Source organism: Hylobates moloch, unplaced genomic scaffold, assembly GCF_009828535.3.
Source record: "Hylobates moloch isolate HMO894 unplaced genomic scaffold, HMol_V3 SCAFFOLD_1, whole genome shotgun sequence".
Taxonomy (NCBI): domain Eukaryota; kingdom Metazoa; phylum Chordata; class Mammalia; order Primates; family Hylobatidae; genus Hylobates; species Hylobates moloch.
The window spans coordinates 193,614,769-193,686,857 of record NW_026652276.1 but is presented as its reverse complement, the minus strand read 5'-3'; the positions used below and the strand labels follow the sequence as shown (position 1 = coordinate 193,686,857).

The 72,089-nt window shown below is 37.7% G+C and overlaps 1 protein-coding gene across 6 annotated transcripts; it reads left to right on the top strand.

The window, feature by feature from the left end:
• Nucleotides 1-21,781: 21,781 nt before the first annotated feature.
• Nucleotides 21,782-46,771, top strand: TMEM168 (transmembrane protein 168). Of its 6 annotated transcripts, none has more exons than XM_058426092.1 (6): nucleotides 21,785-21,914; nucleotides 23,543-23,634; nucleotides 27,106-28,361; nucleotides 36,986-37,128; nucleotides 39,359-39,633; nucleotides 44,675-46,771. In XM_058426092.1, the coding sequence occupies exons 3-6, from the start codon at nucleotides 27,234-27,236 to the stop codon at nucleotides 45,220-45,222; spliced, it is 2,094 nt and encodes a 697-aa protein (XP_058282075.1). In that variant the 5' UTR covers nucleotides 21,785-21,914; nucleotides 23,543-23,634; nucleotides 27,106-27,233; the 3' UTR covers nucleotides 45,223-46,771. The 6 variants fall into 6 exon arrangements, with proteins under 6 accessions (XP_032617382.1, XP_058282075.1, XP_032617379.1 ...); XM_058426088.1 differs by lacking the exon at nucleotides 23,543-23,634 and adding an exon at nucleotides 23,717-24,005 and having other exon boundaries at nucleotides 21,812-21,914; XM_032761491.2 differs by lacking the exon at nucleotides 23,543-23,634 and having other exon boundaries at nucleotides 21,782-21,918.
• The last annotated feature ends 25,318 nt before the right edge of the window (nucleotides 46,772-72,089 follow it).

Below are 72,089 nucleotides of genomic sequence, written 5' to 3'. Positions count from 1 at the left end.
ATCACGTGACCACCTTTGCACTAGCTAGTCCCTCTGCCTAGAATTTCTTCCTCCTATATTTTATTTCCATGGCTAGTTCACTTTTGTTATTCAAATCTCTGCTTAAATGCTACATCCTCTGGGACATCTTCCTATTCCACATAATCGAAAATAGTCTCTTCACAATACCATAAAGGCTCTGCATAGCTCTAATTATCTGAAGTTTATCTTTGTCCATGTTCATCTGTATATATGGGCAAAGCCCATTTCTATCCTGTATCTTCAGCCTAAATAAGTACCTTTCATAAAGAAGGTGATTGAATACATATTTTCAAATGGTTAATTTTACCTTCCAAAATGCAACTGTGATGATATAGGGCCACTGCTGATGCTTAGTTTATGAATCTTTTGGGGTAGTCTGGTCCTGTTTATATTAGCTTATTAATATGTTCTCATAATTAAGATATAACTCAATTTATACTTCAGGAAAGTCTAAATTGGTTTGTATAAACTTAAGCTTAGATCAATACTAAGTAACCTGGAGCCATATAATTTCTCTTCTGTGTATTCCCACACATTCATTAAGATGAATTATATCTAAACCTAAAAATCCTACTTTCTTACCATGTCCGTCAGTACTCTCTCACCAAGGGCCAGCTCCCACTCCTTGCTAGTAAAAGAATTTAAGTTTGTAAACCATCATTAGCTTTCACATCTTTAAAAGGAGTATTTACCTAAATGATCTCTTCAACCCCACAAGAGAAGTGGTACTCCAGCAGTTTCTTTATTCGTATAAGGGATACATGATTTGTACTACTTTCCACTGGCTTTTGTATCCAGAAAGATTTCCATCACTAACCCTATGAAAACTTACTGGGGCAAAGTTCTCCTCAGGACCTGTTTGTTAATCCACAAAATTCACTTTGCAAGGTTATTGATAGGTTTAAAAACGATGTCTATAAAGCAGATAACAATCTTGTCACATAGTAGGGATACGACATATAGTGACTATTATTTATTTTGGCAAAGTGCCTTTAATAGCCCCATTCCTTCTCTTCATTCAGTCTTGCCTGCTCTGCACACATTCACTATTTCATCTCCACCATCACCACCCAATTCAAAATCTGATGTCAACTCCTTAGAACCATACTGAGCAAGATAATCAGTGTTAAATTTTCTTATCTTCAATTTTTCTTCCCTATGAATTCCCAGAAAATGATGTAAGATACTCACTTCACTACAACCTACCCTACAAGATTTCAATGGAAACTACAAAACAAGTCACAACACAAGATTGTCTTGTCTTTTTATCTATGAATTCACAAAGACAGGGGACCACTTATTCATTGTGTTTGAGTCAACTATTAAGCCTGAGAGGGTTCCATAAATATCAAGGATGGCTGTGTTAGGCCACTCTTGCATTGATATACTCAAGACTGGGTAATTTATAAGAAAAGAGGTTTAATTGGCTTATGCTTCTGCAGGCTGTACAGGAAGCATAGTGCTGGCCTCTGCTTCTGGAGAGGCCTCAGGAAGCTTTTACTTGTGGCAGAAGGCAAAGCAGGAGCAGGCACTTCACATGCTGAAGGCAGGAGCAAGGGAGAGTAGGGGAGGTTCCATGCACTTTAAACAACCACATCTCATGAGAATGAACTTGCTACCCAGAGGATGGCACCAAGCCATGAGGAATCCACTCCCATAACCCAAACACCTCCCACAAGGCCCCACCTGTAACACTGAGGATTACATTTCAACATGAGATTTGGGTGAGGACAATTATCCAAACTATATCAATGGTAGTTAATATGAGGAGGGTCACCAGCTTTAAGAGTAGGATGGGATTAGCAACATCACAGCATTAAATAGGAAGAAAACCCTTGAAACATTTTAATTCAGTTTCTAAAGCACTGACTTATGAGCTGTATAAAAGCACACCAAATGTTGCTTCTATCATATTCCAAATTTCTCAGATGTAACCTCATCCACGGATAATACTTGTTGGAGGCACCAACTAAAGTTATTGATGGCATTACTGTATACGCAAGAACAGATTGGAAACTTAGTATCCCCTTTTGACATGACAATAGCCTAAAATAGCAACAGAAAAAGTAACATTTTTATAAAGTACCATTTGGTTCTAAATAACGTTCTTTAATTATCTTGATAACTTACTAACATAAAGCAACTATTATGTATCCAGTATTGTGCTAAGCACTCTACAAACATTTCTTCACTATAAAATAAGTACTATTATTACCATTTTACTAGTGAGGAAAGTGAATCTTTGAGATGTTAATCAACTGTCTAAATTTACAGAGTTAGGAAAGTGGTTCATCCAGGATTTAACTCAGGCCTGACTTCAAAGCTCATGTTCACTCAGCATATTATCTGAATTACCTAATTAAGCTGTCTAAATTACCATACAGTTTTGAAATTAGTTTCATAAACATTAGACACGGTATATAGTGCTGTGAGGATGCAAAGTTGAATAAGATATCTATATAAATGTTTGCATTACTGTAAGGGATTATTTTAGGTATTAAGATACCAAGATTAATCAGACACATTATGCCTTCAAGAAGCTTCCAGTCTAGTGGGGAAGACAAAATATATACTTGAGAATTATAACACGTGGTTAGAAAGATGTCACAAAAGAAATTGAAGAATCAAATATTTTCTCCTTTAAAAAGGCACAAGAGCCAGGTTTAACAGCTTAATTTTATCAAACTTATATGATTTTTTTGAAGTCTGTTTTAAAGCATTGAAAAAGAAAACTTTCCAGCTACAGTTTTGTTTTTAAACTTGGAGAGCACACAGATGAAACCATAGGCTATGTGAATTTTCTATTGCCACCCTAACAAACTTTCCCGGCTTAACACAACACAAATCTATTATCTTACAGTTCCGTAGGTCAGAAGTCCAAAGTGGGTCTCCATGAGCTAAAATCAAGGCATCAACAAAACTGCATTCTTTTCTAGATGCTTTACGGGAGAATCTATTTCCTTGTCTTTTCTAGTAGAGGCTGCCTCCATTTCTTGGCTCATAGTACACTTTCTTTGTCTTCAAATCCAGTAAAGTCAGCACAAGTCCTTCTCACGTCACGTCTCTGTGAACTCTCCTCTGTTGCTGCATCTCTTTCTCTAGTTGCAGCTGGAAAAGCTTTTCCCTTTTTAAGGACTTGTGCAATTTGATTGGGCCACTGTAGATAATCTAGAATAATCTCTTTAGCACAAATTTGTTAACCTAACTCATATGTGCAACGTCCCTTTTGCTATGTAAAGTAGCTTATTCACAGGTTTCATGAATTAGGACATCTTTGTGAGGCCATTAGTCTGCCTAGTCACAGGCTAATTTCACTTATAACTGTTAATGTCATACAACTAAATAAAATACTAAGAAGAAATCACGTAAAAGTAATATGACACAATTCATTACTACCCAAGAGGATTCTTTTCCTTCCAAGAGTGAATTCAGGTAAGTAATAATGTAAGTCACTATATCCACCAAATTAACATATAAGTTAAAGAGAAAACTCAAATCATCTGGATTCTGGAAAAAGCATTTATTTAACACTTTCATATAATGAGCTTTAACTCAGATTAATAGAAGAAATCTTCCTTAACATCACAAAAGACATCTACCACAAGCCTATAGAAAACCTCGTATTTGATTAACAAACACTAGTAGCCTTTCATTAAAGACAGAAAGGAGAATCATGGTGCCCAATCTCACCATGACTGTTCAGTGTTGAGCCAATAGACTTAGCTAATTCAGTAAGATAAGATAAATAAATGGGGTACAATAACTGGAAAGGAAGAGACAAGACTCATTATCTATAGATGGTATCATTGACTGAAAAGTCTAAATGAAGTGGCTGAAAAACTACTAGAACTGCAAGAAACTTCAATCGTTTTCCTAAAAATCAGCAAAAACCAATTAGCAAATATAATGGAAAAAATCTTATTCAAGGTGGCAAAAACAAAACAACTATAAAAATACTTATCAATAAGCAAAATATTTAAAAAGTTTTGAGACCTATTTAAAGAAAATACTAAAACTTTCCTAAAGAACAGAAGACTGCAGAGACTGCCAGCTTCCTGATGAGAAGACTAAACATCAAAAATATGTCTGTGCTTTGGGGAGATATCAAGATTTGGAAAATGTCAAATCTTCCCCAAATTAACCTAGAACTCATTGCAGTCTCAATCAAAATTCAAGTACAATTTTGTATGGATTTTATAAGCTAATTAAAATTTCATATGAAAGAAAAAATGGACAGAGATAACCAAGAAATTTTTTGAAAAAGAATAAAGGTGATGATATAAAAGCAGACTATAGGCCAGGTGCAGCAGTTCATACCTGTAATCCCAGCACATTGGGAGGCCAAGGTGGGAGGGCCCCTGGAGTCCCAGAGTTTGAGACCAGCCTGGGCAACATAGAAAGATGCCATATCTACCAAAAATAAATAATTAGCTGGGCATGATGGCATGAACCTGTGGTCTGGAGCCTGTGAGATCAGGGGTGCAGTGAGCCATAATCATGCTGCTGCACTCCAGCGTGGGGAACAGAGTGAGACTCTGTCTCTAAAATTAAAAAAGAAAGAAAAGCAAACTACAAAGCTACCATAATATAAATGATAGGAGATAAATGCAAATACATTAAAAGAAGAGAATAAAAAGTTCAGAAACTGTTCAATGTACTTATAGGAAGTTAATATGACAAACATGACATTTCAAATCAGTAGACAAATAATGGACAGTTCAATAGCATTGGTGGTAGACAATTCAATAAATAATAACCATGAACAAAAATGAGAACTGACAGTTTATATAAAAGGAAACACAAATGGCAAAAAAGAAAATCAGGAGCTCAACCTCACCAGTCATGAAAAAATGAGCAAATTAAAACAACAAGGAAATACTATTTTTCATCCACCAGCCTGACAAACTGAAAAATAAGATGTACTACTGATTACAGTTGTGGGGATATGAATATTCTCTTTCACAATTGGTGGAAATTTGGTATGAACCCAAAAAGCCTGTTTGGAGAACAATTTAGCAGCATAACCATTTTGAATATGCTCTTAACTCAGCAACTTCTACTCCATAAACATATCACCATGGGTGTAAATTTTACACATTCACTGAAGCACTGTTCTTAATAATTAAAAACTGGAAAGTCTAAATGTCCATCAACAGAAAAATAGTTATATCAATCTTGGTAAATTTATTCTATAGAGTTTAAAAATTTTTTAAAAAGCACACACACACAGTGCGTCTCTACATTTGTTTTGTGAATATCTCTGAGATACATTGCTAAAAATGAAAAGAAAGTCAATAGCATTACTGAAGGAACATAACAACCAAACAAAAAACAAAATTATACATTTGTAAAAGAACTCTTATTTAATGCATAGATAAAAGCGATGATTCTCAAAATTTAGTATGATTAAGAACGACCAAAGCGCAGCTTCCTAGTTCCTACTTCCAAGAGATTCCAATTCGGAAGACCTGGGTTGATGCACAGGCACTTCCATTTTTAACTAGCTCCCCAGGTGGTTTGAAGCAAGGGGTTTACCAGGAACATTTTGAGAATACTGACTTAGAAGGATATAGTATACTAAATAGTAACGCTGTGTTCCTGTAGGTATGGGAATGGCTTTGGCAAAGCACTGAAGAACTCCCACTCTTCACTCTGCATAGTTTTACTTGTTTGAATTGTGTGAATTAATGTAGTCGGTACATTTTAAAATTAAAATAACAGCAGAAAAATAAAAGAAAAAAATGTGAAGTGGCTTTAGTCACTTGACAGATAAAATCTATGAGAATTCAGAGGAAGACACCATTTGCACCTATGGTACTCAGGGAAAACTTCCTAGAGCAAGTGGCATTTGAAATGAGCTTTGAAGGAAAAGCTAAGGTTGTAGGACAAGTAAAGCAGAAAACATATGCTAGGCAGAGAAATGGATGAGAACACAGAGAGGGGAAATGAAGGCCCTTAATTAGGGAGCACTTCCAGTTGATAGAGTTTAGGGCAGTAAAGAGAAATATTAGGAATAAGAGATATAATAATAATTCATGAGATATTTTTGGAAGTTCTCGGCTGTCAAGCTGAATAATCTGAACTCTATATAAACAGTGAACAATCATTGAAAGATTTTGAGCTTAAGAATTGTGTGACAGATGCAGCCATAAAAAAGAATGAGATCATGTCTTTTGTGGGAATATGGATGGAGCTGCAGGCTATTATCCTTAGCAAACAACGCAGGAACAGAAAACCTGTGTTACAGAATACGGCGTGTTCTCACAATTGGGAGCTAAATGATGAGAACTTACCAATGCAAAGACAGAAACGACAGACATGGGTCTACTTGAAGGTGCAGGGTGGGAGGAGGGAGAGGAGCAAGATGACTATTGGGTATTGGGCTTAATTCCTGGGTAATGAAATAATCTGTACAACAAACCCCCATGACATGAATTTACCTATGTAACAAATCCTCACATGTAGCCCCAAACCTAAAATAAAAGTTTTTTTTATATTGTGTAATCATTACACTATAATACAATAATATTTTAGGAAGGTTAATCTGATACCAGGAGGCACTGAAAAGGCAGAAGGTGGAGGGGACGCTATAGTGCATTCCAACAGAAATAAGCATGAATTTTGATAGAGGCAGCAGAAAGAGAAGAAGGTGGAGCCTGGGTGATGAGTAGAGAATACATAATGAAAGAAAGAGAAAGATAAGAGGGGAAGGGTTTGTTTTCAGAGATACAGAATTTAGACAACTTTAAAATGTGACCTCGTTTTCCTGAGAGCTTGAGGTATAACAGGCTTGGGGAACAGGCTTGCAGAAAAGTGAGAGTTAATATCAAGATCTAACTGAGAGAGCAAACAAAGGAAGAGAGGACTAAAATAGACTCCGGGTTGTTGGGGGAACCTATTTAAGAGAAAGTGGGATCTGTTTTTTAAAAACTAGAACAAACAAAATGAAGAAAAAGTAGTCAGAGATGTAGAATGAGAGCTAGAATATAGATCTTCCAAGCTAATAGAGAAAGGATGGTCAACCACATCACGCTCTCCCCAACTACCCTCACCAGTCTTGAGTTTTCACTTTGTTTCATTTCTCAATTGGTTAGAACAGTGGTTCTCAAACCTGGCATTTATCACAATCTCCTGGGGATGAGGACATCAAAGAATTCAGGTGTGGAGATCTTGTTTGAAATCTCAAAATCTGTCTATTTAAACATTTCCCTTACAGCTTATGGGCCACTACTTCAGATACAATTTGGGTTATAGTATTAAAGGAAAGGTGGTAAACACTAAAATCAAATAAACACACTTAAAAATTATTACACAACTGAAGAAAAACTATTAAAATCTTAGGATATATGTGAAAGTTGGATAAGCAGGAGGAAGGGGGGAAGCAATATAGGGCTAAATCTGTTTACATGTAAAAGTCAGAAGTTACTCTTTTGTCTTTGTTTTTATAATTAGATGTGACAAAAGAATGGATATTACATTATGAGTATTTGTAGACTTCTCCCCTCTCCCTGCTTCCTAACAAGGTTCCTGGCCTCCCTGCTGAACTCTGGGTACTAAGGTGCCAGTCTGAAAAATGAAAGAAGAGGAAAACTGAAAGAAGCCTGGCTCAATTAGCCTATCTAAAAATGAAAATGGCTAACAACTGGGAACTTACTGTCAGGCTAAGATAACTGAGAACCTTACTGTAAGGTATTTACTGTTCTAAATACCTGACATATATTAACTCATTTAAATTTCTCACAACAACCCTATGAATTAAATATTATTACTATTTCTATTGTACACATGGGAAACAGAGCTAGTAAGTGGCACAGATGGATTCAAACTCAGGCAGTCAATAGCTCCAGAACTTTTGCTGGTCTTAATCACTACCCTATACACTTCATATAATAGATAAGGAACAGGCTGGGCACGGAGGCTCGTGCCTGTAATCCCAGCACTTTGAGAGGCCAAGGCAGATGGATCATGAGGTCAGGAGTTCGAGACCATCTTGGCCAACATGGAGAAACTCCATCTCTACTAAAAATACGAAAGTTAGCTGGGCATGGTGGCACATCCCTGTAGTCCCAGCTACTTGGGAGGCTGAGGCCAGAGAATCACTTAAACCCGGGAGGCAGAGGTTGCAGTGAACTGAGATCGTGCCATTGTACTCCAGCCTAGGCAACAGAACGAGACTCTGCCTCAAAATAAATAAATAAATAAATAAACAAACAAACAAATAATGAACAGATAAGGAGTGAGGCAGAGAGAAAACAAACCAGTGGAACGCATTGAAAAAGATACTTTTGAGAGTACATGGAGAACAGATAAAAGACATTAAAACTAAGTGTATTAATTAAAAATATGAAGTGATAGGAGGCACTTTTACAACTAATACATTAGAAAATTTTTTATTTAAATGGTCAACATTTTGTAGACTAATTATAGTTTGCTCCCATCCCAGAATACATCTTGGGAGTAGATAACTTATCAGGCCTGACCCCACAAACAACTGCCGGGGAGTTCTGATGGAGAGTTAAGTGGTGAACCCTGTGATCAGGGAATGCGAAATGGACACCAGTACACTTTCCAGCCCTGCGGTGAGTAGAGGTGCTGAGCAATATCACCTACAAGGGTGGGGGCATGATGAAATCACAGAGACTATTTGGGAGTTAGCCCGGGCAGGCATTACAAGGCCAGTGCATAGCCCATACAACGGCCCTGAATGGCCCATGCAGAAGCCCTATGGAACCCAAAGAATAACAGTAGATTACTAGGAATTAAGTAAGGTGGTCCCCCCAGTGTATGTGGCTGTTCTCAATATCACCTCTCTTGGGACAAGGGTAGGAGAAGCCATGGGCATATACCATTTGGTTATTGACAGCCAATGCCTTCAGCATGCCCCATTGCCCCCAGAGAGTTAAGACCAATTTGTATTCACATGGGAAGAAAAACAATGGACTGTCTTGCCTAGGGATACCACCCTGGAGGGGATACATGTTTTCCATTAACTTTTAGGTCTTTTTCTGGCTTATAATCTGCACAGCCCCCACCTTACCCTCTCACTTGGTGAACAAAGGATTGGCGGTCAATGCATACAAAGACCAGAGGCCAGGTTTGTCAGTCTGGTTGTCATCCGGTTAGGTAAGACGAAAGTCTTTCAGTCTGCTCTTATGGATAAGGTGTAGGCCTACCCCATGTCCTACCACACCAAAGCACTTGCAAACTTCCTTAGGCCTCCTAGAGTGTTGGTATCCTTTTTTTCTTCCTTTGGCCCAACTCCTTAGGCCCCTATACTGCTAGTCAAGATAGGGGCCCACTGGGACTGGTCCACAAAGGAGGATGAGGCCTTTGAACAAGCTAAAGTTGCAGTGAAACAAATACAAGCCTAGGACTTGTAGTGCAGGGGCAGCCTTGTGAACTGAACATAGCCAGTTACCCTGAGGGGTTTGGGTGGGGCCTGTGGTGAAGGCAAGGGCATAAATGTGTGCCTTTAGGATTCTGGTCCCAGCTGTGGAAGAGGGCTTCAGCTAGCTGGAGTGCCACAACTCTGGGCTATGTATGCTTTACAATAAGTGGAGGACATTACAAAGTGGGTCCTAGTGCTACTACGCACCCAGTACCCATAGCAGATTGACTAAAGGGTACCTTCCGGAAGCTAAAGCCTGGGAATGCCCAAACACAGACTGTAGCCAAAAGGCATGCATACCTCAACAAAGGAGCACATTCATTAATAGCCCCTTGAGCACAGAGCTCCATTTGGTGCTCAGTACTGTCACCTATGTAACATCTGAAAGACAGTCTTTGAAAGAGGCCTGTGAACCTCCACAGATTCCCTCCTTTGTACAGGAGGAACAGGGCCCAATTCTTGATCAGATCTGGTACACAGAGCGCTTGCTATGAGGCAATCCTTGCACATGGACAGCTACAGCCATCCAGCTGTCCACTGACAGGATCTGGCTTGATACAGGCCTAGGACATAGTAACAAATGGGCTAAGCTGAGAGCCACCTAGACGATCCTCCTCTACGAGCCGGACCCAATAGTCTTGTGTACCAACAGCTGGGCCGTCTTTAAGGGACTTGCTATGTGGCTACCACAAGGAGAAGCTCAGGATTGGACAGTAGCAGGCTGCCTGCTTTGGGGTGCTGGCATGTAGAAGGACATTCTCTGTCACATCCAGGGAATGCATGTAACAGTCTTCCATGTGGATGCCCACACTGCATCTACGCCATCTGGAAATCAACATGAGAACAAGCTAGCCTGCATTCGTCTCTTCAAGGTAGCCCCCACAGATGTGGCCCAATGGCTACCCAAAAAGACAGGACTTTGGGGACAGCATTCCCTTTGGGCCATGGTGAAGAATTGGGGCCTGCCACTATGACATAAAGACATAGTACACCTCTGTCAGCAATGTCCTACCCATGCACAGGAATGCCCTAGGCCCTTGCCACGCAATACTGGACAGATCCCCTGGGGCCAGAGTCCAGTACAATGGTGGCAGGTAGACTACATAGGACATTTGTTTCTGTCTAATGGCTGCTACTATGCCTTGACTTGTGTGGACACCTGCATAGGGCTACCCCAGTCATATCCCAGCAAGCATGCTACCCAGAGAACTACCATAAAAGGACTAGAGTGGCTGTGTGTGGCCTATGGTGTCCCCACCAATATCAATAGTGACCAGGGCTTGCACTTTACCAGACATAAAGTGCAGGAATGGGTGGAGGCCCTGGATATCCACTGACATTTCCACCTGCTATACATCCCTGCAGCCGTGGGGCTGATTTAAAGGATGAATAGACTGTTGAAGCAACAACTCCAGCAGGAGACGCACTCTGGCTCTGTGGACACACCACTTACCAGCAGTTGTCTGCACCCTGAATGAACATGGCATTCTCATCACCAGTGCATATGTCCTTCCGACGCAAGAACGTGATACCACTCTCAGAATCCAGGTGCACAAGGTAAGGGACAGTACTCCTTTGTCCCAACCTGAGACTCAAGATAACCTGTGATTGCCCTTGCCACAGGACCTGTCGGCTGGGGAGCACATCATTATGTGGTCTTGGAAATGGCAAGCCAGTCCCCGATGCTTTGGTTTTTCCACTCCATAGGGGAAGGGCCTAGACCAAGATACACAGGTCACACCTATTTTGCACCCTGCTCCCCATCATATTTCTAAAATAATGAATCCTGATCCTCCCTTGTGAAAGGGGATGATCATCCTCTCATTATGAAACATAATGATACTCCCATTGTCTTATTTTGGCCTCCCGCAATGCATCCCAGAGGGGGCCAATCCATTTGGTGATGTCAGCCAGGTCCCAGGCCACTGCCAAGGATGATGCTTTCTCAGAACAATACAACTTCCTGTATCTTGTTGAATGGCTGTTATTGCCCTTCCTTGTACCCACTAAACATCTCATCTTCCACCCACAGATGGTGTGCAGCAGACCCTCTTCACCAACTGGGCACAGATGGTGGCCTCTCTCCAGAACAAAACAGACTGTTGGGCCTGTGAAGAGCTGCCCCTCTCCTCCACCATAGGCGTACTGTAGTGAATCCAAAATCAACTCCCAAGTTGGATTATTTTTTGTTTTAGTTTGTATTGCTGCTGCAGCAGTCTGGCAGCGATGCTTCTCCACATTACCTGGCCCCAGGGAAATCATGGAAGAATAGTGTGATAAGAACGTGAGGGCTGTTCCAGGGTAGCCGGGGTGGACTGTATGGTAGAAGCACCTGACAGCAGTACCTTAACTTAGCCATAACCTGAAAATGGCCCTGTATGGCAGAGGCACCTGCATGTGTGTTCAGAGTTCCAAGCTAAGGAATCCAGGAGTGGCCAACCCATGCATTCATTCCTTATCTATGAGGAACATCTGAGCCCCTGGCCTGTCTAGTGAAGCACAGGCCATACAGGGGATCGAGGCCTTTTGTTTTGGGTTAAGTGAAGGTTGCCAGGTGAAGATGGTTAGGGGGAGGGTGCTAAGTGAAAATGCTACATAAACTACATGCTTTTTGCAAGTGGTTACGGTTCTCTTGCCCAGCCTGCTGCCTCTGGGCTGTGTGGTTCTCCAGCCCAGCACCCCCTCACTGGGCTGTGTGGTTCTCCTGTCCAGCCTGCTGCCACTGGACCTCCCTCTTCGTAGGTTTCCTGCTAATAAAGCCCTATGTCCTGTTTGCTGGCTCTGGGTCTCTTCTTCAGTCTCTTGAACATGTTGCCATCCCTGTTGAGGTTAACAGGGGTTCAGCATGACATGAGTATGACACGAAAAAAAATTAGTGACATGACCAAATTTTAAAATATCTTCCTTAAAATATTCAATTATAAAATATAATGCAGAATGTCAAGAAGATAGAATCAGCATATGCAGAAATAACCCCTTCCTACACTGAGTCGAGAAAAATCATAGAGAATATATTAAAAGAATTTAATATAAATATAGCTGCATTGAAATCAGAGGGTAATTCTCAGCAGAATAATGTGAGCACTATTTTAAATAAGGAAAGTAAGGAAAAACTCCATCTCTGCAAGATATTAAAGCAAGAAGCATCAGGGATCACAGCAGAAAAGCTACTACGGAAAAGCAAGATACTCCTAACATCTGGAGATAGTCAACTAGTCAACACCAAGAAAGAGAGATGACAGATCCAACAAATAGAATAATTTACAAGCTGATGAAAGAGTAAAATGAGTATTCAGAACAGGGCTTAAAACATGTATATTTAATATCCTGAAAAGGTAAAGATGGTAAATGCCACCAAACAAGAAACAGGAGATCACAAAAAGCTAATGGACATTTCAAGAAATGAAACGAGTGACCTGGGAAAATTTTAAAATGATAGTGTGAAAAGTGATATGCAAAATGGTGTCACTCCGGTTCAAGCTCTCAAATGGAATTGGGAAGCCATTCTAAGAAGGACTGCCTGCACATCCCATAGACTTGAAGAAAGAAAAAACCAAACAAACCCAGAAACTTGTCTTGAACCTTTGAGCTGAGCCAAACTTCCATGTCCACAACATCCTGGAAAACAGCTGAATTTAATTCCTGAGCAGTGAAAACTAAAAATAAAATCCTAAGCCCCCCAACCAACCAAACAGACCCCTCTTGGCCAAGGGGACTTCAGAGAAACCTTAAAAACTGAGTTCCAGGCCATGAAGGGATGGGAGGTCAGACATGCCTCATTGTACCCCCTCCCTTCTGCAGCTTAATGCTGGTCAGTTGTCTGATGTTAAAATAGAGCTCATAAGACTAACAGAATGGACTCTTTGTAGCAAGAAGATACCAAATTATAAACAGACCTAATGTTATGCCAGGCAAGGGTTAAGTTATGTATGCATACACTTAAAGAATAAACTATGTTCTAATTGCCACAAGGTTCTTCTTTCCTCTATCAGCAAAACAAGAGCTGGCCTTGAGATAAGCAATGTTAAAACAATTGCAGCTCATCCACCACCAATGCTAACTCATCCCCTCTTCCACAAGCCATAACTACAGCTTTGATTGGACAAGAGACCTATTTCAGTAACTTTCTCCTGATAAAAGACCACAGACTATGGACTGGTGATGGCTGATTTACAGAGGCTGTGAACTTGAGTGTCTGTGTCCCTACTTCACCTTTTGACATATAGGGCCTAATTGTAATACCTTTCAATGTTAAATCTCTGTCCCAAAGTGAACATGCAATGCATGTAACATGCCTGCTTGCTTATCACACACGTGTGCATCCCCACTTTGTGAATATTCATAGGTCCTCTTATAAGCTGCTGAATATGTATATTTAGCCAACCTGTTCAGAATAAATTTCTGTCTCATCCTTCTCTTCCTGGAAGTGCCTGCTAATGGTCTCTGCTAGAGGCTGTACTTCCCAGGCTGCAGAATGGCCAGCCTAGTAGGCTGTAACCCTTTACAAGAAAGTCTCCTCTCCAAAGTTAAGATCTCAAGATTCTTATGTTGACAATAACAACCAAAGAACTATGGACTCATGTACTAAGCCACCCCCTCCACCAATGATAATTCTTTCAAAACAACTTATGTAATCACCCTTAGCTTCTTTTTGATTTTTTTCTTAAAAACCCCTATTCTCCACCTCTCTTCAGAACAGTTTGGCTTCTAGCTGAATCTGTGACTCCTACATTACATCTTACATCGCATCATTACATGCCCTGGTTTATTGCATTGTAGTCTGGTCTTTAGCCTCTTGTCGGTTGACAACAGCTTGAGAAGTAAATTGGTGGCTGCAACATTGAGGAATTCTTCCAAAGAAATAAAGAGATTATACATAATATATATGATATAATATATACAATATAATATATATCATTATATTATGTAATATAATATGTATTATATATTATGATATAATATATAACATATATTATATAGTATATCATGTATACTATATTGTGTCCGGAATTGGTGGGTTCTTGGTCTCACTGACTTCAAGAATGAAGCCGCACACCCTCGCAGTGAGTGTTAACAGCTCTTAAGGTGGCGCGTCTGGAGTTCGTTCTTTCTGACGTTCGGATGTGTTCGGAGTTTCTTCCTTCTGGTGGGTTCATGGTCTCACTGGCTCAGGAGTGAAGCTGCAGACCTTCGCGGTGAGTGTTACAGCTCTTAAGGCGGCACATCTGGAGTTGTTCTTTCCTCCCAGTGGGTTCGTGCTCTCGCTGGCTTCAGCAGTGAAGCTGCAGACCTTCGCAGTGAGTGTTACAGCTCATAAAGGCAGTGTGGCACCAAAGCATGAGCAGCAGCGAGATTTATTGCAAAGAGCGAAAAAACAAAGCTCCTACAGTGTGGAAGGTGACCTGAGCCGGTTGCCACTGCTGGCTCAGGCAGCCTGCTTTTATTCTCTTATCTGGCCCCACCCACATCCTGCTGATTGGTAGAGCCCAGTGGTCTGTTTTGACAGGGCGCTGATTGGTACCTTTACAATCCCTGAGCTAGACACAAAGGTTCTCCACCTCCCCACCAGATTAGCTAGATACAGAGTGTCAACACAAAGGTTCTCCAAGTCTCCACTCGAGTAGCTAGATACAGAGTGTCGATTGGTGCATTCACAAACCCTGAGCTAGACACAGGGTGCTGATTGGTGTGTTTACAAACCTTGAGCTAGATACAGAGTGCCAATTGGTGTATTTACAATCCCTGAGCTAGACCATAAAGGTTCTCCAAAGGCCCCACCAGAGTAGCCAGATAAAGAGTGTTGATTGGTGCATTCACAAACCCTGAGCTAGACACAGGGTGCTGATTGGTGTGTTTACAAACCTTAAGCTAGATACAGAGTGCCGATTGGTGTTTTTACAATCCCTTAGCTAGACATAAAGGTTCTCCACGTCCCCACCAGACTCAGGAGCCCAGCTGGCTTCACCCAGTGGATCCCGCACCGTGGCTGCAGGTGGAGCTGCCTGCCAGTCCTGCGCCGTGCGCCCGCACTCCTCAACCCTTGGGTGGTCGATAGGACTGGGCACCGTGGAGAAGGGGGTGGCGCTCGTCGAGGAGGCTCGGGCATGGCAGGCTGCAGGTCCCGAGCCCTGCCCCGCCAGAAGGCAGCTAAGGCCCACGAGAAATTGAGCACAGCAGCTGCTGGCCCAGGTGCTAAGCCCCTCACTGCCCGGGCTGGTGGGGCTGGCCGGCCGCTCCGAGTGCGGAGTCCACCGAGCCCACGCCCACCCAGAACTCGCGCTGGCCCGCAAGCACGGCGCGCAGCCCCGGTTCCCGCCAGCGCCTCTCCCTCCACACCTCCCCGCAAGCTGAGGGAGCCGGCTCTGCCTCGGCCAGCCCAGGAAGGGGCTCCCACAGTGCAGCGGTGGGCTGAAGGGCTCCTCAAGTGCCGCCAAAGTGGGAGCCCAGGCAGAAGAGGTGCCGAGAGCGAGCGAGGGCTGTGAGGACTGCCAGCACACTGTCACCTCTCAATATTATATATTAAGTATAAGAAGACCCTATATTTTTATTTAGCAGTTCTTTTTTATTGAAGGATTGTAATCATTCTTAAATTCTGAAAAAAATATTGACCATAGATTTTTCCAGTATTTTCTTTCTTCCGTCTTCTCTATTCTCTTACTTAGAACTCCTATTTGTTGAAACTGTATCTAAACTTCCTTTCTTTTATACCATATATATCATATATATGACTATATATAAATGATATATATGATATATAAAAATCATATATATATAATGTTTCCTTTTTTTGTGACAGAGTCTCACTCTTGTCACCCAGGCTAGAGTGCAATGGCGCAATCTTGGCTCACTGCAACCTCCGCCTACCGGGTTCAAGCGATTCTCCTGCCTCAGCCTTCTGAGGAGCTGGGATTACAGGCACCTGCCACCACGCCCAGCTAATTTTTGTATTTTTAGTAGACACGGGGTTTCACCATATTGGCCAGGCTGGTCTTGAACTCCTGACCTCAGGTGATCTGCCCGCCTCGGCCTCCCAAAGTGCTGGGATTACAGGTGTGAGTCACCACACCCAGCCAAGAGATGCAAAATATAAAAGAGAAGGGAAGTTTAGATACACTTTCAGCAAATAGGAGTTCTAAGTAAGAGAATAGAGAAGACGGAAGAAAGAAAATACTGGAAAAATCTATGGTCAATATTTTTTTCAGAACTTAAGAATGATTACAATCCTTCAATAAAAAAGAACTGCTAAATAAAAATATAGGGTCTTCTTACACTTAAATATGGTAGAATTTCAGAACATTTAGGATAAAGACAATTTTCTAAAAGCTAAGAGAGACAGGTCAGATTACCTCCAAAGGAATGTAAATCAAATTGATATCAGATTTCTCAGCAGCATCATTAGGTTGCAAGAAGATAGTAATGCACTGTTTTCAAAATGTTGAAAGAACAAAAAGTTTAAGAAGGCAAAACTTTTTGCTGCCAAAAATGTAGTTCACTTATAATGGGAGCACAAAATGTTTCCCTTCTTGCAAGAAAATCAGCCGTATGAATTAAGAGCCTTAACGATGTTCAAATTCTTTAACCTATCTAGGAATCTACATTCCGAAGTGATAATCAGAAATGCAATACATCACAAATGCAATAAGCCCTAGTGCAGCACCTTCAGCAGCAAAAATTGTAACATTCCAAATATTCAAAATTAGGGGAAAAATTAATCATAGTTCAGCCATATGAATAAATACTTGCCATCATTAATACAGTGAAAAGACTAATGAAATAAGGAGCATCACTTAGAACAGCAAACCAAAAGTGTTCAAATAATAATGATGCTTGTTATCTCACTTAAGAATTTTGGAGGTAGAAAAAAAGCAGTTAGTTAACTGGCAAATACTGCTTGCTGTCATCCAATATTTTTTCTCCTTTCTCTGAAAGAGAACCCTGATTTTAGGTGGGTACATGGCCGCCCCCAAAATTACCTTTTGCAGACTCTATAAATACTAAATACTAGTCAATGTGATATAATCTGATGTGTCATACAGCTTCCAAGAAGTGTCAAAGTAAGGGTGGGGGGAAGTGCATTTCCTACTTGCTGACTGGAATTCAGAAGTCATAGCTGGAAATTAGGCAGCCATCTTGGCCTATGAAGAGGAAGCCACAACCTGAGAATGTCAGGGTAGCAAAAAAGAAGGAATCAGGATCTCTAACACCAAGGAGGACCATGTCTGCTCCGGAACACCTACTTCTAGACCGTTTTTACATGAGAGAGAAATAAACTGCAATTAAGACACTATGGAGTCTTCCGATACACACATCTGAACCGAATCCTAAAATCTCGGCGCTACCCTTAGAGTTCCTAATTCAGTAGGTCTGGGGATAGGGCCTTATAATTTCCATTTCTAACTAGGTCCCAGGTGATGTTAATGCAGCTGTTCTGGGGACCATACCTGAAGAACCGTTGCACTAATGGAGGTAATAACTTAGTGGTTTTCAAGCTGTGCTTTACATTAGAATCACTGGAAAACAGAGAGGCTTTAAAACACACACACACACACCCAAGGCTAATTTCAGAAACTCTAACTGGTCTGGGCCAGATGAGTGTAAGTTGTAGACTGAACGCTATAACTCTTTCCCTACTTACTGAAACAATAGTAATGAGAAAGAAATACCTGTGTTTCCCCACAGAGGGGGGGTTGATATTTAGAAAGCTACTCTTCATGGCCCAGAACTTGAAGCCAAAAGACTGGATTTAATTCCCTGATCTTAGACAGTTATGAGGACCTAGAACAATGTAGTATCTCTGGACCTTGGTTACATTATTTGCAAAATGGTGATGAAAATATTTACATCATTGGGTTTTTGTGTAATTATATGATACAGGTGAAAGTACTTTGTATTACACAGAAGTAATAAGGGAGGCCCAGCTGATTTTCTATGGAGAATCTGAGTTAGTTTAGCCCTACGACTGAACTGAATAAATGGAAAAAGTAGGAGAAAAACAATAGAGAACATAAGAAATAACATAGGACTCATCTGTGACTCCCTGCTGGAGGACTGGAATGTGTGATAGGATCCGCCGTACCTCCTGTGATGGGTGCTGCTCCCTCTTCCTTTTCTTGACTTATTATCATGATTATATTTTCAACAGGTGTTCCTAGTCTGAAATAACTCCTCAGGTGATATTCCTGGGCTGAAGCACACAGACCTTGTCTGTATAGAAGCAGGTGTTAAAGAAGGGATATTCCAGTGATTAGGATCATTATGCTGCCATCATTAACCAGAACCTGAAATCACCAGTCTCTGCAATGGTTCCCAGGTGGCTGTTTTATATTTAGGTGTTTGGCTGTGGATGTACCAGATGTCAGAAATTGACCCTTTCTTCTTTCAGGATAAAGGGGGATTTAGATTGGGTCCTTGAGGGCCTCAGGTGCCAGACTGAATTTGGACTTGATTCTGTAGCCTGTAGAAGTCACTGGTTTTAATCCCAGAAGTGACAAAGCATGGTGCTCTGAGTGCACCAGCCAGGGGCCTGTGTCATGGATTAGACTGAGCTGAGGCTGAAATCAAGATGACCAGCATAGAGGTTACTGAAGTAATACCGTAACAGAGTAGAAGCAATAGAAGTTGATGGGAAATAATAAATGCAAGAGATAGGGTGGATGAAAATGAACAGCACTTGGTCATTCATAACTGTCAAATCTTTTTTGGTAAATACTGGTATCCTTCAATAACTAAAGATTGACAAAGCTATCTTTCTCCTCCCTTGGTATTAGGTAGTGTCCTACAGTTAAAACAAGTCTCAGACTGAATGCTACTACACAAATCTTATCAGCAAGCAGACACAAAAAACAGTACACAAACAGTACTTTGTGGCAAAATATTAAACAGAAGTCTAGACTAAGCCATTCTGCAGGCTGTCGGTCTGCTACACAGCAGATTTCTACTCCATAGTTATGCAAAGAGGTGCTTGTACAATATTCTAGCCAGCCACGTATCTTGAACATCTTGTTTCCACAATGAAGAATTCTTTCTAATCCTTTATGCTAACTAAGGTACATCTAGTGCAGATTTACATGGTGATACTGGAAGCATCTGTGCATTCAACTCTGCAGTGAACATTTTTGATTAGTCTTTCAAATGCTAATTACCCACGCTGGGCTGTGCAGATTAACTTTCAAACATATACACATCTCACTGAAGTATTCTAAAGTATAAGGACAAGATAACGAGCATCAAAAATGGTTTTAAAGTCATAAGGCAGAAGACCATGTTAGAGGAAGATGATGAAAAACCACTAATTTAGTGAGCTGGTCTTAGTGCTAAGCAACAGAATGCAGCTGTAGCTAATTTAAGCAGAAAGTAAGTTTACTAGAGGACGCCAAGTAGCTCAAAGGATAGCTGGAGATTGAGGCTTGCACCTACATGGCCAGAAACTACCTCTGGCTGTTACCGGTGGAAGGTGTCCAGGTTCTTGGCATCTTGAACAAGGAATTGGACAAAACGCACAAACAAAGCAAGGAAGGAATGAAGCAACAAAAGCAGAGATTTACTGAAAATCAAAGTACACTCCACAGGGTGTGAGGAGCCGGAACATGGGGCTCAAGAGCCGGGCGGCCGGGTTATAGAATTTTCTGGGGTATAAACACCCTCAAGAGGTTTCCCATTGGCCACTTGGTGTACACCCCACGCAAATACAGTGGCCCACAATCAGTCTGATAGCGGAAAGCAACCAGAGTCTGAAGCAAAGTTACAAAGGTTACACCCTATGCAAACATCTAATTAGTTATGGAAAGCAACCAATCAGAGGTACTTTCAATTTTCCATCTGCCACGCAGAAAAGGGCGGTGGTGGGGGAGGGGGCCGGGTCCTTTTGTTACTTAGGTGTGGAAAGTTGGGGCTTTCCTTTTGATATAGTTCTAGGAAGTCAGCATGAATCAGCCTTAAGTTCCTTGCCTCCAGACCCTATTCTCCTGCCTCACGACTATGTAGTACAGAGTCTGTCACAGGCTACCCAGAAATGTACACAGAGACTGTTAACAGGCTACAGAACAGATTGGGAAAGGGCTCTGGGGTTGTGACCCTCACCAAGCACAGGCATCTTGCATCTCTGACATGTTAATAGTGGATGCCAGCACTCTCACTACTGCCCCAGAAGCTTACCTTGCTGTTGGGGATGGGTTCTCGATTTCTACACTTGGTATGCTCCTACAGGTGACCTGGGAGTGCAGCTTTCTGTGCCTTTTTTGACTCATGGCTTCCAGCGGGTACACATGATTGGTTAAACAAGTGTTCAGCATTTCAGCTGCAGCCATTAGACTCTTAACTAAGGTGGGGAATTCTCCAAATACGGAAGGGGATTCAAATGGGGGGGCATAATAAATATATACAAATGTCCATTAAAGGCAAGTTGAGTTGGAAGTGATGACAATATATTTGAGTAGAAACATCTAGCAAGTAGTTAGAAATGTGACACTGGTGTTCCCCAGAGAGCTAGTTACATATTTGGGAAGTTGAGTTGTGATTGCTTTTAAAATTAGGAGTCTAGAGAGAATCTAACTCAAAATTTTCATCCACATATGCAGAATCTCAATCTGAGAGTTGTTCATTCCTATAGATGTGCTGGCCACACCAACCCCCAACATCTATTATGAAAATTAGGAAATTCGCACTCTATTATGGAAAATAGGAAAAATATATAGATAATACATGCAAAACAAGTGGGAGGAGAGAACTACGGATCGTGGAGAGCCTATTGCATATTATTATTTTACAAATATTTAAGTGCCAACTATGTGTCAGGCACTATGCTATGATTTAATGTTGAGCAAAACCCGACATGTCCCTCCATTTGAGGAACTGAAGGGTTCTGAGGGAGGGCCTAAGGACCTTGGGCCTTAGCTGGTTACAAAGCCATATATTATGCCATATATATTAAAGAGCAGCAACGCCTCCCGCAGTATTTACAGCCCACGAGTGGCAGTCCTGTCCGCCCTGTCCCCGTTCGGTCCAGGCCGAGGCGGTGGCCTAGATGCTTGATAGGCACCGTCAGCCTGATCTTTGGTGGTCTTCCCGCTGTCTGTTCTCAACTGCTGATTCCAGGTCTCAGGAGTCGACTTTGGCTCGAGGAAGGCAGGCGCCTTAGGTGGGGCAGTTGACACTCGCGCAGCGCCTCGCTCACCTGGCTGTGCGGCGGCGCGCGGGTTTGGGCGGGGAGGGGGCCGGGCCTCGGGAAGGACGCGCGCCGCGTAGTTTGACCCCGGCGGCGTTCCGTACCGTCGCGGATTTCGGCGGCGGAAACATGGCGGTCGCGGCCGGGCTGGTAACTGAGAAAGTTTCCGCCGACACTGGCCTGTATTAGCGCGTATGGCCTCGGGCCCTCGTTCCCCAAGGCGTGCCGTCCCCCTGTTCTCAGTCGCAGGCTGAAGCCTTGTCTGCCCTCCTCCTTTTTGGTTTGGTTTTGGAACTGACTCCGAGGGTTGGGATAGCGCGTTGGTGGCGACGGCCGAGTCAGGTAGGTAAGTAGAAATGGGTGGACGGCAGGGCGGCGAGATCTAGGCATAGACACTGCCAGGGCTCCGCGTGGTCCGGACCCCAAGCTCCGCCCAGTCGGCCTCCCAGGGCCGGGGTAGGATACCTGCCGGTGGAGGAGTTAACAGTGGTGGTTGGAGATTGGAGGGTGTGGGAGCGCCTCTCCGTATCGTGCAAGGGTTCCCCCTCAACTGGGCGCCACGTTGTGGTCGGGTTCTCCGAGGCAGAGGATGGTGGAGAACAGCCAAGCTCCTTGTCGGACCTCCCACATCTCGCTAGAAGGGGGCCGAAAGGGAGAGAAATTGCTGTTGCTGCTCTAGTGCTGAGGAGTTTGATATTCGAGATGCCATTTTCCTCGTATGAGATGGCTCAAAGAGTTATCAGTAACTCAGAACTGAAGCACTGAAATTCCCTGACTCTGATTTTTTCAGTGTAGTTCTTTCAGCCTTGACACTTCTAGATGGGACAGAAAGTTTCTGAGTGAAAGTAATGCAAGTGATACAGTATGCCTCAAGCCATTCCCTAGAGGTAGGACATGGAGAGAGAATTGGTTTGGAAGAATTTGGGTGAATTAAGTAAAGACTGGTGGAAAGCTGAAATAGAAACTAAACATTCATGGACTCTCCCTTAGTTCTACTAGTTATTAGTTGTGGGATATTAGCTAAGTTCTGTATTCTCTTTAGGCATTAGTAAGTGTCCAATGGTGACCATTGTTGTTAAATGTAGTTATTTTTGTATTAGTCTTTATTTTTCAACAAGTATTTATTGAATACCTTCTTGATGCCGGATTTTTGCTAGTCACTGGGTGTACAGTATTGAAGACAAACCCTCAGAGATCTTTTGATCTAGTGGGAAATGCAGACATGAAATAAGTGATGGTATGTAACAGAGAAAGTACGGGGGTCATGTAATGGGGAGGGGGCAGGGATAATCTCTTAAGAAAATGATTTATCTGAGACCTGAAGAGTTGGAGTAAGCCAGGTGTGAGCACTGGGGTGGGGCCAGGAAGAAGAAAAGGAGTGTACCTGGCGAGGGAATAGCATTTGTGCAGTTTGTAATTGAAAGGTCAGTAAGGTTGGAAAACAAAGTGTGAGAGGAAGAGTGGTAACAGATAAGGCAGGAGAGTTACTCAGGCCCAACACGGAGTGCCTTATGAGGCACTGTAAGGAGTTTTGACTTTATTGCTAAGGGTGATGGGACGCCATTGGAGCATTTTACACAGTGGAGTGCTAAATTTTGGTTTTAAAAAGTACACTTCTTAGAGAGGGCAAGAATGGATACAGGGAAATGTTGAACATGATTGTGGCCAAAATTGGGATGGTGACCCTGGGGACGAGAAGTAGAAACACTTAAAAAATGTTTAGGAAGAATAGTATACAGGACTTGGTGAGGATTAAATGTAGATGATGGTGAAGAGGAGGGTTAGAGTAGTATGTAAGGTTTTATGAAATAATCAGACTCTGGCAGTGATTAGTTAGCTTTTCCTATATGCATATTGACTCTTCTATGCTCCATTTTCATCTACCTCTGGAATAATTGTCCATTGAATCATTAGTGATGGCAAACCAATTGAAAAGGATTGTAATGTTTTTCTATTATGCTCTAACTCAGGCTGTCTTTTGAAGAAGATCAGAATGGGGAAAGACTTTTGTAAATTAGCCATTTAAAAACAATCTGCCATGTTGATTTTGGTCCATAAGAAGGTAACTGCATATATTGCATTATATGGATGCACTGTACTTTACTAATTTTTTTTTTACATGTTTACATTTACTTTGTTTCCAGGTATTTACCTCTGTTAACAGTGCAGAACAGAGCTGGTGCTTCATTTTCTATAGGTAGATTAATACATGTGTGCACTTAAGTAGAGAGATAATAATCGAAGACATAGAAATAAATGACATTGCTTAGAAAAAGTATGTAGTGGAAAAGCCTAGGTTTGGGGTTGAACATCCAAAGGATGAGTTGAGAATGAAGAGCCTTCAAGGAGACCGAGGAGGGAAAACCAATGAATTAAGAAAAAAAATCTGGAGACTTAGTCTTTGGATGCCTGCAAAAAGGAATGGTTTGGAAGGTGAGAGAAGTCAACAATGTAAATTTGTTTAAAGAATATGCAGGATACGGCCGGGCGCAGTGGCTCACACCTGTAATCCCAGCACTTTGGGAGGCCAAGGCAGATGGATCACCTGAGGTCGGGAGTTCAAGACCAGTCTGACCAACATGGAGAAACCCTGTCTCTACTAAAAATATAAAATTAGCCAGGCATGGTGGCACATGCCTGTAATCCTAGCTACTTGGGAGGCTGAGGCAGGAGAATCGCTTGAACCTGGGAGGCAGAGGTTGCGGTGAGCCGAGATCGCTCCATTGTATTCCAGCCTGGGCAACAAGAATGAAACTCTGTCTCAAAAAAAAAAAAAAAAAAAAGCCAGTTTCAGTGGCTCACGCCTGTAATCCCAGAACTTTGGGAGGCGACGTGGGTGGATCACCTGAGATCAGGAGTTTGAGACCAGCCTGGCCAATATGGTGAAACCCCGTCTCTAATAAAAATACAAAAATTAACTGGGCATAGCGATGGGTGCCTGTAATCCCAGCTAGTCTGGAGGCTGAGGCAGGAGAATCACTTGAACCCGATAGTCAGAGGTTGCAGGAGAATCGCCTGAACCCAATAGTCGGAGGTTGCAGCGAGCCGAGATCCTGCCACTGCACTCCAGCCTGGACGACAGAGCGAGACTCCGTCCCCCTTCCCCCTCCCCCCCAAAAAGAATATGCAGGATACTGAGTGAAAAGTACCCATTGGATTTAGGAATTTACAGGTCATTTCAACACTTAGCAGAGCAGTTGTGTGGTGGGAAACACCATTTAGTGGTTTGAAAAGTGAATGGGTAAGAAGTGAAGCAACTAAATACCAGCTGTCAAAAGGACACAAGATTGAGCTTCATAGAGGATATGGGGATGAGCAAGGATCGTTTTTGTTTTGTATCTTAACTTTTTTGGTATTGTTTTTAAAAGAAACAGATTTATAAATGTTTAAATACTAATGGATAAAAGAAAAGTGAGAGTTTGCAGAGAGAGGAGAGAGTCTGACGTTCTGGAAGAGGCAGAAGGAAAGATGCACAATATGGCTGAAAGGTTTAGCCTTAGATAGAGAAGCAACAGCCTTCTTTTCTTATATTCGGAGATATAAGTAGAGGTGGGTTTGTGGACTTGGAAACTCAAGTGAGCTCCCTTTTGATGACTCTAGGAGGCAGAGTCATCTGGTGAGAATGCAATAGGAGGAAGCAGGGTATCAGAGATTTGAAGAGAGGAAATAGAGGTTTGAATAGTCACAAGAATGGGGAAGAATGTTGACCAGGGAAGGATGTTCCATGGATTTAGAGTGGCACCGTTTAGCCTAGTGTGTGAATTTCTTCCCCCCTGTCCAGCAGTGTTCAGTAGTCTGAGCCCAGATTGTACCATCAGCTCTTTGAGGATGTATATTCTAACGTATTTGTTGAATTATTTTATAACACACATTAGTGATGTTTAAAAAAAAAAACCTCAATGCATTCCAGATTTTGTCAGTTTCTCACACTCAAAAAGATAAACCAAAATATACCAAAGGAAGACATTTTCTTTAACATTATGTGGTACCTTAAGACATGAGTGAATAAAGATGTAATTAAGGAAAATCAGTTGGAATACTTAAATAGACTCAGTTGTAAAAATTTTAAAAATGTGCTTGTTGAACATACAAAAGCAAAATAAGTAATAATACTTGGAACTTCCCAGAGACCCTAAGGTTGCTTTAGTAACATTCCTCTCCAGCCAGATGAGTACTAAGAGTTGATTCCAGGTTCTCATGTTTCTCTTGAGCCTTTTAGTGCACAGCTATTAAGAAAGTACAAATGAACTAATCAAAAACTCGTGGGGTTTTTTGTTTATTTTTGGAGGCAGAGTCTCGCTCTATCCCCCAGGCTGGAGTCCAGTGGCATGATCTCCTCTCACTGCAACCTCCGCCTCCTGGGTTCAAGAGATTCTCCTGTCTCAGCCTCTTGAGACATTACAGCTGCCTCTCACCACACCCGGCTAATTTTTGTATTTTTAGTAGAGACAGGGTTTTGTCATGTTGGCCAGGCTGGTCTCTAACTCCTGACCTCAAGTGATCCGCCTTCCTCAGTCTCCCAAAGTTCTGGGATTACAGGAGAGAGCCACCATGCCTGGCCCTAGTTTCTTTTTAAATATCTGATTGGGTTCTCTTTAGATAGAGTTACCATGAACCATTGATCAGTTCTTTTGAAACAGTATACTAGGAAATTTTGAAGAATTATTATAGATGTTTAAATCATTTTTTGACTACTATCATTTTTTAGGTGTGACTTGTGGAAGCTTTAATTTCCTGGGTCCGCTAACAAATACTTGTAGTAACATTTGTTTAAGTAGAATTGAAAAGTTCTTCATGTACTTTATAATGACTATTAGGGTGAGCATTTCAGTTTTTCATTTTTGACTCGGATTTGGTCAGGAACTGGTTTGCTAGAGAGATAGTGTTTAGATTTGGAAAGCAAGTTTAGTAATCAAAGTAATTTAATAGAGATAAAAGTACAGGGAGAATTATGGCTCAACCTTAGGGAATGAGTAACTTTAATACTTGAATTCTAGTAAGTTTATTAGTTAAACAATGTAAAGACCTTGTGTAACATTCTAGAGCTGGCTTGTAAAAAGATGTAGGAGATATTTGGCAGGTCATAATGGTTGCTGTTACTACTAATATATACAAGTGCTTTTCAAATTAGAGGTAACGGTGAAGTCCTTCATTCACTTTAAGAACTAAGTAGCTTTCTCTTGTACCAAAACCTGCTACAGTCTAAGCTATTGTGAACATTTCACCTTTCTTTGTTGTTGAAAAACCAGATATTTAAACCAGAATGGATTAGGTGAATTCTTCACCGTCTCCGGAAGAACGGTTCTATTCATGCAGTGATAGCATATGATGAGTAGAAAGCACAGCCATGTCTGTTTGGATAAACTGCGAAGTTTTAAGCCAGAAACAGTATTCATTAAGATATTGCAAATCAGGTTGTAAACTGGATTTCAGTTTTTAAACTGGATTTTTTCACTTTCTATATGCATCTTTATATAAAATAATGAGTAAATTATATAAAATTAACTCTGAAATATTGTTTTCTTCTTTTTAGATCACTATAAACAAAATTTCCACAAGAGAAAATGTTGAAATAGGAGTTGCGGATACATTGGATATACTGGATGAAATACAAGCGGTTAATTTTTGTAACGTGAGGGAAAAGCCCACATTGCTGGTTACATGTGTAAATCACTGCGTTATTGCTTTAGTCATTGTCTCTATTTAGCAATGACAAGACTGGAAGAAGTAAATAGAGAAGTGAACATGCATTCTTCAGTGCGGTATCTTGGCTATTTAGCCAGAATCAATTTATTGGTTGCTATATGCTTAGGTCTATACGTAAGATGGGAAAAAACAGCCAATTCCTTAATTTTGGTAATTTTTATTCTTGGTCTTTTTGTTCTTGGAATCGCCAGCATACTCTATTATTATTTTTCAATGGAAGCAGCAAGTTTAAGTCTCTCCAATCTTTGGTTTGGATTCTTGCTTGGCCTCCTATGTTTTCTTGATAATTCATCCTTTAAAAATGATGTAAAAGAAGAATCAACCAAATATTTGCTTCTAACATCCATAGTGTTAAGGATATTGTGCTCTCTGGTGGAGAGAATTTCTGGTTATGTCCGTCATCGACCCACTTTACTAACCACAGTTGAATTTCTGGAGCTTGTTGGATTTGCCATTGCCAGCACAACTATGTTGGTGGAGAAGTCTCTGAGTGTCATTTTGCTTGTTGTAGCTCTGGCTATGCTGATTATTGATCTGAGAATGAAATCTTTCTTAGCTATTCCAAACTTAGTTATTTTTGCAGTTTTGTTATTTTTTTCCTCATTGGAAACTCCCAAAAATCCGATTGCTTTTGCATGTTTTTTTATTTGCCTGATAACTGATCCTTTCCTTGATATTTATTTTAGTGGACTTTCAGTAACTGAAAGATGGAAACCCTTTTTGTACCGTGGAAGAATTTGCAGAAGACTTTCAGTCGTTTTTGCTGGAATGATTGAGCTTACATTTTTTATTCTTTCAGCATTTAAACTTAGAGATACTCATCTCTGGTATTTTGTAATACCTGGCTTTTCCATTTTTGGAATTTTCTGGATGATTTGTCATATTATTTTTCTTTTAACTCTTTGGGGATTCCATACCAAATTAAATGACTGCCATAAAGTATATTTTACCCACAGGACAGATTACAATAGCCTTGATAGAATCATGGCATCCAAAGGGATGCGCCATTTTTGCTTGATTTCAGAGCAGTTGGTGTTTTTTAGTCTTCTTGCAACAGCGATTTTGGGAGCAGTTTCCTGGCAGGTAAGCTTATTGTTTGTCCATCAACCCCAATGACATGTAATAAAATGCTAGCTTCAATAATTGAAATTCAAGTTATAAGGTCAAGTTCCTGATTTCAAAAGGATATTCATATTTGCTCTTATTTAATTTTGTTCATGGAATTGAAGCACTGAATGTGTTTCAAGAGGATAATTTATTTGATCTCTAGCAAAGAGGTACCAAAATGTTATGAACACTCAGCATTGTGATGCCTCCCGCTTCCTGACTGTTCATTAGTGAAATACTCATCGATTAAAGAGTCTTAGAATACTAACATTTGGAAAGTATTTAAAGATTGTATTTTGATCCTTTCATTATACCCGTGAGGAAACTGAAAGCGAAAGAAGACACATCCAGAGTCACTAGTACTAGCAGGAACAAAGTTACTTAACTTCTGTCTATTCCCTGGACTCCTCACTGTAACATGTTTCTTTTATGTAGCCATTTCTCTGAAGGTTTTATATAAAAGGTGATCAGATATATAACAACATATCAGGTTCTCAATTATAGATTAGAGGTTATCCTAAGAAAGAAAACATGGGTTTCACGGTACCTTTGCTGCCCAGAAATGTTTTCTAAAAGGTTCTTGTAGACAAAGACATTTGTACAGTTGGAGTTTGCATCTGCAGTATTAACAAACCCAGTCTTCCATTAATTGAGCATGTATTGACTATGCACTATATGCCAGGCACTATAGTGGGTGCGGCAGATCTCAGGATGTCTGTCAAAGGTGGCACAGTCTCCAATGGGAGGAGGAAGAGGCTGGCATGTAAACAAACAATTATGATTACAGTGTGATAAATACTATAATCTGTGTACATCAGACTGGGATGTGGGGCATAAAGGAAAGTCAGCTCTGCTTGGTCCAGCTCTCTGTAAGAGTTTGTTGCTGCTGAGTGATTTCTAGAGGAAAGTCAGCTCTGCTTGGTGCAGCTCTCTGCTTTGTAACAGTTTATTGCTGCTGAGTGATTTCTAGAAGTGTGTTTTGAAGAGGGACATGTGAAGACTTGCCTGGACATGGTGCTTTCTAGTCAGCTGGGCTAGGGCAGGCATCCTGTGTGGGAGTCAACCAAATAAGGAAAACATCTTGGGTGTGGCCTGAGGATATCGTCCTTACTTTGCTCTACTTGCGGGTGTTAGGCACGATCAGAATTATGTTGATGATGTCAAAAACTCAAGCATGAGTTTTCCTCCCTCTTCCTTGCCCCTCCTCCTGCTAGCTCCTTTCCCAGCCCTAAATACTTTTTCTTTTCCAAGTCAGCCTCATTCATGCTGGATGCCATTCCAGGCTTTCAAATTCTGTTAACCAAACATTAATGTTTTCTTGGTCTCCAAACTTTTTCTTATCTAGTGGTCTTCAGGTATGGTGTGTACCACTGGAGGTACACAAAAACTTTCCAAGGAGTCTGTCAGCAGAGATAATTTTAAGAGAATCAGTTTCCTGATTCTCACCTTCCATTCTACTCTTTCCTAAAGTTGATCTACTTGAGAATCCCTCGATTTAGATGTAGGTGATAGCATTGTGGTTTTAATTTATGTCTCTAATGACTGATGATGTTGAGCATCTTTTTATGTATTAGCCATTTACTTTGTTGTTTAAATATTCACATCTTTTGTTCATTTTAAAGCTGGGTTATTTGTCTTTTAAGAGTTCCTTATGTATTCTGGATACAAGCCCTTTGTCAGATAAATGATTTGGAAATGTTTACTCCCAGTCTGTGGCTTCTGTTTTTATTTTCTGAATGATACAAATTTTTGAAGAGTTTTCGTGAGTAAAAGTTTTTAATTTTACAGAGTCCAATTTATCCACTTTTTCTTTCATGGGCTCTGCTTTTAGTATCTTATCTAAGAATTCTTTGCTCAACACTAGGTCACAGTTCTTTCAAAAGCATTATTGTTTTAACTGTTATATTTAGGTGTATGATTATTTTGAGTATAGTATGAGATAAGGATCTAAGTTGTTTTTTTTTTTAAATATATAGATGTCTCATTGTTCCCAGCACCATTTGTTGAAAAGATTAACATTTCCCCTATTGAATTGCCTTGGCGTCTTTGTTTAAAATTAGTTAAACATAAACGTAAGGTTGTATTTTTGAGTTCTCTTGTTATATTAACCTATATGTCTACCGTTGTGCTAGTACTATGCCATCTGGTGAGATGTTTTCTAATTTCCTTTGAAATTTCCTCTTTGACTCATGGGTTATTTATAAGTTTGTCGTGTGATATCCTAATATTTGGAAGTTTCTCGCATTTCTTTCCATTGATTTCTAATTCCATGTGGTTGGAGAACACTGTATGATTTTAGTCTTTTAGGCCACTTGTTTTGTGGCATGGTATGTTTTATTCCATGTTTACTTGAAAATAATGAGTCCTCTGGTGTTGGGTACAGTGTACTATAAATATCAGCTAGATTAAGTTGGTTGGTGGTGGTGTTCATGTATCTATAGCCTTGTTAATTTTCTGTCTAATTCTGTAATACTGAGAGAGATGAAAATCTCTATTATAGTTCCTGAATTGTCTACTTCCTTTTTCAATTCTGTCATTTTTTTTTGCTTCTTTATTTTGAAGCACTGTTCCCAGAGGTAAATGCATGTTTGTTATATCTTCTTACCATATTAACTCTTGTAATTATGGTAAACAGCATAGTTGAGTAGTTAAAACAGAGATTGTATGGCCTGCATAACAAAATATTAACTATCTGTGCCCCCCTCTTTTTTTTTTTGATATGGATCATATATTTGTGTGACCACCACTACCACAGTCAATTTGTAGAGCAGTTAAATCACCACCAAAATTCCCTCTTGCTTCCTTGTAGTCAGTCCTTCTCCCAACCCCAGGTACTTGGCAACCTGATTTGTTTTCCGTTCCTAGACATTTTCCTTTTCCAGAATGTCATATTCATAAAATCATTTAACATTGTGGTCTTTTGAGCCTGACTTTTGTTTTTGAGACAGGGTCTTGCTCTGCAGTGTGGGCTAGAGTACAGTGGCACAATCATGGCTCACTGCAGCCTCGACCTCCTGGACTGAAGCAGTGCTCCCTGCCTTGGCCTTCCAAAGTGCTGGGATTATAGGTGTGAGCCACTGCACCTGGCCCTGAGTCTGACTTCTTATTTAAATCATTTGAGATTCATCTGTATTGCTGTGTGCCATCAGTAAGTTAGTTACTTTTACTTGAGCAATATCCCATTGTATGGATGTTCCAGTTTATCCCTTACTCAGTTGAGAGACACTGAAATTATTTGCAGTTTTTTGGTAATTATGAATAAAGCTGCTATAAACCTTTGTAGACAAGGTTTTGTGTTAACATAAGCTTTTATTTTAGTGTGATGTGGGATTGCTGGGTCATGTGGAAAGCATTTCTTTTAACTTTATACTGCCATACATATGTATTTCTAATCTACAGAATAAGCTCATGACATAAATTATCTATATATATATTCCAGAAATCAAGACTCAAAAGGTTAATTAACTTATTCTTGTACACATAGCAAGTGGCTGAGCTGGGATTGAACAAAAGTCTAACTCCGAAGCTTGGGTCCTTTCCACTATGCCCTACTTCTTCCACATAAAGAAGTCATTTGACTTTAAAATTATACAGTAGCCTTCATAATGTTCCTAAATTTCCTGAACCAAGCAAAGTTTTGAAAGTCGCCTGTGGTTTCTTAAAGCTCGATTTCTCGCAGTCTCTCCATTTATATATTGCTGCATTTATGTATTCTGTTTCTTAGTTGGGCTTTACTTTCTTTTTTTTTTTTTTTTTTTTGAGACAGAGTCTCGCTTTGTCCCCCAGGCTGGAGTGCAGTGGTGCGATCTCGGCTCACTGCAAGCTCCGCCTCCCGGGTTCACGCCATTCTCCTGCCTCAGCCTCCCGAGTAGCTGGGACTACAGGCGCCCGCCACCGTGCCCAGCTAATTTTTTTGTATTTTTAGTAGACACGGGGTTTCACCATGGTCTCGATCTCCTGACCTCGTGATCCACCCGCCTCAGCCTCCCAAATTGCTGGGATTACAGGCGTGAGCCACTGCGCCCAGCCAGGGCTTTACTTTCTTTAGAGTTCTATGTATGTTTTCCAAATCTGGTTTGCATAAGGTGACTCATACAAAAATGCTTCTAAACAAACAAGCCGTAAATGTTTATGTAAATGTTACATTTTTAAAATGACATTGCATAAAGAAATTTTGTTCCTGTTACCTGAAAAATTTTAGGATATGAAACGTTGAATACTTTGACCATAACTTGAAAGCCCAGCTGAATAGAGATCTAATAACTAGTAACAACTTTTATTCAAAGGGCATTACTTACAGGTTGTTTATTGGTCTTCTTTTGTGCTCAGTTTATATCTGCTCTGAAATATGAGCCATGTCTTAAAATTTGATAGTGAGCTGAGGATAATTTGGAGAAGAAAAGGAGAAAAAGTACTTGTAGGCTTGAATCAATTGATCTTATTTGTTACTTGGAATTAAGGTGTAAGGAGTACTCCAAAGTCACAAATGACTTCTAGATTGAAGCTATAGAATAAAGGTTTGCAGGCCAATAAAATTGAAGCTCTCTGAAAGTGGCAAGCGTATAAAACATCCTAAATTTATTTTGGCTTCCCCTGGACATACTTGCCATCTGTTCAGTTAAGATTATGAATTTTTGTATTGCCAAAATATTAACTTGTGTGTGATCATAATAGAATATTTGATACTGTTTTTCTAAGCCTGCTTTTTCAAAATAACCTAATAGAAGTACTTAATGATTTTTTCCTGATAAATTTGCTTTCTAAAAATGTATGACAGGGCCAGGCATGATGACTCACATTTGTAATTCCAATAGTTTGGGAGGCCAAGGCGGGAGGATTGCTTGAACCCAGGAGTTTGAGACCAGCCTGGGCAACATAGGGACCTTGTCTCTACAAAAATAAAAAAATTAGCCAGGCATGGTGGTGCATGCGCCTGTGGTCCCAAGCTAATTGGGCGGCTGAGGTGGTAGGATCACATGAGCCTGAGAGGTCAAGGCTGCAGTGAATTGTGATCATGCCACTGCACTCCAGCCTGGATGACAGAGTGAGACCCTGTCAATCAGCATAAAATTCTCAGTTTCTAAGATTTTTTTAATATGAAAAGCAAGTAGTAACAGATCATCTGTTATTTATGAATTGTGATCAATAAACCCCTGAATATCTACTTATTTAGTCCACTGTATCAAATATCATCATCACTGTTGCAAAACCAACATTAGGGTATTGAATAACATCACTATCAATTAACATTTTAATTGGAATTTTGAATTATTAGGCTTTTCATTTAAGTCATCTACAAATTGATTGACAATTGAACTTTATCATTTGCTTAGTTCGCTGCTAAATCAAAATGTTTAATACTTTTTTCTAATAGTAAAAACATACTGAAGATTGAGAAGCACTGGTTTAGAAAAAATATGTAAATATATAAAATGTAATAGCCTGGAAATCAATCATCAGAAAATTGGAACTGATTCCATTTGTAAGAACAGAAACATAAAATAAGTTTTAAACTTACAAAACTTTTATTTTAAAATTACTACAAACCTCAATGTAGATTATAAAAGAAGACTTCAATAAATGGAAAAACACACCATACTTCCTGGGATGAAAACACTCAATGCTGTGCCTTGCAGGCATTTGTATACATAGAGGAAACTGTTTTCAGAGCTGAGCTGCGCTTTTGGTCTCCTCAAGAGTGGCAAAAATAAAAGCCAAGCCGAGGGCCTCCAGAAGTGAGATCTCTGGTAAATTACCTCCCATTTTAAGCTTACATACTGAAAGAAGAGGGTGGAGCCATGTGTGTTATAGCCCTCTCATGAACTTGCTTTCTGCCCTTGTGTCCTGTCGGTGGTTCAACCTGGGATTAAGTGGTCAAATCTGAATTAAGATATGTAGACTCGTAATGTCCGCAGCTCTCTGGAAGAAACAGATTGCCTCTAGGAGAATGTATCATTATCCTAGGCCTAAAGTTAATAATAATATAATTTTTATATCCAGTGTTCAGCTTATAAATTTAACCAGGTACACACACACATAAACACACAGCACCAAGAGCAAGAAGCAACAAAACCAACAGACAACAGAAAAAAATCTTTAGGTATTGGAATTATCAAACAGAAAACCATCATGCTAAGTTGCAAAAGTAAAAGGAGAGATCAGGACATAATGGTAGTACACTGGAAACTAAAAAATGACAAGGCAGATTTTACAAAGAACTAAATAGAAATTTAGATCAGGAAATAAATTATTTCAGAATTGCAAACATAACAGACAAAGCTGACGTGGGCATTAGTGAACTGGAAGATACAGTTCAGAAGAAGCTATATAAGCAGCAGCATGAAAGAAAAGTATGGAAAATATTGAACAGAAGGAAAGGATAAGTAAGACTCAGAGGATATGGTAAGAAGATCTCATATTTGTTTGATTAGAGTCCCAAAAATAGAGGGAAGAAATGAAGGCCAAAGGACATATGTGAAATGGTAAAAAACAGAACAACAGAAGAAGAGAGACCAAAAACAGATCCATGAATACTTATGACAAAAGTGGCATTGTAATGTGGAGTGGTTGATATTTTCAGTAATTTGTGCTTGGACAATTGAGTGTTTCTGTAGAAGAAAAAATTGGACCATTATCATAAAATCAATTATATTTGGATTATAGATTTAAATGTAAAGGCAAAACAATAAAGCCTTTAGAGGATAGTGTTAAAATATCTTCTTAATGGTTGGATAGAGGGATATTTTTTTAACAAGGCATAAAGTGACTATATTATAATTAAGAACTCATGTTAAGCAAAAAACAGCATTAAGGTAGTCACAGAGTCACCAACAAAAGACTTTCATTGAAACTGTTCAGAACCAAACAAAACTAAATCAGTGAAGAAAAGGTCAACCCCATAGAAAGGTGGGCAAAATATTTAACACTTCATCAAAGATGATACCCACATAGTGAAAGGTACTTAACCTCATTATTAATCAGAACTTGATATTTATTCTAGTTTTGGTATAATGGCAAACTGTAAGCAATTTAAATACCAATAATAGGATCCACTAATTAAAGTTTTATATGTATTATAGGAATGCCATTTGGTCTTTACAAGTGATTTAGAGTTATGTAAGCTTAGATTAAAATGTTCATAGATTATGTATCCCATTTTGGTAAAAAAAAACATACACATGAATATGTATTTGTGAAAAATACATTGCATGAAGTCTGGGAATATTTCAGAGTAGCTGTGCATATAGATGACGGTATTTGGAATGATTTTAATCACATATCTTTTTTACTTATTTGTATTTTCTAGTGTTTCTAAATGGAGCATGTACTGTGTTATTTATGTCATTGACAAAATAGGATGTACCAAAATAGGGCAGTATATTCATTTTTCTATTGCAGGAATTAATTTTTTTATTAAATTTTGATCAAATGAACCACCCCTTAGTGTTAAAAGCATGTGTTCATGCACCTAGGCATATAGTATGTACAGTAGCAATACAGGAAGAATGTAATAGCTTAATATTCTAAAGAAATGTTTAAGTGACTATCCATTTTCTTTTCACTTAAATGAGTCTTAATTTTTTCTGCTTTTTCATTGCAGTTAATACCTGATTGCCTCCTCATTTCTTCTGCCTCTCTACTTTCCATTCTGCTTTTACAATGCTTATATGTCCTTAATATTTTCTTCTTTTAAAATTTTGATTGCATATCTAGAGAGTTCAGTGCTTTATAAGGTAGACTATATCATATAAATGGAATACGTTTTTATAGCTTTAGGATCTTAAATTTCCTTAAGAATTTATACAGAAAGAATGTAATAGAGAAAGAATACAGAAAGCATATAGAAAAAATGTAATAGTTTAATATTCTAAAGGTATGTTCAGGTGACTATCCATTTTCTTTTCACTTAAATGAGTATTAATTTTTTCTGCTTTTTCATTGCAATTAATACCTGATTGCCTCCTGCTTATTTCTTCTGCCTCTCTACTTTCCATTCTACTTTTACAATGCTTACGTGTCCCTAATATTTTCTTCTGTTAAAATTTTGGATTTGCACATCTAGAGAGTTCAGTGCTTTATAAGGTAAACTATATCATATAAATGGAATTAGTTTTTATGGCTTTAGGGTCTTAAATTTCCTTAAGAATTTATTTTCATAATTTCACGGGGAAAAAATGAGCCCTTTCTAAAGTACTCTTTTTGACAAAGTAAATGAATCTGTTATTTGAAAAATGACATAGGCATGTGGGTTTTAACAAGATACTTGTTTTCTGGCATTTTCTCCGTCATATCAAAGAGTGGTTTTTTTTTTTTTTTTTTTTTTCTCGTCTGGATAGGATGTTATTTGACAAATCTTTTTTAAAAATGATGTGCCGTGTTTTGCCACAACTTCCAAAAAACTAAGAGATAAATTTAGGATTTATTGCAATAGTTAGCTCATCCATGTATACTTGTCTGCTTTAACTGAAAATTGTTTTTAGATCATTGTTCCTTTTATCCTTTTGAAAGTAGAAGCTAAAAAATGTGAATCAATGTCTATGCATGTAAATGTATACACATATGTATATGTACTATGTAAACATGTTTTGGATTTCTTTTAGCCAACAAATGGAATTTTCTTGAGCATGTTTCTAATCGTTTTGCCATTGGAATCCATGGCTCATGGGCTCTTCCATGAATTGGGTAGCTGTTTAGGAGGAACATCTGTTGGATATGCTATTGTGATTCCCACCAACTTCTGCAGGTATGTTGGTGAAGTGAAGAAAATGTTATGAAATGAATAGTTATCACTAACTATACTAGATAGTATAATATAGTATAGTTATCACTAACTATACTAGATAGTATAATATAGTATAGTTAGTGATAACTATTCATTTCATAACATTTTCTTAATATTTATATGAATAAAATATAGCTCCTTTTGAAAACTGTGTTTTCAAAATATAACTTGTGCGTTTCTTCCACATTTTTAACAAACTTTATTCCAAGTGATAATATCTTCAGAGTTCAATTGAAATATTTTGATAAATATGATAAGCTTATATTTTAGCTAGAAACCAGAAAATATTCATGAATAGCTTTTCTAAGGAAAGATCTTACCCTAAAGGGAATATTTTGTTTCAGAAAGTGTCCTCTGGCTGGGCGCGGTGGCTCACGCCTGTAATCCCAGCACTTTAGGAGGCTGAGGCGGGCAGATCACCTGAGGTCAGGAGTTCGAGACCAGCCTGGCCAACATGGTGAAACCCCATCTCTACTGAAAATACAAAAATTAGCCAGGTGTGGTGCCAGGTACCTGCAATCCCAGCTACTCGGGAGGCTGAGGCAGGAGATTCACTTGAACCTGGGAGGCGGAGGTTGCAGTAAGCCGAGATGGTGCTATTGCTCTCCAGCCTGGGGGATAAGAGCAAGACTTCGTCTCAAAAAAGAAAAAAAAAAAAAGAAAAAAAAAAAGAAAGTGTCCTCTGAAGCAACATAGTGAAATATAATAAAACGTGCTCTGGACCTGAGAGGCTGGAGGTCTAGTTCTGTGTTACCTTTGGTACATTATAACTACTCTGAACCTTATTATCTGTCTTTACCTAAAATGTATATAGTAATACCTCTTCTGTTCATCTGACAGGAATGGCGTGAAGCACTAAAAAAAAAAAGAATGTAAAAACACTCTGCACACTGAAAAATGCCATACAAATACTAGGAATTCAGCGGATTGGCAGTGAAGTTTAATAAATGTTTATTGCAGTTTTATTCCAAAATAACTTTTACCCACAAAGGTGGTGACATCTGTATAAATCTGTAAATGTTGCTACATTTTGATTTTTATTTTATAGCTAACTACCTTTAAAATAATTCTTTGCCATAAATGAATTCTGATGACAGTTTTCATCACACTTTCCCTGGGGGAGGGGAGAGTGGAAGTAAAGTTTTTTCCCAATTTCAAGTATTTGACATAAACATCTCCAAATAGACTATTTGTAGGAAATATTTTCCTTCATGTTAAAGACTTAATAAAAAGTTGAAGGTTTAAGAACTGAAAGAAACAGATTTGGAAATGTCCCATGAAGTGAGAAATGACAACCTTGTAGAAAGAATGTGTGGAAATAGTAATATGCACAGTTAGATATTTATTCCGTTGTAATTTTTTTAATGTATTGCTTACACTTTTGTGACTGTAATGAAGAAAAGTTAGTAGAATAGTATTGATGATACATGAAGCAAAATCTAAAGTTTTCAAAAATCCCGATAGAAATCCCTTTTTTGGATAGGAATGATGACTTTTTCTTTCTCAATATTAATGGTATTTTGCTAGTTATAAGACTTGCTTTATCATCTTTGTACTAGAGTACCATTTTATATTTGTTCTAGGAGCAAATCTAAGTCTTCAACTAGTGTTCAGTAATATAAAGCAATGGACCTAAATTTTAATAACTTTTTAAATGCCTATTAATAGATAATTTCTTCTATTATTTATATACCTTAAGTTAATAAAATTTGAACACAATTTTATAGACTTTTTCAATACAGAAATAAATATATAATTAAAATATTGCTTTTTTATTTTGTGTTATAATATTTTTAAAGAATAGTTTTTTTAATAGTCCCCACCCAGATGTTCTTGAAACAGTGTAATCCTGCTTTTAAAAAGCCTTGTCCAATATCTGTCGTAAGAAAATACGAATAAAGAACAGAGTAATACTATCTACATTTGGAGATATTATCCCAGCTTTGAATTTGATTATTGTTTTAATGATAGTAAATATAATATTTAGAAACCGGGTTTTGATTTTCTAAGCTTAATTCTTATTACTATAGGAATTTTAGGAAGGGTGATTTTTTTAAAAAAAATCCTCCCACTTAGCAGCAACTATATTATAACTGATTCTTAGATAATCAGTTATAAATGACAGACGAGAATGTGATACAGAATGAATACTTCTTAAACACCAAAATAATTGTGTTTTCTCCTACTTCAGTCCTGATGGTCAGCCAACACTGCTTCCCCCAGAACATGTACAGGAGTTAAATTTGAGGTCTACTGGCATGCTCAATTCTATCCAAAGATTTTTTGCATATCATATGATTGAGACCTATGGATGTGACTATTCCACGAGTGGACTGTCATTTGATACTCTGCATTCCAAACTGAAAGCTTTCCTCGAACTTCGGACAGTGGATGGACCCAGACATGATACGTATATTTTGTATTACAGTGGGCACACCCATGGTACAGGAGAGTGGGCTCTAGCAGGTAAACTCACCTTTGGCAGTTTCACTATTGTAAAGATACACATGTATATGTAGAAATCTGTACTTCACACACAGTCATTAAATTTCCAGGATTCTTAGTTTACTGAACTATACATATGACTCTAATTTGTTTTTCTTTGCTCTAGCATACCTGTTTAGCCTAATTTAATCTCTAATGGTAAGATTGGGAATTATGTTTTATAGTGATTAGAAGGAAAAAAATGCTTTGAGACTTACAATCAGTTTCCCTTAAAATATTTTCAGAATTGCTAAATATATTTTTCAGAAGCTGATAAACTCCTTTGACTAGTATTTGTAAGTTTTTAAATGTTATGGATGCAGATTTCAGTAGTCCTTCACATCTGTAGTTTTATTTATGTTATAAAGCTCACCAAAATTTTAAACAGCAGATAATGTAGTATGGTGGGAGTAGCATTTAGGTCAGGAGACCTTGGTTCTGGTCCTAATTTGCCACAGCTGTGTTATTTTAGGCACGTTAGTTAACTTCTGTTGGCTTCAATTTTCTCATCTGTAAAATAAGGGAGTAATTGTAAATGACCATTGAGTTTTATTCTAAGGTACAAAATTCTGTAGGGATTTTTTTGCATTTGAAAAAAACATAAAATAACTTTGGTTTGCATGCATTATGGGAAATAGAAAACTTCTTAGTTATTGCCAAGAGAGAAATGAGATCTCTTTATATAATATATACATTTGTCAGTCTTTCCAACTATTAATAGAGAGTAAGTCAAGGGCTTTGTTTTATGAACTGTTACTTGTTTAGGACCTATAACAGAGCCCAACACATAGTAGAGGATCCTTAAGTAGCTTATAGATAGATGAAATCATTGAATAAATCATTAAAAAAGAAAGGTAATTTTCTTATTTTAGATTAGAAATAGTTATTTTAGATTTAATTACATGATGTTTTTCCATAAAAGTGTAGATGTTTTAAACCAAGAATATATAAATAATAAAATAGTCATAAAATGAATGAAGTGGAAACATTCAGGATAAAGAAAAAGATAAATAGAAGTAGTATGGAAGGACAGAGGCAGAGTTGCCAATATAAGAACTCAAGAAAGAAACAAACAAAAGGTTAAGGTAGAGATGATTTTAAACTGGCATGATCTCATTGATTTCATGCCAGATTTGTAACTGAGGTTTTTATCATAAGGAGGAATTTTTTTTGAAATTTTTTGCAAATAAATATTGAATAACTCAGTGGCCTTCTAGTAGAAAGACAAGCTAATATTTATTGGGCACATTTTAAGCATCAGCTTACTGTACTTAGTACCTTATACACATTGTTAATCTTTATGTGAAATCCTTTGAGATAGATACCATCGCTTCTGTTATCTTCATTTTTCAAAGGATGAAATGGAAATTGAAAGTTGTTATGTAACTTTTCTGTGGTCATACCACTGTGTGATAGAACCATGATTTAAGACCAGATCTGCCCGATTCCTAAAGTGTATTTTTCCTCCCACTGTACCATGTTGCCTCCAAGGGTGAAAGCCATGATGATAAAGAAAGGGCATGTTCTGGTTAAGTGAATATTTTTGTTAACATAGGTCACCCATTTCAAAACATTAGAATGTACAAGACTAAAAGAGGTACTGAACATTAAAACTAATTGAATATAGTTTATAAAATCATTTACTTGACCTATAACTTTTTAATTACAATGTAGAAAGCATCTTTTTAACCTTTATGGCTACTTCAGTTTCAGGTAAAGTATAATGTTCTGTGTATTCCAACTCAGAGCACAAGAGAAAGCTTTTAGTCAATTAAAATGTCTTTACAGAAATAGAATTTTAGATATAAAAGCAGGGATTGCTGAAAACTTACTATAATCCTTATGATAATAAACTCTACCCAGATCAAATGGAAAAAACAGGGCTAATTTTTGGTGGCCATGCATATATCCCTAGTTATTTTAAAGTGTTATAAGAGAGTAATTTTAGAAGTAAGCTTTTTGTGTGTGTTTATATGAAGGATTTATTACTTAATAGAAACACTTTAAAAAGTTTGCATTTTTCTTAAGTAATTTAAAATTCATTAAGTATTTCTTAAAGATAGCTATGGAAATCAATTCTAGATGTTCATTTACTAATACTTATATCAACTTTTTATTTTTCTAAGAAAAGTAAAAAAAAACACTAAGATAAACACACACACATATATCTCTCGCAGTTTTTCTAAATTTTCATTCATTGTTAGGAATAATTTTTGAAGACTTAAGAACTCTGAAATAGAGTTGTATTTTAGGTAAATGTTTAGCAGTTACATTCTAGAATGATGTCTTTACAATTTTTTTGAAGTATGCTACCAGTAAATTGACCGTTACAGAATTCCTGTGTTAGCTAAGATTTGTTCTTGTCTAACTTTGAGGCTTATTATAAGAAGTTTAAAAAAAAGAGAGAGAAAGCATACTGATCTCCCTTCCCTGAGAAAGGTAGATTTTATCTTACAATTCAGCAACTGCATACTGTCATGCATGGCCTGAGGCATCTGGCATACTTGTGGGTAGTCATGTTGAACCAGGCCCAGAAAAGTCTGCTTTTCAGTTAGTTCATGCCCTGGCCTGCTTTAGACATAGCCCTCAAGGGCTGATTCTGCCTCACAAATAGTATTGAATATCTCTGCTCTGAGGAAAATGCTTTCATCTATTCCAAATTAAGTGACAAAGAGCTTTAAGCTCTGCTAATTTATTAATAGTTGGGGATTTTTTGTTTTATTTTTTGTTGTTTTTTCAGCAAACTTTGAAATAGGAAACATCACAACTGGATTTTACTTGGGTTAGGAAGTGGATAGCAGGCCCAGTATTAATATCACTGTAGGAAAGAGAATCTATATTTGCCCTTTATCCTGTACCTTTACTCACAGTACTTAGAATATGTAGTCTTCTTATATTTATGGAGTTTCATGATATGGAAACTAATATTTTTGCCTCTGCTTGAGGATAGAAAACAATTATGGTAATTACAGGAGAGACAGAAATAAATGGAAAAAATGTAGATAATTTATAAAGCAGTTTATTACAAATAAAGCCTTTAAAAAGCAGTCTCAATTACTTGAAATGCATCAGATGGCTATTATCTTAGATAAATGTAAGTACTTTGAATCTGGGCCAAAAGCCAAATGTAGCATAGAACCTATTCATAGGAGAAAGGAGAGCAAAACAAGAGAAATCATTTAGAAAGCTTTAATGCTGCTTTAAGTCTCTTGTTGATATCTAAAGAGCATTTATATAAGAGAATTAGGGTAGAATATGCTAAAGAATGTTTATTGAAATAGTTGTGGATGGCATGTTGGGCAATGATGTTTTGTGGCAGATGGAATTTATATAATAGTTCTTATAATCTGTGTCATCTTCCGATCTCTAGATAAATTTAATAGAGCTGACAATAATGGAGAGTTAACATTTGGCCATTTTTGAAAAAGTATCTTTTGGAGGTATCAGTGGAATAACACATTAGTAATGTGTGGAGACCATGTACTGAAATAATGTCTCTGAGATAATATGTGTGAGTGTTAGAGCGATTAATAAAAAAAGTTTATTTTCAGGTTCTTAAGCTTACTGATTAATAAAACATTAATAAATGACACATAAAGAATATGATAGAATCCCAATTCTAAAGGATTCTCTCTCTGGTGGTGTCCATTTTTAATGGTGAAACCAAGAGGACAGTTGATTTGGGGAAAATGTTGGGTCTTGTGCTGGTAAATTGTAAAAGTAACTTATGCTCAATGTAAAGCTTTCAGAAAAATATTTTAAAAACCACATGGAAGTGAAACACCCAGCAATAGCTGCTGTTATAATTTTTGTAGATGTACTGTCATGCTTTTTCTAATACAGACATTTCTCATCAATAAATTTTCTTTATAAATATTTTGTTATAAGATTTCCTCCTAAGGTTTTAGGCCATAGTTTATTTCCATTTCCCAAATGGGAAGGTCGTCTTTTTTGTAATTTTTTGTCACTATGTCTATTCTTTCCTTAGGATAGATTCGTAGAATTGGAATGATCGTTATCAGTGTACCATTGAGGCAGGGCCAGATGAGGTGAAGGTGGCAGTTGCCTCAGGCACAAAACATAAGGGAATGCCAAAAAACTCAATAATCAAAATGAACATTTTAATGTAGTATACTTAAAAATCAAAATTAATGCAAAAAAATAACGAGATGTAAAACCTGTAGTCAGAAGTTTATTTACTTTAGAACTGTCTGGGTATATATATATTTTTAATCCCTTGTTCTTCAGCTATAAAACTGATTTAAATGTAAATCTGTTCTTAAACTCATTCTTGTACAGGTAGGAGTAGGGTTTATTTTCATTCAGTAGGTACCTACATATGAGGAAGAGAAGGAAACTGATACAGAATGGGGAGGCAAACGTTTTCTGTAAAGGGCTAGATATTTTTGGCTTTGTGGGTTTAGATCCCTGTTGCAGCTATTCAGCTCTGCTACTTTAGAGCAATAGCAGCCATAGACAGTATAAATGAATGAATGTAGTTGTGTTCCAATAAACTGTTATTTATGAAAATAATTATATGAAACTTAAATTGCATGCAATTTTTACTATCACAAAATACTCTGATTTTCTTTCAACCATGTGAAAATATAAAATCAATTCTTAGCTTTCAGGCCATACAAAAAGAGGTGGCAGGCTGGATCTGGCCCATGAGTTGTAGTTGCTGCCCCTGGTATAGAATGTTAGCTTTTCTGTATAGTTGTTTTCACTAAATACAACTATGTAAAACTATTTTCTTAATTTATGCTAGCAGATTCCTTTTTATGTGAGTAATAAGGATTTTTTTTTACCTCAAGTTGAAAATCTATTGTAAAAAATATCTTTTCAAAAGATACTTTGAAAGTGTCATTTAAATACTTTATTTTTTGCTTATTTAATTCTAAGAACTTAAGGAAAATACATGTAAAACAAGAGTATTTTCTCTCTAAGAGAAAATGATTGAGAGGGTTTTCTTAATGAGAGGCTGCAGAAATTATTGCTCCATTGAATTTTCTCTTGTTCACAGGTGGAGATACACTACGCCTTGACACACTTATAGAATGGTGGAGAGAAAAGAATGGTTCCTTCTGTTCCCGGCTTATTATCGTATTAGACAGCGAAAATGCAACCCCTTGGGTGAAAGAAGTGAGGAAAATTAATGACCAGTATATTGCAGTGCAAGGAGCAGAGTTGATAAAAACAGTAGATATTGAAGAAGCTGACCCGCCACAGCTAGGTGACTTTACAAAAGACTGGGTAGAATATAACTGCAACTCCAGTAATAACGTCTGCTGGACTGAAAAGGGACGCACAGTGAAAGCAGTATATGGTGTGTCAAAACGGTGGAGTGACTACACTCTGCATTTGCCAACGGGAAGCGATGTGGCTAAGCACTGGATGTTACACTTTCCTCGTATTACATATCCCCTAGTGCATTTGGCAAATTGGTTATGCGGTCTGAACCTTTTTTGGATCTGCAAAACTTGTTTTAGGTGCTTGAAAAGATTAAAAATGAGTTGGTTTCTTCCTACTGTGCTGGACACAGGACAAGGCTTCAAACTTGTCAAATCTTAATTTGGACCCTAAAGCGGGATATTAATAAGCACTCATACTACCAATTATCACTAACTTGCCATTTTTTGTATGCTGTATTTTTATTTGTGGAAAATACCTTGCTACTTCTGTAGCTGCTCTCACTTTGTCTTTTCTTAAGTAATTATGGTATATATAAGGCGTTGGGAAAAAATATTTTATAATGAAAGTATGTAGGGAGTCAAATGCTGACTGTAAATGCATAAGAGACGTTAAAAATAACACTGCACTTTCAGGAATGTTTGCTTATGGTCCTGATTAGAAAGAAAACAGTTGTCTATGCTCTGCAATGGCCAATGATGAATTACTAATGCCTTATTTTCTAGGCATATAATAGTTTAGAGAATGTAGACCAGATAAATTTGTTTACTGTTTTAAGAAAACTACCAGTTTACTTACAGAAGATTCTTTTTTCCAAACAGTAGGTTTCATCCAAGACCATTTGAAGAACTGCAAACTCTTTCTCTTAGAAAAGAAAGAGGGCTGCCTAAAATAAACGCGAAATTTGCTTATACTCCATCACATTCAGATGTCTTGGTTGTGACTTACTACCAGTGTAGCAGAGAACCCAAGTTACATTTTAGATCAACATATTCTTTATGTAGGTATTGTTAAAAGGCTAGAGCCTACAAGTTGCTCTTCCATGCGTTGGTCGGGGGGCCCTGAAAACACTGGTAATATTAAGAGTCTTCCTCAGGGTAACTTAATGTTTTCTTAATGAACAATGTTTCCAGCTACAAATTCTTCCAATAAATTGTCTTCCTTTTTGAAAAGTACTCTCAGAAGAAATTTAGCAATTTCTCATTGACTGACTCAGTCTAAGTATTCAGAAAAGATTTTGATCCCCATTGAGTTAATGCTCTGCCATGAAAATTATTTTTCTGATCCTTGTTAGTGATAACATTTGTTTTTTTACTGAAGGTCAAAGGATAGAAAACAAGTATTTCTCTTCTTGTATACATGCAATGTATTATGTAAAAAAGTATTCATATTGGCAATTTTAGTTAGGCATAATATTGTGGTTGTAATTTTTAAAACTTAGTGTTTTATCTGATTAAAGCAGGCACTGATCAGATTATCTCCTAAGAGGTAATTCACTTCTTATTCCTTTCCAATAATTATTACATTCTAAATTTTCATCTATGAGAAATAACAAGAAGGGAATAGAATTAAATTGGGGTATAATCTAATCTTCATTGTTTAAATGGTTTGCCTTCTCACCATTGAAGCCATTATTTCTAGCCTCAGAAAGAGGAAATAATGCCTCCACCATTTTCTACCTGGTGACTTGAAAATTGAACTTTTAAGTTAGGAAGAAGTTAGAGTCAGGGAACCTGTATACCACTATCTATGCAGCACTGTTATAGTCTGATTATTTCTGTGTTTTGAATATGATTTTCCTAATGCTCTAAATAAAATTTTGTTAAAAATTAATTTTTCATTTAATGTGCAAATATTGAATATTTTAGTATATTAAAAGTGGTAGTCATTAAAAATGCCCATGTTTTATAGTTCATGTGTGGAAGTTTCCATTATAGGTTAAGGATTTATATTAGCATTGTCCAAATAAAATAGTATAGTTTTTTTTATTGCTCTGTTCAGCAGTAGGGTAGTAGAAAAGCCAAATGTTAAAATTATGAGCTTTTAGCTTAAAAAAAGTTAATGTTAAGTAAAATCTCCTTCTAAATTTCTCAGCTATTTGTGAGCAGGTTAGCTTTAACTAAAGCATTATCTCTTCAGTTTAAGAAAGCCAAATACAAAAGTATATTCTGCATTCTTTATAAGGTAGTATTAAGGTGGTATTAAAAATTACATTTTAAAAACAGCTGACAGTTTGACAGCCACAAACCTAACTTTCTGATATGTATTTTCTGTGAAAGTAAAACCAAAAATGGTCTTTGGGCCAAGAATGTGACTTTGAGCCAATTTGTTAACCAAAAATTTATAGACTATCCACTTTGATGAATTCTCCTACCCAAACAAAAAACTATAAATGACTTTTTGGGATGGTATCACAAAGCTAACATTTTAAAAACAATAACTAGGCCAGGCGCAGTGGCTCACGCCTGTAATCCCAGCACTTTGGGAGGCCTAGGTGGGTAGATCACTTGAGGCCAGGAGTTTGAGACCAGCCTGGCCAACATGGGGAAACCTCATCTCTACTAAAAATACAAAAAAATTATTAGCCAGGCGTAGTGGCAGGCGCCTGTAATCCCAGCTACTTGGGAGGCTAAGGCACAAGAATCGCTTGAACCCGGGAGGCAGAGGTTGCAGTGAGCTGAGGTTGCAGTGAGCTGAGATTGCGCCACTGCACTCCAGCCTAGGTGACAGAGCAGGACTCTGTCTCAAAAAAAAAAAAAAAAAAAAAAAAAGTACATGTTTAGCCAGGTGTGGTGGCTCATGCCTGTAATCCCGGCACTTTGGGAGGCCGAGGCAGGTGAATCAGAAGGTCAAGAGATGGAGACCATCTGGCCAACATGGTGAAACTCCATCTCTACTAAAAATACAAAAATTAGCTGGGCGTGGTGGCACACGCCTGTAGTCCCATCTACTTGGGAGCCTGAGGCAGGAGAATCTCTTGAACCGGGGAGGCGGAGGTTGCAGCGAGCCAAGATTGCGCCACTGCATTCCAGCCTGGCAACAGAGAGAGACTCTGTCTCAAAAAAAAAAAAAAAGAAAAGAAAAAAACCAATAAGGGTGTAGAAAAGAAATATTACAAGAAGAATAAAGTGATTGGTTACTTTCACCTAAAGATTAAAGAACAGATCTGACAATGAGACTAATTTGTCTATGGCTGTCATGCTTAAGAAAGAGTTGCTTGGAGTGAAAGGAATTATTTTAGGGCAAAACTTTACCATTCTACTAAAAAGAAAGAGGTAACATGGAGATTTTTTCAACTTAATTTTGTTTAGTATTTGTTTCCTCGTGATAACCTTGCTAAAACCACAAAACCACTAGCCCTAAAAACATCTTTTTTTAATAGAATAAAAAAAAGTATGAATTTTATTTTTTTACCATTATTTATTTATTTATTTTAAATTTTATTATTATTATACTCTAAGTTTTAGAGTACATGTGCAAATAGTGTACACACTGGTGCAAAATAAATAAGGAGCCAAGTTCTTTCTCTCCCCATGACTTTTCAGTTATGCCATCATTTTATTCAAAAATTTTTAGTTTGCTCTGATCTAAACTCTTCCCTGGGAAACTTGGGGTTATATTTCCATAGAATTTTGTCTTGCTCTTAATAAATTCAAAATTCTTTGGAAAAGATGCATTTCAGAGGATTATTCTTATGACCAGTTATGCTTTAAAAAAATTAAAGTCTTATACACCAATAACAGACAAACAGCCAAATCATGAGTGAACTCCCATTCACAATTGCTTCAAAGAGAATAAAATACCTAGGAATCCAACTTACAAGAGATGTGAAGGACCTCTTCAAGGAGAACTACAAACCACTGCTCAATGAAATAAAAGAGGATACAAACAAATGGAAGAACATTCCATGCTCATGGGTAGGAAGAATCAATATCGTGAAAATGGCCATACTGCCCAAGGTAATTTATAGATTCAATGCCATCCCCGTCAAGTTACCAATGACTTTCTTCACAGAATTGGAAAAAACTAAAGTTCATATGGAACCAAAAAAGAGCCCACATCGCCAAGTCAATCCTAAGCCAAAAGAACAAAGCTGGAGGCATCATGCTACCTGACTTCAAACTATACTACAAGGCTACAGTAACCAAAACAGCATGGTACTGGTACCAAAACAAGAGATATAGACCAATGGAACAGAACAGAGCCCTCTACAGAAATAATGCTGCATATCTACAACCATCTGATCTTTGACAAACCTGACAAAAACAAGACATGGGGAAAGGATTCCCTATTTAATAAATGGTGCTGGGAAAACTGGCTAGCCATATGTAGAAAGCTGAAACTGGATCCCTTCCTTACACCTTATACAAAAATTAATTCAAGATGGATTAAAGACTTACATGTTAGACCTAAAACCATAAAAACCCTAGAAGAAAACCTAGGCAATACCATTCAGGACATAGGCACGAGCAAGGACTTCATGTCTAAAACATCAAAAGCAATGGCAACAAAAGCCAAAATTGACAAATGGGATCTCATTAAACTAAAGAGCTTCTGCACAGCAAAAGAAACTACCATCAGAGTGAACAGGCAACCTACAAAATGGGAGAAAATGTTTGCAATCTACTCATCTGACAAAGGGCTAATATCCAGAATCTACAAAGAACTCAAACAAATTTACAAGAAAAAAACAACCCCATCCAAAAGTGGGCAAAGGATATGAACAGACACTTCTCAAAAGAAGACATTTATGCACCCAAAAAACACATGAAAAAATGTTGATCATCACTGGCCATCAGAGAAATGCAAATCAAAACCACAATGAGATACCATCTCACACCAGTTAGAATGGTGATCATTAAAAAGTCAGGAAACAACAGGTGCTGGAGAGGATGTGGAGAAATAGGAACACTTTTACACTGTTGGTGGGACTGTAAACTAGTTCAACCATTGTGGAAGACAGTGTGGCAATTCCTCAGGGATCTAGAACTAGAAATACCATTGGACCCAGCCATCCCATGACTGGGTATATACCCAAAGGATTATAAATCATGCTGCTATAAAGGCGCACGCACACGTATGTTTATTGCGGCACTATTCACAATAGCAAAGACTTGGAACCAACCCAAATGTTCAACAACGATAGACTGGATTAAGAAAATGTGGCACATATACCCCATGGAATACTATGCAGCCCTAAAAATGATGAGTTCATGTCCTTTGTAGGGGCATGGATGAAACTGGAAACCATCCTCAGCAAACTATCGCAAGGACAAAAAACCAAACACCGCATGTTCTCACTCATAGGTGGGAATTGAACAGTAAGAACACATGGACACAGGAAGGGGAACATCACACTCTGGGGACTGTTGTGGGGTGGGGCGAGGGGGAGGGATAGCATTAGGAGATACACCTAATGTTAAATGACGAGTTAATCGCTGCAGCACACCAACATGGCACATGTATACATATATAACAAACCTGCACATTGTGCACATGTACCCTAAAACTTAAAGTATAATAATAATAAAAGAAAAAAAGTCTTAATTAAAATTCACTTATATTTAATGCATTAGTGGGTAGATTTTTGAGTAAAATCTTTATTAGAATCTATTTGTAACTGGATATTTTGTAATTTTGGGCTTAAACATGTTTACTCTTGGGTACTGCTTTTTTATATGTATTCAAATTTATAGCTTAGTCTCTTTTAAAGTAATATTCTACATTACTTTCCCACAAGTGATGATAGTTAATGTATGCCAGAAGAAAATGATTTAATTTTAAGAATGTGATTAGATACAATTGACAGTAAGTGCTCAAAGGAGTTAGATCTGTCAGTACTTTTGAATGTCTCCTGTATTGGAAACTATTAGACTGTCACCTCTTTTTAGGCAGAGGCTTACACATGTTGGTATTTCTGGTACACAGTTACCGAGAAGAGTGCCTTGTCCATAATGAGAAGCATTTAATAAACATTTTGGACTGAGTGAATAAATCGAGAATCCTAAGGAGAAATTGGAATAACTTGATTGTAAATTACTACATTTTCTTTAGTTTTACTTAAATGGATATTATTTCAAGATCTTCATTAAGCAAGTAATTTAGTAAAAACTTACAGAATCCGTAAAGGGAAAGCAAATCTCAAATTTGTAGTTAAGAGTAATAAGTGTTAAGATTAGGGAAGGAAAAACTGTTGCAGAACTGGTTTGAATGAAAACATAGCTAATGTTGCCAAAAAATGGCTTTTTGTGGGTTGAGTCCATTTCCATCATGACTCTAATATCATTAAGATTGAATCATTCATTTCCTCACTATTATATCTAGACAGATTGGAAATTTATCAGAAACGGAAATTATTAAAAGAAAAAGTCTGACTGATGAACAAAGAAGGAATTTGACTATGTATATCAGTGACAACTAAATTGGAAGGTCAGTAAAATAGGCCTATAAACATAAGCAGGTTAAGGACAAGCTAGGGAAACTACAAGTATCTCCTTTTTTATATTGTCTTACCTATTCACTAATTATAACACCTAGAAACAATATAAAATGATGGAAGTTTAAGCAGTAATTGTTTTGAGAAACCATTCTGTTGATAATTTATATTTATGTTTATTAGGAAATATTGTTATTATTACTTAGACCAAAGTTGACTTAAAATTGAAAACTGTGGGCTACCCATAAGGTTTTTTGCTTTGAAATATTCAATCCCTAAAAGCCATTTTGATTTTAAAAATGAAGTTGACCAGTCATCTTGTATGATGACCTCATAATATTTTATAAGTTTGAACTTAAAATAGTTAGACAATTTTAGTAAGCTTTTGTTTTTATTTGGTCTAACCTAAAAGACATTGATTTATCTCAAAGATTTTTAGCAGTGTGCGAGGGATAAATGAGTATGACATAGCTTCCTAGACAAGCAGTGTTCACTCAATGCCAAGTAAACTCTTCTAAGTTCAAAAATATTTTTATATTAAAACACATACCAATGTATTGATGAACAAAATTTGCATTAATTTTTAATATAAACTATAGACTTCCTCAAAGCAATTTTAATCTTGCAATGGGTCATTTGATTCATCCTCCTCACCCCCAAACACTTTGGACCCAATATTGCATGTTAATGACACTCTAAAGTTTAAAAAAAAAAAAACAAACTTTGTCTTTTGACTTGGAGTACAAATAGCACAATGAATTTTCACTAAACAAATCATTTTGTTTATACATAGAATTTCAGATAGATGCCATTTTAATGGGATTTTATAATAGATATTTCTAGATTCTTCAGAGTCCTTATACATAATTTGTTCTACACGCTTGGGTATTGGTAAGAAAATACAGGATACAGATTTTAATTTGTAATCCACATCCATGTGTATTGATACACGTTCTCTCCTATTTCTCTCCTACCTAATTAGAAGAGGTATTCTTTACAACACCTAACCTTTGGATTCCTCTCTTGCCTTCCTCATGAAACAACTTAATAAAAATGACAATGGCTATTACTTATTGTTCTCTAGGTTCTAGCACTGTGGTAAGTACTTCTGTGTACTGATTTCGTTGAATCCTCCCACCCACCTTTTATGGTAGATATACTTTTATGAATGAGGAAACTGACGCATAACTTTACCAAAATGACAAAGCTATGTCTAAGAAATTGGGTATCAAACTCAGCTCTAACCCCAAACTCCTTAAAAAAAAAAAAAAAACTGCTTTGTAATCCTATCAATTTGGTATCTTCAGTGTCTCTACTGGCACTTTTCCCTCAGAATACAGTATGAACATTCTCAAGGCCTTTTAGTAGTAAAGAAATCCTCCCACAATTTTACATCAGATCTTTATTATTTGCTTACAGTGAGGTTATTTGAAAGTGAGTGTTCTGTACTCAGTCTCCAATTTCTCAGCTTCCATTTTATCTTGTATCCATAGCAATCTGGTTCCCCTCGGCACTCCACTGACAGTGTTCTTACTAAATCACCAGTGACCTCCATATTGCCAAATAAAGAGATATCTGATCTCTAGAGCATTTCTTAACTACTTCCTTTATTTCCTTTTTTTTTTTTTTGGCTTCTGTAAATACTATTCTTGATTTTTCTGTTTTTCTGGACATTCCTTAGTGTGTTTTGCCAGCTCTTCTTTCTCTACACTATATTTTGGGTTTTCTTGTATTCCTTCTGTGCTCATTCCATCACCTGCTTTCAGTAATCTCATTCATACCTGGGATTTCAGCTATAATACGTTCCACTGATTATTCTCAAACATCCATCTCCAACCTAGACATCTCTGGCACTCCAGGTACATGTATTCAGTCATGTCCTAAACATCTCATTTCACAGGTTCCTCAAACTCAAATTCAAATCAGGTAGAGCCTCATCCAAATTGCTTAGTTCCCTCTATTCATGTACATGTGGATAGTACCATTCATGCTTTATTACTTAAACGAAAATTTGGGCTTTATCCTTGACTCTTCCTCGTTACCCACATCCCATTAGTCTTCAAGTGCTACTAATTCCACCTCCTACCTAGTATTTTATATAACCATCCCCTCATCTTCATTCCTACTGCCTTTACCCTATGAAGGCCTTCACCATTTTTTCCGGTAGTTATTGTTATAGCTTGTTAACTGTTTTTATTCTCCTGTCTCAAGCCTCATTTTGCTCCAATATAACTTCCATATTTTTGCCAAAACAATCTGTCTATACTCCATATAACTTTCACCATAAAGGATACATTCCTTGTGTTAGCCTATCAGGCCTGCCTTCCAAGTCCTTATACATAATTTGTTCTACACACTTGGGTATTGGTAAGGAAAATACAGGATATGGATTTTAATTTGTAATCCACATCCATGTGTACTGATACACGTTCTCTCCTATTTCCTACCTGATTAGAAGAGGTATTCTTTACAACACCTAACCTTTGGATTCCTCTCTTTCCTTCCTCATGAAACAACTTAATAAAAATGACAATGGCTATTACTTATTCTTCACTAGGTTCTAGCACTGTGGTAAGTACTTCTGTGTACTGATTTTGTTGCCTTGTGATTAGCCTGTTTCCAAAATCTCTAGCTGTTCCTCTTCTCAGTCACCTTCCTGTCATTTAGAACTGTTTGTAAATCTCTGAAAATGTTACGTGTTTTTTTAAAACCAGTTCCACATGGGTTCAAAATACATGCTGGTCTCAAAACATGTTAGTCACAAGTGAAGCAAGGCTCAGCAGGGAGAATAGATCGTGCTGGTGGCATAAATCTGGCATGAAAAATGTTTTCCCATGTTATTTATGAATCACAGGTTTGCGTCCAGGAGAGATACTCAAGAGTAGAGAATCATGGACAGTGACTAATGAATATAACAGCTTAACTGACTTTTTATGTCATTGATCCCCACCACAACATGTTGGAGATGGGAGGATCATGGCAGGTAGAGGGGAGAGCCTTACAGCTGGTGGGGAGGTAGGTCTAGAGTGCAAGGCTTGGTCCACATAACTATGTGGCATCACTAAGTCTCTCTTTAATCCAAAGGCAGGAACTTGCTTGCCACTCTAGTTTTGCCAAAACATAGGAAAACGCTTATTACCCAGGCAGTGCTGCAAAATAGGATCAGAGCTATGAAGTCCAGGGGTGAAATAAGCAGCCCACTTGCAAACCGTGCACCATTTTGTTTTGTGATTTTTCTTTTTTTGGCCCATTGCAAATAGTGCTGTTTCAGCAGATCTGTAAACGGAGCTGCATGGCCAACATTTGTGAAACAGTAAGAGCGGTCCCCACATGGCCTTCTGTCATCAAAGTGAGGCTTATCAATTCAGAAAGAGTAGGGATTCTGGAGCTATGCTAGTTAATATGCAGGACTTTTCTCATTCCGTGTTACCCAGTAACTGGTAGAATAGATAGTTCTGCTTCATTACGAATGACACAGTTTCACAGTCAAGGGGCACCACTCCCACCCCCTGAACCTCTGAAGAACTCCATCCTCAGGCCTTGGTTATTCCACACAAAGTCCTGAGAAATGATCTAAACTCCACAGTGAAGGGAACCATGACCTACTGCTACCATCCCCTTCATGGGGTCGTCAGCCAGCTCTTTCCCAGCAGAGCCACGAGACCCAAAACTCAGCCCTAGAGGCTCAGGAAATTTTTTTTTTTTTTTTTTTTTGAGACACCTGTTTGCATCTTCTGCCAGACTTCAGACTGGAAATGCTTTGCGTTCTGTTGCCGCCCTTGAATTTGATGCCTAAGATAGAATTTCTGAATGAGAATGCTTTGCAGGTTACCAGGCTTCCTGTTACATTTGGAGAGGCAGGCTCAGTAGCTTCAGAAGAGTAAAATGTTTTGTTTACACCAGACCAGAGCTCAGATCTCAGCTCTGAAAAATATGGGCTGAAACAGCTACCTTGGAAGTCACTTTTCAGTCAAAGGATGAGATTCTGGCAGTCTGCTGCACTCAAGGGTATATACTTACGTTTAGAAGTGACAACTAAAGATGTAGGTGCAGCCAAGGATGGGATGTGGAGTGAGGGTCTTGGCTGACCTATTATTGATCACAAATAGAGGGTAAAGCTCAGCAGTAAAACCCTGAAATACATCAAGATGTCTGATTTGGTCATAGTGTCAGAATTGGAGAAAAGCTAAAAACTCCAAGGAACTAAACTACTGTCACAGTCCAAAAAAAAAGAGTAATAACCTAACCTTTTTTTTTTTTTTTTTTTTTGACGAGTTTATTTAATCCAGTGTGGTAGAAAAGGCACAATTCCAATGTATCATTTACAATTGAATGTTGTTAACCTGGCTTTGTTCTTTGGAAGAACAATCCTCTTGTTAGGGTTAGGTAATTACTCCCTTCCCTTACTCCTGGACAGTGACAGGAGTCTGACATTGGGATATGGTGTCTCAGAAGGTTAGCTGGTCAGGTGTATGGAACCCAAAGGAGCGAAGAGCCAAGACAGCCCCTTGGAAAGAAAAATAAATGAAAACCTAGCAAACTGTTAAATTGAATATCACTCAGGAGTTAGGCAGATTGAAATAATTCAGCCTTGGGACGACGGGACAAAAGCCAGATGAAAGCAATAGGGATTTCGAGATGGCAAAGGGTACAGCGAAGTCACAAGAGCAAGGGAGAAAAGCTGTGCACTTCTTTTGTTTCCTGAAGTAGAGTAGTGCAACTGGTCTGATGAATAATCAGGACTTACAAAGTGTAGTTATAAAGTAACTTTACTTCTCACTGTTCCTTTAAATTTGGTAGGTATGGTTGTTCTGGCAGGTTGACTGAAAATTCAAATTGTTTCTTTTTTTTTTATTTTTCCAGGTTATGTTTTGAAGATACAGTCTCACTGTAGTAATGAGAATGACCATTTCCACGTAAAGGGCAAAGATTACAACCTCGTCAAAATTACAGCTACTCTAGCTGGGGAAGGAAATAGGGATAGCTGCTTCGTTTCTTCTCTTTCTTCTTCAGCTTGCAGTCTTTGACCCCTTAAGGGATGGAAGAGAGGTGGAGGGGAGGAAAGAGGCATAAGGAAGGCAGAAGAGTTTGAACTTCACTAGCGCCATGGTAACCTGGCTCTGGCAGACTGCATCTTCTGATGTTTACAGTGCATCCTGCACTGATACTCCTGATACAGGGGATCTCCCACCTGTGCAGTTGCTTCTTTACCTTACTCTTTCCATGGCTTTTAGGAATTCATTTGATACCCTAGCTTCTCTGTACTGAGGTCGGTTTGCTGATCCAGGTGGCCCTCATGGGCAGGACCTCCCATGGCCATATACTGGCTCTCTATTCATGGCCCTCTGTGGTCTGTGGGAAACCCTCTCACAACCTTTGTCCTTGCAAGTCTGGGCACCCATGCAGATCCACAGCTGCCTGTTGACCTCATTTCTCAGTGCCTGGCCAATGCTGTGGTCCTTCTGGTTTCACGGACAAGAATCAACACCAGTGCACTGGGCCTGCCAACTGCAGGGCCATGTACCAATCTCTCTGAGGGCCAATTAAATCCCTTTCCACTAGGATTTGAGGGGAGGGGTAGTCACTCCATTACCCCCTCCCAGTGGGGGTACTCACAGCATTATAACAACTCTCCAAGGAATCCTCTTTATAAATCTGCCTTTCATCTCCAGCTCCTGAACTTTTTATAACTCCAATGTGGGTAAGGGATTTCGGAGTCATATGAGTTGTCCTTGACCCTCTTCTTTGGCATTTTTCTTCTTTGTCTGACTTACCACTCTTTCAGTTACCCTTTTTTTTGATGAGATTCTCTCACTTGCTTAAACATCCTTTTCACCAGCAATAACTGTTTGAAATATAATGGGAAAAAGATTCTTCTACCAACAGAAATAGAGAATGTAAGATTAATCAGAAATATTTGGGTCCTATAAGAAAAGCATAACTGCACTAAAATATAGAGAAGATTACTAAATACAGAGACAGCATTTTTTTAGGGAATGAATAAATATTATAAATATCTCAGTTCTTAACAGGGTAGTAAAATAAGTTTAATACAATCATAAGTAAAATGTCAGTAGTTATCTATAGTCCAAGTGTTTTGAGTTTTTTCCCCTATTTTCTGAAATTTGACTATAAATTTGTTTAATCTTATACCCTTAAGAATAAAGTTAAATGCATCAAGGGAATCAAATCATACCAAAGGAATCATAATGAAAGGTAACAGTCCCCTATTCCAACATTTCTGACCCAAGTCCCACTCCCAAGAGGAAACCAATATTATTTCTTATGGTAATCAACTCCATGTCTGTAAATAATGTGTTATTTTATAATTTATAATGCTGTCTTTTTCTAAATTTGTCAACTTTAGATATTATTAATGGCCCACTATGATAGATGAGGGCTTATTTCACTTATACAGTTTACTCATCCTTCCAAGTGGTTCTATAAAATTATTTCATCATTTTAATATACTCAAAACTCTATTTCTTATTTCCTCAGTTGTGGACACTCTCTTTTGACTCCCCTCCTTTTGTGATGAGGGAATTAGTACTTCTGGTCTTTCCTCACCTTTTACTTCCCCTACTACCACCAACTTGTGACTTTAGTCTCTTTGGTAAACTAACCACAGTCAAATCTCCTGCTTTATTTAATGGTTGATTCTAAGAGCTAACAATTCCATTAGTATGACTTCATTATATTGTTCATAGCATAGCCAAATGTGCTGTGACTACATTTCCTCTTTTGTGTAAACTTTTTCACCTGAAGTTTCTGATTGTCTACCTCATCCCACCTGAAGTCCTAATTTTTCTTATATTCTTCCTGAATCCCCATTAAATTATATAATGCATGGAATCTTGTTTTCCCCAAATTCCTTCTCTTGGATCCCACTCTGCCTCTTCTAGTCAGTACCATTTATTCTCTAGAGCTTCTGCAAGGCTGCCATCCTAGGACTTCCCTTGATTATTTTCCTGTGTTGGATCTAATATTTCCTGGACCCCACATCTTTCTCTTTCATTTGCTCATTTTGATTGGAACACTTTATGAAGCAAGTTCTAAAGAAATGATGCATGGAACATAAATGTTCTTATACCATGTTTGTCCCATAGAGTTATTATTCTGTTCTCTGTCCTTGCTGGTATGACTGGATAGGTAATTCTAGTCCATAGAAACTTACAGCCATTGCCCCTTATTGCTCCATTTTACCGGTGGTCAATATTCTAGTCTTTTTTTCTCTACAGAAGCTTTTATGATATCCTCTTAAAATATCTTCTCTTTACCTTGGTTCTGAAATTATAACGGTTTAGGGCATGGGCATATATTGTAATCATTCTTAGCATTCTATAGCAAGCCATTTTCATTTGAAGATGTGTATCTTCCTAGAGCTCTGAGAATTATCTTCCATTATTTCTCTTTTCTCTATTTTCTGTGTGCTCACTTTATTAATATCCTACTACTGGGATGTAGGACTTAATTATTTTATTTTATTTTATTATTATTATTTTTTTGCTGCTGTTCTGCATGTTGGAAGATTTTCTTGGGTTTGCCTTCCAATACTTCTGAGATTTTTTTTTTCCTCCAGCAATCATACATTTAATTTCCAAGAACTCTTTCTCATTCTTCATAATTCCTTTTTCATGATATGGATTTAGCATCTTAGATTTGTCTAAATGCTAATTAGAGATTTTTTTAAAGAATATTGTAGCATTTGTAATAGCAAAAAAGTTTTCTTAAAGAATCAAAATAAATGTTTACAGGAAAATAGATAAACATATTTATACATCCATTTAAATGAAAAATTTAGAGCTCTACTGACTGATATAGATAAATCTCAAAAACATACATACTTTTTTTTAAAGTTGTAAATACATTAAGCACGATACCATTTATATAAAATTTTAAAACTTGGAAAGCAATGTTATATGTTGATTTTGGATACATATATAATGAAAGTAATATTTTAAGAGAGTAAGAGTAATGTAGTATTTTATAAAAATATACATGGAAATGACACATAAATTCAGATTAATGGTAAGAAGTTAGAGATTTAGAAGACAGTAAAGAAGACTTTGAACTTCCTTTTTTTTTTAATTGTACTTTAAGTTCTGGGATACATGTGCAGAAAGTGCAGGTTTGTTAAATAGGTATACATGTGCCATGGTGGTTTGCTGCACCCATCAACCCATCATCTATATTAGGTATGTTTTCACTCATAAGTGGGAGTTGAACAATGAGAACACATGGACACAGGGAGGGGAACATCACACACTGGGACCTGTCGGTGGGTGGGGAGATAGGGGAGAGATAGCATTAGGAGAGATTTTTTAAAGTTCTCTTTGGATTTCTGAATTTCCTTTGCTTCCTTTGGCATTTGTTGACGTTCATGTTAGTTTCCCTCAGTTTGTCTTTTAAATTCCAGGCTTTTCTAAAATAGCTGAAGATCTTTGGCTACCTATTCATGTTTAAGGAGGGAGTAATAAAAAGGCTGGTATATGTGCTGCCTAAGTGAATGCTAAAAAGGCTGATTTAAATCTCTTTATCCATAGTGGAAACTGTCAACCAGAGGGCTTCATATTTAAGTGAAAGGGTGGGAAGCCAGCTTTTATATTATGGGGATTTTCCACATGCCAGAAAAAGGCAGGCTTTACTCTCAAGTATAAATACCTACATGCCCTTTAGATAACTGTTTGAGTTTTTTGCCTGGAGAGTAAAACACCTGGCTATAAGCACGTGAGTATAGGGGAGAAGGGCATTTTGTTGATAGATCTTCAATTATTAATTGCACAAATATCAGCCCCACTTCTTACCTTCTTCCTCAATTTACCAGCAATCTCTGAGGCCTCTCTGGAGTTGTGCTCCATGAGGCTAGATAGGATATTTCAGAACCAAACGGAAGTTTTAGGACTGATAAATATATCTTAAATTTTAAAATAAATTACTGGATGTCACTCATTGTGTGTTAGGGGAGGAAGGGTATCTGGCATAGGATATCAGAGCCCGTAGAAGGAGTCCACAAAAAGGATGGTCTGACATGGGCTGAGGAGGGCATCCACACCAGCCATAGAGGTGGGATGATGATGAGAGACTGTCTACGTAAAGGCGGACTTACAAATAAGATCATGGGGACTGGGTTGTTCCGTTGAAGAAAGAAATTGCAAATATGGAAATGGAGAAAACTAGAATGATCCCTAAGGTGTTGGATTGAAAGATAAAGTATCAGGTATATATAGAAATGAATGTTGATATAAATATGTATAACCATGTGTGTGTGTATTTTTTCACTTATATTTGATAGATCTGTCTACTAAAAGGGCCAGAGACTACCAGTCCCCAATAGCAATGAACATACCTATATCTCAGATCTTAGCTTCTGAATATTATTCTCCACCAAAAGGAATAAGGGCTCCTTGGAGAAATAACTGATTACATCTGAATACTTTTGCTGAGGCAGCAGAAATACAAGGTGAGGTTGGAATATGTTAGTCCTAGAAAGGAGAAAGTGTTCAAAGAATGATAAGAAACAAATCAAAAAAACACATAAGTTTGTTTGAAACAACTCCCAGTGGCCAGAGATCGGGAAATTGAGTATCTAAACAAATAATTACAGTAATGGACTATAACCCATTGAGTAATACAGGAAATAATGTGCCTATACTGATAAATAAATGTATAAATGAAAACTTCGAAGAACAGGATATTTACATTAAAGCAATAAGTGAAGAGGCATAAAAGAATAGAAGAAAACAATACTAAAGAAATACTGGTTTGATCCAATAGAAGGCAAGAGCAAAACAACAAAGGAACAAAGAACTGATAGGATGAACAGAAAACAAATAGCAAATGCTATTTGATAACTATATTAAATGAAATTAGGCTAATGGCTTTAATTAAAAATATTAAAACAAATAGCAAATGCTATTTGATAACTATATTAAATGAAATTAGGCTAATGGCTTTAATTAAAAATCAGATTATCAAACTAGAGTTTCTCAGTCTCAGCACTGTTGACATTTTGGAACAGATAATTCTTTGATGTAGAGGCTGTTCTGTGCATTGCAAAATGTTTAACAGTATCCCTGACCTCTACCCACTAGATACCAGTAGTACTACTCTCCTCCCCTTCACTTGTGATAACTAAAATTATTTCTAGATATTGCCAACAGGGAAACTCCCCCTTATGATACCATCAGATCTTGTGAGACTTATACGCTATCACAAGAACAGCATGGAAAAGAGCTGCCCCCATGATTCAATTACCTCCCACAGGGTCCCTCCCACAACACGTAGGAATTCAAGATGAGATGTGGATGGGGACATAGCCAAACCATATCATGCCCCATGGTGGGGGTGAAGAAATCACCCCTGGTTGAGAACCACTTGACTAGATAAAAACCAAAATCCAATAATATGTTGTTTAAAAGAAATACATGTTAAAATACAAAGATATGGGTAGTTTTAAAGAAAAGGGTTCAAAAAGACATTCCATGCAAATATTAAAAATCAAATAGCTACCAGGCATGGTAGCTCAGCTACTTGGGAGGCTGAGGTGGGAGGATCACTTGTGCTAAGGAGTTTGAGATTGCAATGAGCTATGGTCATGCTACTGCATTCCAGTGTGGGTAACAAGAGAACCTGTCTCTAAAAAAAATTTTTTTTATTAATTTTTAGCTGATGGGGCTATGCTAATATCAGACAAGGTAGATTTGAAGACAAAGAACATTACCAGAGATAGGTAGATCCTTTTATCATCATGAACTATCTCTGTTCAAAGGGACCTAAATGTGCAAGTACCTGATAACAGAACTTCAAAATACACCGAGAATAAATAGACATAAAGGAAAAACATAGACAATTCCATTATCATATTTGACAATTCAAACATTGCTCTTTCAGTATTGCTAGAGCAACTAGATGCAAATCAGTAAGATAATAGACTACTTGAACAATGCTGTCAACCAACCTGACCTAAATGATACCTTCACAATATTACACTCAATAATTGCAGACTATGCATTTGTTTCAAAGTCACCCAGAATATTCACCAAGAAAGAGCATATGCTGGGCCAACAAACAAGTATTATTAAATTACAAGTGACTGCAACCAAACAAAATATTATTTTCTGACCACAACAGAAATAAATCAAAAATCAGTAATGAAAAGGTATCTAGATAAATCCTCAAGTGTTTTATAGTAACGTACTTCCAATAAAAGTAGAATATTTCTTTAGATCGAAGACTTTTTTTTTGACCCATAGGATTTTCTTTGGGAAACTTAAAAATATTTTCAAATGATGTCAAAGTGCTTCAAAATAATTGGGTTTTAAAGTATTCCTGATTTGCTGGTACTTTAAGCAAGTAAGTAAAGCTAGCACTGATGCAGGATTATTTTCATGCCAGTACATAGAATATAGAAATTCATATTTTTACTATATGTACAAGTTAAATAATATCTGAAAAAAGTTTGTCAATTAATGTATATGTAAAGGCATATTTTACTGTTGTCTTTTTACTTTTTTTAATCTTTCACAATATCTAACATCAAAAGACACTGGTTTGATTGATGTTTTCAAATAGTCTCACCAAAAATAATGCAAGCGGAATGAAAATAATTGTGTATGAAAAATTTTCCATCAGATGACAGCCTTCTTTGAAAAAAAAAGTTTTTCAGAACTTTCAAATGCCTTAAAAATATTGATACAAGATAAATTTGCTAATCAACTCATTATTTTTTGATTTTGAACAATTGTCAAGACAGATACAGTATTTTTAATAGGTGTGATAGTTTTCTTTCAGATGAAGATGATAATTATAAATTTTATGATATTTATCTTGTTTTATTCTTTAAACAATATTTTTTACTTTTTGAATATCTTCTTAATGTTAAAATACGTTTTTTTCTCCTTCCGACTTTTATCTTCAGAGGGTACCTGTGCAGATTTGTTACATGAGTAAGTTGTGTGTAGCGAGGTTTGGTATATAAATGATTTCATCATCCAGGTAGTGAGCATACTACCCAATAGGTAGTGTTTCAATCCTCATCTTCCTCCCACCCTCTACCCTCAAGTAGGTCCCTGTATCTGTTGTTCCTTTCTTTGTGTCCATGTGTACTCAGCGTTTAGCTCACACTTATAAGTAAGAACGTGCAATATTTGGTTTTCTGTTCTTGCATTAATTCACTTAGGGTACTAGTCTCCAGCTGCATCCATGTTGCTCCAAAGGACATGATGTTATTATTTTTTATGGCCATGTAATATTGTGTAGTGTACATGTACCACATTTTCTTTATCCAGTCCACCGTTGATGGGCATCTAGTTAAGCTCCATGTCTTTGCTCTTGTGAATGAGAAGTGCTGTGATGAGCATATACATGCATGTGTCTTTATGGTAGAACAATTTATATTCCTTTGGTTATACACCCAGTAATGGGATTACTGGGTCGAATGGTAGTTCTGTTTAAAGTTATTTGAGAAATCTCCAAACTACTTTCTGCAGTGGCTGCACTAATTTACATGCCTACCAACAGTGTGTAAGTGTTCTCTTCTATCCACAACCTTGCCAACATCTGTTACGTTTGACTTTTTAATAATAGCTATTCTGACTAGTGTGAGATGGTATTTCATTGTGCTTTGATTGGCATTTCTCTAATGATGAATATAATGTTGAGCATTTTTTTCATATGCTTTTCAGCTGTGTGTATGTCTTCTTTTGAGACTGTCTGTTTATGTTTAAAGGCATATTTAAGATAACAACCAAATCATAAGATTTTGCTAAGTATCAATATATAGTCATGTATTGCTTAACAATGGGGATACATTCTGAGAAATGCATCGTTAGGTGATTTCCTTGTTGTGTGAATATCAGAGTGTGCTTACATAAATCTAGATGGTATAGCCTGCTAAACACCTAAGCTATATGATGTAACCACCATCATTGATGTGCTCCACCCTTGACCAAAATGTTGTTATGCTGCACACGACTGCATTAAAAACCTGAAGCCATTTTTCAAATCCAGGGACCCTGGTGTCCCCCTTGTGGAGCATTACAGAGTCACAGAGGATAAAACCTCCAAAAGAGAATGAACTCAGAACTTTCCTCACATGAAACCATTCTCTCTACTTATTGTCAGAGGATGATGTTTCAATTGAGTGTCTACTCTGACTCTAGAAAGTGATTTTCATCCTTGGATACAGTCACTGAAGTATCTTGCCTGACTGTGACCATTTACTGTGGAGATACAGCTTAGCTTATTCTAACACTTCAAAATTAGACATTCCTACCATAGGCTGGTTTTGACAACTTTGCCCTGGTTACGATAAAAGTCTTCCCGTTATAGAACTTCATCAAAATCTGTGACTGCCTGTGAGTATTTCCTGAACACCTGTAGTTCTCTCTCAATTATTTTTATCTGGCTTATGCAAATCGTTGCCTAGAATCCCAAACAGGAATCCTGTGTAGTACACATATTCACTTAATCCTGGTATCATACTTGTCTGCTCTTTAATTGGTCATACTTGCTATAATAGATTGTGAAACCCATTCTCAAGCCCAACTAGCTTTGGATAGCCAAAGAAAGAGGTCATCAAAACCATTTAAATGGTTTCCTTGCATCCTTGGGCAGTCATTTACCCTTCATTTTTAACCTCACACTTATAAAAATGGAACACTAAAGAAGGTAATAAATGTCATGTTAACATTTAGTTATTCAGAACAGAGAATAAAGAAATTCAATGTTATTTCATAAAGAATTCAATGTTATTTTGTAAGTCCAGAAATTGTTGTTTTGAGTGCAGTCAGTGTTGGGAGTGTAGAAAATTATGGTTATAACTAATATTTTGCATATAAGGCATTTCCAACTAGGAATGAGCTTATAACTTTAGCTAGCATGTGAAAAGGAATAATTTTAGTGATGGATCCTAATCAGGATAAAAAATTGTTAAGTCTATATCTAGACATTTCACAGTGAAATTGCAGGGAAAAAAAATCTAAAGCAAATAATAAAATCTATTTATTTGTTTGTTTGTTTGTTTTTTGAAACGTGGTCTCTTTCTGTTACCCAGGCTGGAGTGCAGTGGCATGATCTCAGCTCACTGCAGCCTCCACCTCCCAGGCTCAAGTGATACTCTCACATCAGCCTACCAAGTAGCTGGGACAACAGGCATGAGCCACTACGCCCAACTAATTTTTGTGTTTGTTGTAGAGATCGGGTTTCTCCATGTTGCCCAGGCTGGCAAATAGATTTTTAAAGTAACACGTTATCTTCAAAGTGGCAAAATGTACCCTGTCAGCTCTGGCTTAGCAGCAGCAAGAAAAAATCAAGGGACAACAATTATATAACCAATATACTAAAAGAAAATAATGACTAACATAGAATTCTATGCCCAGCAAAAATATCCTTCAGGAATGAAAATGAATAAAGACATTGTCAGTCAAAAGTTGAGATAATTTGCTAACAGCAGACTTCCAGGAAGGAAATAGGCATGTTGGGCAGAAGAAAAATATCAGCTATGCAGGCAAGAAAGAATATTTAAAAAGCCATAAATTAGTAGAAAAATCTAAAAGAACATTGACTATGTAAAATAATAACAGTAAAGTTTTGTGGAGTTTAAAATATAGAGAGAATCAAAATAAAGATCATATGTTCAACAATAGTATATTAGTTGTATTTTCCTACTAGAGGGTTAAGGTACTAACTTGCCATTTCTAGGGTAAAAAAATTGCATAGTTTTCAGACTAACAGGAAAAAATAGAATTTAAAAATCAATCACTTCATAAGAAGGCAAGAAGAGAGAAAACAAAACAGAATAGGCAGGACAAATAGCACAGTAAGGTTGATTTAAACCCACATTTACCACTTCAAAACTTTTGAGGATGATATATAGGAGTGTATTAGTCCTTTCTCTCATTGCCGTAAAGAAATACCTGAGACTGGGTAATTTATTTATTTATTTATTTATTTATTTATTTATTTATTTTTATTTTTTTTGAGATAGAGTTTCACTCTTGTTTCCCAGGCTGGAGTGCGATGGCGCGATCTCAGCTCACTGCAACCTCCGCCTCCTGGGTTCAAGCAATTCTCCTGCCTCAGTCTCCCAAGTAGCTGGGATTACAGGCACGCACCACCATACCCAGCTAATTTTGTATTTTTAGTAGAGACGGGGTTTCTCCATGTTGGCCAGGCTGGTCTTGAACTCCCGACCTCAGGTGATCCGCCCACCTCGGCCTCCCAAAGTGCTAGGGTTACAGGCGTGAGCCACCACGCCCAGCCAAGACTGGGTAATTTATAAAGAAAAGAGGTTTAATTGGCTAATGGTTTGGCAAGCTGTACAGGAAGCATGATGCTGGCATCTGCTTGGCTTCTGGGGAGACCTCAGGAAACTTACAATTATGGTAGAAGGCAAAGTGGGAGCAGGCACATCACATGGCCAGAGCAGCAGGAAGAGCGAGAGGAGGGAGGTGCCACACACTTTTAAACAACTAGATCTCATGAGGACTCACTCGCTATCATGTGGACAGTACCAAGGGGATGGTGCTAAATCATTAATGAGAAGCCATCCCAATGATCCAATCACCTCCCAATAGGCCCAGCCAGCAACACTGGGGATTCCAATTCGACATGAGATTTGGTGGGGACACAGATCCCAACCATATCATGGAGTATGACAGAAAAGAATGTACCTGATTTAGTTAATTCAATTTGCCTTGCCCTAAGAACTTTTTAATAAGTTCCCATGCACAGAAGTTTTAAAATGGTTACTTCTTGGATACTTTAGGTACCAAGAGAGCACCAGCAAGGTCTTCTGTATCCATCAGATCTCTTAGTCCTCATGATGATCTTTCAGGACCTCTAAATTGTGTATCCCTAATTTAGAGGTAAGGATTCCCTAAAGTTGCTCAGATAGTAAGTGACAAAAACAAGATTCAAACCAGGTCTAACTCAACTCCAACACACATCGCACTATGACAGTTAGGCATTTAATAGCATAAAGTTTAGTCATGATGTTCAAATATATCCTGAGTTCTTAATTATTCAGAAGAAACAGATGTACATTTTGAAACAAACCCTTCTTAAAAAAATCCGAGATTTATTAAGTTACAAAAGAGGTCTTCAAAACAAATGTACTAAACTTAGCCTATAGTTCTGTACACAGCTACTCATATTCAGGAATTTATGGAGGTGTTACACATCCTATATTTTCCCCATATTGTGGCCCACACTGCATATGCATTTCAGGTCCTGCTTGGATTTCCATTTAATTCTGCTAAGAACATGCATTCATTTCTTGTTAAAAGTATAGTTTTCATTTCTGAAATGATTTATAATAGAAGACAATGTAATTACATTAGAAGACATTTTAATTTGCAAATTCATTTCCAGCTAAGATTTGTGGAAAATAAAATCTAATTTATGCTAAAGTATATCAAACCTGCTGATCAATTCTCTTTTAATGACTTCCCAGGAAGAAACTGATATTGGCTATAATTCTTTACACAGCAGTTATCTTTCAACCATATTGCTTTTGAAAAGTACCAATCTGTTTTTATGCTTCAGAAATGAAGATTGCATTACTTATTTTCCACAAAATGAGAACTTTGCCCAAACTATAAAAAAGGGAGGCTTTGGTTGTTTTCCTTCCAGTCATTTATTTCCAGGTACATTCACTTTTATTTCCTTCACATTTTTACTATTTGAATCCTAATGCCTTCTATACTGACTTGTTAACTGTATTCTAATATTATACACATGAAGTAACTGTAGTTTGTTCCAAGATCATTACAAGAGAATAAGTTGGAGAAAGAAAATTCATTGCTAGAAAATATAAATGGATGACATATTGGCCCCTAAACCCTGTTTCTAATGGAAAATCCCATGCAAGAGATGAAACGTTACCAGAAAACATGAACCGTTTCATTAACTTTATGCCCAAGTTCTATCAGCAATTTTTAATGCCTGTGTTCATCATTTATGAGCTCTTAGTATTCTTTACATATATTTTAAATTAACCTTTATGAAATGAACTAATTATACTGTGACTCTCACTGTATCATCTATATAAAGCATCTCAGAGGAGAAACAGAAAGCTTATGAGCCTGTGGTTTTGTGATGCAAATTACTAAATGTCAAATATGGCAGCTATATATGCCACTCTATTTGAAATGACCTTAAAAATTGCCAACATATTGTGAAGTATACTTTTGGAAAAATCAAGATTACATTGCTTTCTTTTATTATATTTCAATGGTATCTTTCAGCCAATGTTCCTAGCAATATAACGGTGAGGCCATCTGCATCCCAATATATTTATTATTGATAGAAAGATATGAATTTGGAAATTGCTGCAAGTCAAAGCAAAGTAGATTAAAGTGAGCCAAGCACACTAGTTATCAAAGTGGATTCTAGAAATAACAATTCCACAGACACAGTAAGCAATCTATTGAGATTCGTAGAGTTGTCTGGAATAATTCTTTTAAATAGGAAGTTAAAAAGCAACTGGAGGCCGGGCACGGTGGCTCATGCCTGCAGTCCCAGCACTTTGGGAGGCTGAGGTGGGTGGATCACGAGGTCAGGAGTTCGAGACCAGCCTGACCAACATGATGAAACCCCGTCTCTACTAAAAATACAAAAATTAGCTGGGCGTGGTGGTGGGCGCCTGTAATCCCAGCTACTCAGGAGGCTGAGGCAGGACAATCGCTTGAAATCGGAAGGCGAAGATTGCAGTGAGCTGAGATTGTGCCACTGCACTCCAGCCTGGGCAACAAGAGTGAAACTCCGTCTGTGTAGAAAATAAGGTTTGAAAACAGGATTTTATAAGCCTGCTTGTAACCAGTGGTGGGCAAAACTGTTAAATATAGCTTTGTTGTTACTGGAACTAAGTTAAAAATAAATTGCCAGAAGCTGGTTGATTTAAGAGATGTTTTTGAACTTATCACTAGAGGATAGCTACCATTGGCTAACAGCCAACCTCTGTTGTAAGCCCTTGACATATGTTAACTCATTTAATCTTTTTCACAATCCTTTCAAGGAGGTACTATTATTCTTATTTTAGGAATGAGAAAGTGAGGCAGAGAGTTAAAATGAGGTAAAAATAATTCACCCGAGATCACCAAGCAGGAAAGGGAGGGGTCCACCCTGGGTGATCTGGCTCTGAAGCCTGATTCTAACCACTTATGGTAAGCTCTCTTCAATTGAGTATTCGAATCAAGTGGCAATGTTCTTTCATTAAAGGCATAGAAGTATATTTGGAAGAATTCTAGTATATGTGGGAGGCCTTGAAGAATCTTAAAAATTGAACCAATCATTAGTGGGAATATCAAACTTTCACTGGATTCTTCCTGCTCTAACAAAAAGATTAATCCCATAATCTGCAAACATTCAGCCCCAGACATTTAAATTCTTACTAAATACTCTATGTTATCTCATTTAACCCTCATAAAAACCCTATAGACTAGAGTGGATTTTATTTTCTCCATTTAAATTAACACATGACATGGACTTTTACAAAATGAGGGTGGACACCACAAATATAGATTCTGAAAATGCCAAGGGACTTATATATTACTATATCCTTTTTATAGATTTATGAAAAAATTTTGCTTAAAAAACCTGAGACCACAAATACCAACATATCGGTTCTATAAGAATTGCAATGGGAAGCACTACTATAGAAGAACAAACTAACACAATAAGTTAATGTAAGAGATATATAGGGTAATGATACTTGGGTAATGTGGAAGTTGGGTTGGTTCATAGACTGTTTTTTATAGTTAAGGACATTTAAAATTGTAGAATTACAAACCTCAGCAGAAGAAGAAAAAAAAAGACTTCAGCTGGGCTGGTAACATTAGCCTTTTTAGCTATATTCTAGGAAAATTAGAAACAAGAGCTCTCTCTCCAGAGAAGTGCCCCAGGCTGCAGCAGCTCAACTCCAAACAGGTTTCACTACCTCCTATGCCCACTTAGAGGGAGGCTCCACAGGCTCTAATCTCTGCGTTCTCTGGCCATGCTTGAGCATCTGCCAGCCCTCTCCTAATTAAATTTTGCCAACACTTCTATTCTAGTTCTTTGTTCAATCTAATATTCCCTGTAGTGAATTCTGATCACACTGAGCTGCCTGCCTTAACAGGCCATTTTAATACCCAGGTACCTGTGATTTTTTTTTTTTTTTTGGTGGTTGTTGTTAGTGCTCTGGTTATCATTAAGATGTTATTTCATTATTTATGTTATAACATAAAAAATAAAATAATCATAAACATGGAAAAGATTTTTATTAAAGAGTAATATCTCTCCTGGCATTGCAATTTTCCATCCACCTTCATGTTTATTTTTTCCACTGGTCTTCACCTGGTTTGGGGTGGGGAGCAGATATCAAAGTCACTTAGAGAAAGCTTTTAAATAATTTGTACCCTCCTACTCTTCCCTTCTGCAAGATTATGTTTTGTTGAAAACAACCATTTTTTAAAAATCAGGCATAACCTACATTTCCCCAATTCCTCAAAGTTCTTAAACAAGAGTTTCAAAATCCTTAGGAATTTATAGACCTTTTTATTTTTTTAAGGCCAGGAGGAGGGCTTTATGTTTAAATGTACTTATATAACAAGCTTTCCTGGCCATAAGTAAAACATCCTGTTTTATGTTAAGCACCATCACATAACAAGATATAACAGTATATGTTTTTGCAGCAATTTTAAAGTTTCTTTCATTTCTAAATTGAAAAAGATACTATTAATTTTAAAATTTCAATTAAAGGAAAAAAGATAATTGAAGACCCCTTCCTGTGTTAAGGAACCATAGATTATTCAATAGTATTCTCTGAAGGTTCTCAAAATAAAATTATTTCCATCCTGATTTTAATTTAAGGGAATCTTAACTAGCACTTTTACTTTAAATATGTACTTCCTCTGTTGTTCTCTCTTCTCTATCTCCCAAGTGGCTTTTTCATCAGAAATTGGAAGGCACTACACCTTTAGGCTAGTAGCCTTCGGGTGAATGAAAAACAGAGTTCAGACTGAAGAAGTGTTGTGTGTGTCTGCTCAGACTATCTTTCTTCCATCATCTCCTGCTACTAATTCTTCACCAGTAAAAGTGTACATTCCCGTCCCCACCCCAAGGTTAGATAATTGGGGAATTGTTGGGAGTCTCTTACTAGTTGGCACAGCTGAGTTTTATTTATTTATAATTTATACTCCATGTATCTCCAACATATTTGAGGTGGTGAACAATAAAACTAGTATGTCCATTATAGAAATTAAAAGTAATCTTTCCGCTCTTCCCAACTAATCCCTGCGTACACCCCCTCCCCTCCCCCACAATAATAGAAAGAAGTAAAAGTTAACTTTGATTCATCCTTGGTTAAAATAATAGGAAAGCATAAGTTACAATAATATTCGATTATTTCTGATCATCTCAAGAACACAGGAAACAAAAATATTGGATAGGTGGGGAAAACATTTTATTTAGAATCAAATGAATGTGCCAGTTACTAAGTTTTTGTATCTCAGCATCAAACCTATCCATTCTGTGCTACATAATGCTGGAGCTGAGACTTTACAAACTACATTCCAGCTGGCTCCCTCTTAAGTTCTGCCAATTATGGTGATGACAGGAGGTTGTTTAGAAGGACAGCACAAGGTGGAGACAGGAAGAAAGAACTACTTGCTCTTGCCTGCTTCCTCTTCCTGGAAGCATCAGCCCTACATTGCTTTTTCACCCTAAGAAGGCAATTCCACTCCCCAGTGCTGCCTCACCCTGAGAGGGCAAGTCCTTCCCATCACAACTCTTACAGAACCAGCCTTTTTGCACCTCGTCAGAGACACAAAAA

Excerpts from the sequence above, each read along its gene's own strand:
- TMEM168 (XM_032761491.2), top strand. The coding sequence starts at position 27,234 with ATGTGTAAATCACTGCGTTATTGCTTTAGTCATTGTCTCTATTTAGCA. Across the intron at positions 37,129-39,358 it reads ATTCCCACCAACTTCTGCAG|TCCTGATGGTCAGCCAACAC; the intron begins GTATGTTGGTGA and ends CTCCTACTTCAG. Across the intron at positions 39,634-44,674 it reads AGGAGAGTGGGCTCTAGCAG|GTGGAGATACACTACGCCTT; the intron begins GTAAACTCACCT and ends TCTTGTTCACAG.